The sequence below is a fragment of the Panthera tigris genome, chromosome B2, assembly GCF_018350195.1.
Source record: "Panthera tigris isolate Pti1 chromosome B2, P.tigris_Pti1_mat1.1, whole genome shotgun sequence".
NCBI lineage: Eukaryota > Metazoa > Chordata > Mammalia > Carnivora > Felidae > Panthera > Panthera tigris.
Window position 1 is genome coordinate 56,921,473 of NC_056664.1, and position 72,089 is coordinate 56,993,561.

Genomic DNA, 72,089 nt, shown 5'->3' on the forward strand with positions numbered 1-72,089 from the left:
CCTTCTCCTTTCAGGTAAGCTGGCTGTTTTAAAAATCAATGTGCTTTCTTATCTTTTATTCCTTAAGCAGCCAGAGAGAAGTATCAAATCTTTTATGCTCTCAGTGAATGCTGAACACTTGTCAAAGGATATTTCTGAAGAAGGAACAAAATAATTTCAGAGCACATTCCGAGGACTGTCAGTAACTTCAAAACAGCTGTTTTTATATTCAAAAAAATTATAACACTCTTTAAGGCTTGGGTTGCTATTCTTCTCTGAGAAAAGTTCTGAAATAAATGCTGTTCTGACATGAAACTCCTTTGTGATGAGATTTTCTGGCCTTGGACAGAGTTATCAGCTATTTGTTACCTGAACAATTCCATATCTGCTTGGCTGGGGTTTATTTGTATTCAAACATATTGGCTAAAACCCAGTGAAACGACATTAAATTGAACATGTCGACACATTAACAGAAAAGGAAGATATGTTTATTTAAGTATCTACTTGCATTTTGGTACCCAAAAGCCTTAAAATTGAAATATAACGTGCAGCTTAAGTTTCAGTGTTGTTCTCAGCTGGAACTGTGTAGGGAATGACATTTGCATATAGCACAGAGACCATGATGCCCCAAGGGTGGATACCTGGATTTGATTCTCAGTTCTGTCAGCACTTAAGTACTGAGTCTTACCTCTCTTACATTTAAAATAACGAGTATACCATGCTCATGCAATTGTAGAAACCATCAAACGAGGCAATGAATGAGAAAGCACGAGCATGATGTATGCTCCAAACAAGGAGTTTAATAAGCCTTTGTTTACTCTAATATAAACATTAAGTTGTTCCTATTCTTCTGATAAAGGGGCACTCTCTATCTTGTATCTTCTTTTCCCCTTATCAAAATTTCGTGCTCTTTGTGTATCCTTACGTACTGTTTTTCGATCTTTGCAAATTCGAGCTTGTTTAAGCAGAAGTGAATTTATTAAGAGCTATTAAGTAATTCACAGAATCAGGGATGGTCAGAAAACCAGGTTTGGAAGCTACACTGACTGTTCCACACACACCATAAGCCACTCCCACTGAGCAACAAGTACTACCAATGCCAACCCAGGATGCTACCCTTGGGACTCTTGTCACTGCTGCCTCCTCAGGTTTACCCAGAGTGAAGTCCACAAGGGTTGAATTATTGCATCTGATCGGCAGAGCCTGCACCAAGGCTGCAAGAAAAACTGGAAAGGTGAGATTCTAACTTCTACTTTGGACAACAGGAGACAAAAAGTGAGGAATTCTACAAACATAAGAAAGTTACTTAAGGGTTCAATGTGGCCAAAAAGCATGATCACTCCACCTTGCTCTCTGTTTTTTGTTTTTCGTTTGTTTGTTGTTTTCTTCTAAGATCCCCATCAAGCTGATCAAATTGTTTACCCAAGAGTTCCTAGAAACAGAGAAACTGAAGAAGTACATCTAACGGCAGAACGTTTAGGGCTAATAACAAAGCACAAATCATGGATTCTCTCAGCTGTCCCCATTTCTACTTTTCACTCTCTCTGGGTATATGAATATGTGTAAGAGTATGATACTGGACAAGCATAGAACTCCATTATGCTTACACTATATACATTGATTGACTGACTGATTGATGGATTGATTAAGCATTTATTGAATTCCTTGTAGAACATCTACAAGGAATAGGAAATATAAACAAAAATATGAATAAGATCTGTGTCCTTCATTCTTGAAACTCACATCCATAGGAAATCCGCCGTATGAACTGCTAACTAAAGGTAACATGTGGAGCATGTTAACAGAGAAGATGTAGGGCACTCTGCATATATGTAGTGTTTAGAGACACTGGTTCTAACTCTTGTAGTGGGAAACCCAAGATAAAAGGTATTGCCCCGTAATACTTATATCACAAACATATTGGTAAGTCTATATTGTTAAACAGAGACCGGATATATGTCAATAGACTGTTGCACATTGCTGATAAGTTCAGGTCTTACTGTGTGTGCACTTTCAATTTTTATTCATATTAAAGTTTTTGGGTCTTTTATTGCCTTCAAATCATCATTTCAAGCTTCGTTATGATTCAGACACTGTAAAATGAAATTTTAGATCATAAAATGTCCTTGAAAATAGAAACTTCTTACTATGATACTAATGTTTTAGTTTCTGGTCTTAAAACATTATAGTTTTTAATTTACATTTCTTATGTATACTCATTTAATAACCAACTTTAAATTCAGGAATCACATTTTCCCCTAAGCTTTGATTAGAACAATTATAGTTAATGAAAATAAGAAAGTAATTTCTGTAAAGAGATTCATAAAGCATCCTTTTCAAGCCATAAAGCAGCCTTCCAAATAGTTTCTTCAGCATTAGGTCTATCAAAAAAATTATTCTGTTCTGCTCAAGATACACAGATCCAAAACACTTTCACTGTCTTCTCATCTTTTTTTCTGGGTCTACTCTGGTACTGTGGCTCCCAGCAGAAGAGTTAGCACACAAAATGTGCCCAATAAATGCTACTGAGTGAGTATCTGGCCCTTTTGCCTAGACCTAAAAGCTAGAAGCATTAGCAGAAAGTCCCCTCAAAAATAGAAAGCATGTAAACAGGTAAAGAAATAGGAAAGAAACAGATCATTCCATTTTTACATCTATCACAATTTTTCTTTAACCCTCAACTTTACTCTTGGCCAATGTTACTTTGGTTTTACCTTTAAAAACAAGAATATACATCAGCCCACACCTAAAGGAAATCTCTGTGAAGATTACCACACCAAATTATGTTGTAAGATCAGCTGAACATTTTTTGTCAACTCACTATGGTACAATTAACATCAAAGGTATTATTCCTGGTTACATAATTTCCTCACATTGCCATCCTGAATTTTGTAGTTTTTTTAGGTTATGCTGATATAACATATATATATATACATATATATATGTATATATATATATGTATATATATATATATATATATATATATATATACACACAAACACACACACTGATATAACAACTTGATTAGCAGAATTTTTATAGCACCTTCTATCTGTTGTGGAAAAAACAAGCCAAAACACTAGCCATGTTTCATGAAGGCCCATGGATGACAGAAGTTTCTATACAGCTCTGTTAGGGTGGGAGATAGTACAGTTTTTTTTACACGCGTGGATCCTTCTGATTCAGATTCTCAAGAAGTGGAAAGATTGAGGAAGTAGTCTTTCACTGTTTCTTATATCTTTATTCTTTCATTCTCAAATTCCCCAAATGTCCCCCACACACGTATATATACACATACAACTCAGGCACATGCACTCGTGCACACACACACACACACACACACACACAAGTAGGAAGATAAGTTTTGTCACATAAACAAAGACCCAAAATCACTGCACCTTAGAGGAGAGTTTCCTTCTCTCCCAGGTAAAAATCTCAATGTAGGCCATTGAGCAGAGTTTCCACCTTGTAACTCCATCTCGTGTGGGTTCCATTCCCGAGGGCATTACTCTAGCTGCAAGACCTGCAGGTTAACCAACAGGAATGGCAAAGGCAGAAGGATAGAGAAAGGGTGGGAAACAGAGTCTGCCCTTTAAAGAAGTTTCCCAGAGTTTCCATGCAGCACTTGTACTTACATCTCTTTGGCCTGAATCTAATCACATGACCACACTCAGCCACAGTGGAACTCAGAAACGTCATTTTTATTTTCCATCATGCGTTCCAACTGACACATTTAGGTGTTACTATGGGGAACAGAGAGAGAATGAATATTGGCAAATAACTAGCGAGCTGCCATGGGGTTCCTCCCTGCCATCCTTCCCATGATGTAATGTGTGGGATTCCATTCTCAGAAGTTTCTGGGCTGATTCCTTTCCTTCTCCACTCACCCAGCACCACCTTGCCCTCTACCTCTTAATCCACCAAGAACGTTATTCTCCTGCTCAACAGAGAAAAGAGGGCAGCAATTAGTGATGGACAGGCGACTTTGACTGTTTAAGCTACTGGGTGCTATGAATTTGAATAGGAGGATCTGAGCCAAGTCTAATCCTCTGCTCTTGTGTTTGCTATCTAAACTGAGGCCACTGTCAGTTTTAATTGAACATAAAATCTCTTGTTTGATCCTAAGCAGTAGAATAGGGTTTTCACTTGCTAGTCAGTGGATTTTGGATTTCCTCCCAATGAAGCTAAACTTTAGGGATAGTTAGCAATATTATCTCATTCAAATGAAGATCTGGAACATTTAGTATTCTCTGGGACATACCAACCTCTGTGGGCAGTAGAATCAGTCATCTAAAGATAAACTTAAGCTGCAAGCATAGCCTTCTTATATAGGCAGTTGCTCTGACACTTCACAAAGCACTACAGACATCTTCAAAGAACAGAACGAAGCATGAAGAGCCCAACCATCCCGCCCCCCCACCCGCCCTGCCACACATACCCATTCCACCTGTGTTTTATGCATGGGATTCTATATGAGATATTGCTTAAAGAAAAATTTTCATGACTTTCAAATATTTGACCTCATTGTTCCCAGCCAAATTTTATTTCTTATGGATTTGTTCCTCATGGACATTATAGCCCTGAACTTCCCAGGCCTTTCAGAAACTAGTAAAAAAACAGTGAAAAGAAGGGATATAGGTGAAAACTTCTGCTAACTTGTCATCATGACATATTTTTGAAAACTCATTTAACTTATTTAGAAAGATCACAATGATGCTTGCAAAATTTGCTTCACAAAACAGCTTCCATGTTGTTACTCCATCTTGTGCAGGCTCCATTCCCAGGAGTGTCACCCTCGCCACATCACCTGCAGGTTGGCCAACAGGAAGGGTAATGGCAGAAGGGTGGGGAAAGGGCAGGAAACAGAGCACCTGTCCTCCAGAGGTCTTGATTAGTGAGATTGTATTAGTAAGCATTTTTGTCTTTCTGGCAGTCACAACCTATGTGTATAATTGAAATTAATTGAAATCCTTTGGGTTTTTTAGTCATTTAAATTCTGTTTTGTAATTCTTAAGACTTCTTTTATTGTGTGAATGTATCTGTTGCCCAAAATAACTGCATATTTCTATGTAGGTCAACATACACGGAGGAAATGATGACTGACTGACAAGACCTGGTAAATTTGCATAATACAGCCGCACCACAACTTTATTGTTTGTTTCTACTGTCAGAATCTCTCAGCAGTCCCACTTCATATCTGTCAAATACTCCATGGGGACAAAAAAGAGCGAAAGCATTTGTAGTCTTTTTGTTGTTAATTATAAAAATCCAATCTTTTCTTTCTGGGAGATCAACTACTTAAGTAAAAATCACATCTCTGAAAGAATAGTTAAGGGTGCTATTCTAAATAAAATATTCTAAGAATTTGTTTCTCTCTGCATCTGTTTCTTCATTTTCCAACTCATATTTTTTCATGGCAACAAAATAGCGAATAAAAGTTTCCCCGAGAGCCTGTCTCAGGCATTGATCTTCCTCCAGTGCCACAAGAGCATCTTCCAGTTTCAAAGGAATCTCGGAAGGTTTTGACTGATAGAGGTCCGTGCTGTCATCTGGACCAACAAGGACACCATCGCTGCTTTGAAGTCCATCCAAGCCTGCAGCAACAGTAGCAGCCAACACCAGGTAAGGATTCGCAGTGGCTGAGCCCAGTTTGTTCTCTATCCGGGTGCCTTTCTCACCATGACACTTGATATTAAAAGCACAGCTGTTATCATTGTATCCCCACGTTGTAGGCACACTGTCCTTGAGGTCTTTACTCTCCTTAGAATAACGCTTTCGGCAGCTAACAGCGGGAGCCATCAAGCAGCTGAGAGCAGCGGAATGCTTCAAGAGTCCTGCCAACCATTTTTTCCCAGTGATCGTGAGCTCCTCAATCCCAGAACTGCTGCAGAACATGTTTTCCTTCCCATCGACATCCCAGAGACTGTGAGACAAAATTCCTGAATTGCAGAATCCAGTCTCAATGAAAAAGCTGGCGATGTAGTTATATTTCCTTGCCACTTCTTTGACACCTGTTCTGAGGGTAAATGCATTATCAGCTGCACTGATGCCAAATTCGGGCAAAAAACAGATTTCCATCTGACCAGGCCTGGTAGAGGAGGAAAAGCTCTCAACATTGGCTCCTGTGTGATACAAACCATCAACGAGTTCCTGGATGAAAGGCTGGTCATGATTATTTAGCAACGTTGAAGCAGGAAAAGATATGGTCTTTGAATTGATAATTTCAGGCACAGCAAAAATGCAAAAATCATAGATGAAGGCAGAGAGCAAGGAAAAGCCAGAATCTTGTAGCTGGCTCAGTTGCCTCTTGGCAATGTACCTTGGGGAAGTCAGAAGAGGTTCACCAGTCACAGTGAATGTGTCACATATCACTCTTGCCGTTCTCTCAGCCCATGGCAACACACGAAAGGTTGAGAGCTCTGGCATCAGGACTATGTCACTATTAAAACATGTTGCTCTTATGTGATCCACTTCGTCGTCCTTAGGATTCGGTATCAATTCAAGATAACCTCGAGGCATGCAAACGCCATGGATCACTTTTTCCTAAAGAAAGTAGACACAGCAATCAGGCTTTGAAACTTGAAAACAAACAAAAGGATGGAGGTGGGGGTGAGACACTGCTGATGAGGAAAAAAAAAAAACTGTGTCTAATGTCTGCTGGGTAACATTAGCTTAGTATCAAGTAAATTTCAAATATTTTAAAAATAAACCCCCAACGTTACTTTTATAAGCAACTGTTAACCTTTTTAGCCTTCAAGGCTTTATATGTTCTTGGATCTGAAAGTAACAATCCTAAATAAAAGGTACAATGATAAAATGTCTTTATCACAAACAACAAAGGTAAAGCCATATGAAATTATTCGAAATGATTATAACCTAGCCCTTTTCAAAGCACTTTTTATTTTATGGCATAGTTGCTAATACTTCAGATAAGATTTTATTTTGGCTTATTCTATTGTAATCCACACAGTTAACTGAGAATCCTCAGTTCTTCCCAGAGAGACTAGTATGGGTCAATCCTGGGACACACATGACAATTATCCTATTCTAGGACACACATGACAGACATCCTAACACCAGAGGAACCGGGTCTACTGAAAGCTGCACTTCTGTCTTCAGTCATTTTTATAGCCCACTAAGAATGACTGCCTCGCAGCCTCACAGTCCCAGAAACTTTGCCCGTGAGCTAGAGTTCCAAAATGTTATAGCCTTCAAGTCAGCCATGAACTGGATGTTACCAAATCTGACTTCTAGCCCTAGGTGTTTCACCAATTACCTATGCGAAGTTAGGCAAATCACTGGACTATGTGCCATCGGCTTCCGTGTCTGTGAAACAAAAGTGTTAGACTAGATGATTGCTAAGACACTTTCTAGCTATATACCTCTTGGGGTCAATAGATTTGGTCATTTATTTAACTTTTGCTATGTGCCAGACAACAGGGACATGATGAGGTTATAAAGTTGAGCAGACACATAAAACAATTTCTAGAAATAGTGTCATAGCAGTATAACAAGGCTTCATGTGTTGAAGGTTACACTGATGGTAGAGAAAGCTAAATATAAAGTCTGGTTCCCATAATGTCAGTGTGCATCATGAGGTTAATAAAACATACTAACATTCTGTGAGCCAAATTGTTTCTTATATTACCTCCAATCCCAAAGAGCATGGGTACCAAAAAGGGGCCAAAGCTAGTAGAGGCAATCTACTGGTCCCTCTTCTGCCTTTGACCTTAAGTCACTGTCTCCTTCACTTTCCACCATCTATACACATGTTTTCAAATGCCATTTGGCTTAGCTGATCCAAATCTGCTTTTGCCAGTAATAAAGTAGAGAAAGTCAAGCACTGTTCAGTTATTCAGCGCCTGCTTAATTTTTCAACTCCCTCAGGGACCTGTATACACACATACATATTGTGGAATTTTAGAGTACTTTAATATAAAATCCTTTCATTTGAATTTTTACTGTAAGAAATAATATTATTTCCCTACTTTTCAATTTCTTCATTTGAAAATCTGTCATTTCGTATGTATCTAACATGAGGAGTAATATTATTTTACTCATGAGACTTCCAAGAGTTCCTGCAATTTAAATCTGTTTGTACTCACTTGATTGTGAACAATAAAGAATGGCTTGTTACCATTTCATTCCACTAGGCCTTCACAAATTTAAAGAATAGTAAAAAGTCACACTGTATTCTTCAAACGATTTAATCTGTATTTTTCCGAGCAGACTTTGTTAACACTATCATTTTCTTTTTTCGTTTCTGGACATTCTGATTCAAACTACTCTATTAGTAGGGGGAAATATATAAATATATACAAACATGTCATGTTCATGACCACAAATTAAGTTACCTTGTATATATATAAAGCACTAGAACAACTTCACACCCCAACATAGATCACCAGGAATTCAATACTAATTCTTGCAAAATAGCTTAAATCTCTATAATAACTGAAATTTGGATCACAACAAAGTCCACCAAAGTCCACCGTCTGTCACCATACAACGTTATCACAATATTATTGACTATATTCCCTTTGCTGCATTTTTCATCCACATGGCGTATTTATAACTGGAAGTTTTGTACTTTGTCATTGCCTTCACCTATTTCACCCATCCCCTACCCCATACTCCCTGGCAACTATCAGTTTGTTCTCAATGAATCCGTTTCAGCTTGTTTGTTTGTTTGCTCCTTTGTTTTCTTTTTTTGAGATTCCACATGTAGATGGAATCATATGGTATTTCTTTCTTTATCTGACTTATTTCACTTAGCATAATACCCTCTAGATCCATCTATGTTGTCACAAGTGGCAAGATCTCATCCTTTTTGTGGCTGAGAAATATTCCACTGTATATGTGTTCCACATCTTTATTCATTTATCAATGGACACTTAGATTGTTTCCGTATCTTAGCTATTGTAAATAATGCTACAATAAATGCAGGGGTAATATGTCTTTCCAAATTTGTATTTTCATTTTTGGAGGGTAAATAGCCAGTAGTGGAATTACTGAATGGTATGGCATTTCTACTTTTAATATTTTAAGGAATCTCTATACTGTGGTTTTCCACAGTGGTTGCACCAATTTACATTCCCGTCAACTGTGCACAAGGGCTCCCTTTTCTCCACACCTTTGCCAACACTTGTTATTTCTTTTTTTTTTTTTTTAACACTTGTTATTTCTTGTCTTTTGGGTACCAGCCATTCTGACAGGTGTGAGATTATATCTTATTGTGGTTTTGACTTGCATTTCCCTGATGATGAGTGATGTTGAAAATTTTTAAGAAACAAATTTGAACCTGTTGGAATTCTTGTAAAAAAAAAAAAGTGTTTTTGGGATGCTCAGTTTTTCCCAAAATAAAACAAATGATAAAATTACAATTTAATATTAAAGTGATAAAAGTAAGATATCTCTTAAAAATAAACTTCAAGGATACTTAACTTTTACACTTTCATATGTAATACTAACATCCCTTCCAAGAAATGTTTCAGTGATACAATAAATCAGTCATTAAAAAAATACACGACATAAACTGGAAAAAAAATCTCAAAAAGTCTCAAAACATATCCAAAACTACAATATTTCTTAATATCACTATTTTCAACAATTTAATCATATTCATTAAGTCATCCAACAACAATAAGGTATTTTCTTATCAGAATTAGAAGCTGAAAGGGATGTTCTTTTTATCTAGCAAATTCTTACCATTTAATCTTTTTTTTTCATTTGATATTTGCTCTTGGGTCTTCTGTTGCAATTTTCTCATGTCAAACAAAATATAATCTTCATAATTGCAACAAGAGAGAAAAGATAATTCTATAGAGGGAAACTATTCAAGGCAGAAAAACTAAAATTACCAGTCTTAATTAGTTTTGTATTTCTATCGGGTAAAGGAATTGCTGCTTGGGCCTTGAAAGTATATGTTCAGCTCCTTAGGGAGCAATAATGTGTTTGGGGAGGGACAAGCAAGAAAGAAAATAAATTATTGGTTTTCAGCTTTAATTACTGTATAGATTACAAGAAAATAAGAAAGATTAGTTAGGACCATTTGCTTGATCATGGTCGTGAAATTACATTTAATCTTAACTCCACCTGTAAAACTCACTTGGAAAAAGTGTGCAGGGATACTCTTAGATCTGGACACACCATGGAGGTCTGTTGCTTCAAATCGCACAAACTGTAGGTGATTTTTGACCATCTCTTGCTTAATGTGCTTCATTCTAGAGGAGATATGGGGTGTGGTCGGAAGCTGAGTGCCATCTCTGGTGTCATCTGTAAAATAGAGAATGGCCCTAAGTAGTTAGATCACGATGAACTGAAAAGCAAAAGGAAGCTACACAGTAGTGGCTTCGTCACCATGATTGTTAACAAAAGCATCATATACTCATGCTATTGGCTTAGAATTGGGGATCTTACCTTTCTTTCCCTGCCTTTACCATATTCCCAAGAACATGGTCTCTAAACAGCCTTAGAGACTGTTTAGCACTTGGGGGTAGGTGAAAGATAACCTTATGTGAATAAGGCACCACACAAGTCTGCATACAGACGACTATCATTGAAAAGACTGAGCTTCTTGAACTAACTAGTAATGCCTTCATTAGAAGTTCCTGTATGATTAAAGGCAAAAGTGTTTGGTTTTTGTGTATTTTCTGTGGGTTTCCATTTTGTGTTTTTTGTTTTGTTTGCCAAAAGGATTTTATAATGGCATCTAAATCTAAGACATCTACATGTCTCTGTCAGATTTAAACTTTAAAATCAGTGTGAGTGAGCAAACAAAAGGGTTCTTCAAGGATGAGAGTGTAAGAGAGGAAAAATCTAGAGTGAATATTCAATTTTAAAACCAGAAACCTAACCCCAAATGTGCGTGTGTGTGTGTGTCTGTGTGTGTGTGCATGTGTAGGTAGGTATGTATATATTTTCAAGGCATTTAAGGTAGACTGCAAATTCTAAAACTTCAGAGCTAGAAGAGAGTTTGGAGATAAATCACCTAATTCAACTAACTGTCTAGCTTGAGTCCCAGAGAGGTACAGTAAGGTAGTCCAAATCATGCTCTCAGTCCAGTGCTGAAATTAAAACTAGAAACCAGACCTCTTAACTCCCAGTTGGTGACTTGTTACCATAAAGTGAATGAATATATATAAAGCACATAGATCTAAAGGATCTGGCACATAATACACATCATACATGTTAGCTACTGTCCAAACTTTGAGGAGAGGTAGCGGACCGTGATGATTCAACACACACACTGAAGCCTGTCTGCCTCCCTCGGAATCCTGCCTGTGTCCTAGACACTTTTTTCATCCTCTCTGTGCCTGGGCTCTCTCACTGATACAATATTATCCTCTTCATAGGCTTGCTGTGATGATTAAACAAGTTATTTAACAATCCCTGGCAGACATTAAGCATCATATAAGTGCTTCTGAAACGCATAAAGTGAACACAATTACTCTAACCCTAGTAATGGTACCATGATCATGTCTGAATCTGAATACTCATCAATCTGTCACATCACTGATGTTGAGCAGCTATAATTTTAACGTGATACCTGAATATCCTTTTTTGATATATAATTGGCTTTAAAAATAGGCATAAAGATTGACAGTTTAAAAACACAGATTAAGCAGATTTTAAGTATGTGAAGCATGAGGAAAACAAATTACTGGTTCCACCTCTACAAATATATTAGAGATAATGTCCTGTCACTGATACATTTGGCTACTCTGAGACTCCTGAGGCTTTATAACTACCTTCCATTTAACACAAACAATTAAGCTGTAGCAATTACAATGTTTCATGCTAAATTAGCAGTTGCTGTCTTCCCAACCTATCCTGAAGTATTGGGTGTTCTGTCCAGGTTGAACAATTCTCTTTACAGAAATAAAAGTGATAAGCATTTTAAAATATGGAAAACTTCTGGGGCCAGTTAAGGGCTGACCTCAGCTTAGGTCATGATCTCACGGTTTGTGAGTTGGAGGCCTGCATTGGGCTCTGTACTGACACCTGGAGCCTGCTTCAAATTCTGTCTCCCTCTCCCTCTGCCCCTCCCCTGCTCTCTCTCTCTCTCTCTGAAAAATGAATAAACATTAAAAAATTATAAAATATGGAAAATTTCAGACAAGCAGTATTCTAAAAATAATAAGCAATTAATATATAAGCTATAAATATTTTAACAACATAAAAAAATCAGTATTCATCTCCTATCAAAGGAGGAAGGTCATTTTATTAGTTCATCCGTAATATAATCACAGACAATCTTATTAGTTCTTTGCCTTACATGTAGCTTCTAACATTTCTACAATAAATATGCATTCTTTTAAAATAAGAAAAGTATGTATCCACTCAAAATATGTTGTTTAGTTACCATGTATTATTTATTTATTATTATTATTTATTGGACATACACCTAGGAAGAAGCCAGAAAAAGCCCTGCCCTCATACAGCTTTATATTATTGAATGGGGGAGTGATAGACAATACATATGCCATTGAGTGCAAAGGCGGTATACTTTACCATGGTTAAAAGTGCTGAAAATAAATAAAATATAATCACCTGGAGTAATAATTCTATGAGATCTGATCACAGTACGGACAGGTCTAACCCCTGATTCATTCCAAGATTGCCAAGTTGCCCTGTGGCTGGACAATAAGTAGATGTATTCATTTGCTAGGGGTGCCAAGACAAATTCCACAGACCAGGTGACTTATGTACAAATTTATTTTCTTACACTTCCAGAGGGTAGAAGTCTAAGTTCGAAGTGTCAACCAGAGTTGGTCTGTTCTGAGAGCCCTCCCTCGTTGGCTCGTAAATGGCTGTCTTCACATGATCTTCCCTCTTTGGGTGTCCTAATCTTCTCTTCTCATAAGAAGAGTAACACTCATTACTCCTTTTAAAACCCTATCTCCAAATACAGTTACAATGTAGGTATGAGGGGATAGGATTCCAACCACCCACGAATTTGGGGCAGACATAATTCAACCCCTAACAATATATCATCTCGTTTCCATTTTCTTGAGCCCCTATCACTACCCACCATATTGTATAATCACATGTTTACTTTCTGTCTTTCCCCACTTGCATGTCAGTTCCAGGAGAACACTTTACTTGCTGCTGTATCCCGGGTACCTGCAGCAGTACGAGCATATCAGAGATGCTCAATGACCACTCCTTTAATCCTTTCATAAAGGGGTGTGTGAATAAATTAATTAATTAATAAACCCTGCATGATTTGACCTCATCTAATTAAGAAGTAGAAATTGGCATCACATGTTTTGGTAATTTGATATCTTTTTTTTTTAATTTAAAAGTTTAATTCTTCCATCAAATATGAGAATTCTATGCAATCTAAATTCATTTTCAAGGAATCAACTAATCTTACTGTATCATTGTCTGAATTTCTCTTCTTCAAATAAATCATACTTGTTAGTTACAATTAAACCTTTTGGTCAGGACTTCCCAGATGTACATGATGAATAGCAGGCAGATAATTGCTAGTTCGGGGACTCATTTGTTTTTCTTACAGTATGGTTCCTGGGAGATGTTCTCCTTTCCTATCCCCTCAGAGGACTAATAAATTAAATCAATCTGCTTTTACAGAGGAAGTTTTCCTGCTGTGAGTGTTTGGGGGGCGGGGGGAGGGGGGAGATAAGACAACACTACAAAAAAAATTAAAATTAAAATAAAACTTCAAAGCTCTATAGCAACTAAAATGCCTTGGAGAAATGTTGTCTGTGTTCAGTGACGATGAGGACATATTTCAGCTATAGAGAACAAGCTGTGGTCACTTATAAAAGGCAGATTGAATAGGTGTTTGAGCTTTCAGAAATGTCAATTTAAAAAGGGAAAAGTGCACCAAAGAGTACTGTGCAACACATTTAGCTTATGGAATATGCCTTGGATGATGTGTCACACTCCGTTCCCAGGGCCTGCCCTCCTTCCTCCACATGGCTTCTCTGACAGACACCCTCTTAGAGCAAATGTGACCCCACTCTCCAGAAGTATCATGTCAGCCCAGGTGGCAGAATAACCAAGTACAAAGCAGCAACAAAAACAAAAACAATAAAAAAAAGTCTGGAGGGGGGGCCTTCTTTGAAAAAAATATTTTTTTTAAGTCAGAGTGGTGGGGCACATGGGTGACTCAGTCGGTTAAGCAGTTAAGTGTTGGCCTCTTGATCTCGGCTCAGGTTATGATCTCATAGGCTCATGAGTTCGAGCCCCAGGCATCAGGCTATATGCACTGTCAGTACAGAGTCTGCTTGGGATTTCTCTCTCTCCCTCTCTCTCTCTCTCTCTCTCTGCCCCTCCCACTGCTTGTGTGTGCCCTCTCTCTCTCTCAGAATAAATAAATAAACTTAAAAAAAAAAAAACTTTTTTTAGAGTCAGGGTGGTATCACAGAGAAGAAAACACCATGTTAAAATTTCTAGCATTTATTGGGGGATGGATTTTTCATACATATCTTTAAATTCTGTAGTGGTGGTTTGTTGCAAGCTATAAACTTTTTGGTGCTCTGGGCCTATAAAAAAATTAATCTAGCCTGGGGCCAAAGAGGGAACTTCTGAATGAACCAAACTGAGTTAATAATGATACCCATAATCCCAGTCATAGTCGGTTGGTGCAAAGAGAGCTCATGGCACAAATTCCTTCCACAGATTTTTTTGATGTAAGACTAAGAAATGGTAAATTTCATCTCAATTTTATGGCTGAGACTATATAAAACAAGGGTCACAAACTGTTCATGGAAGAGCCAATGTGGCTAGCAGATGTTTTCTCACTGGTTGTCTCAGTGTTTGGAAACATTTAAAATAGTTGACACTTGAAAATCTGAAAATTGCATAGAAAAATCTTCAGTTCAAGCTTCTCTTGAAGAAATTAAATTTGGTACCACTGGATAATTATTTCTCCATAGCAACCACTGGCTGGAGCTCTGAGGTGGCCTGAAATGGGGCACACATCCTCTAATCCATGGGTTGGCAAATGCTTTCTGTAAAGGGCCAAAGAGTAAATATTTGCAGCTTGGCAGACCGTATGGTATCTGCTCTCGCAACCACTCAACTATGCCGCCGTAACACAAAAGCAGCCATAGACAATACATAAACCTTACTTACAAAACATGGCCAGCAGGCTGAATTTGTCCTGTGGGCCACAGTGTGTCAACCTCTGCTCTAGTTCCTCACAGCCAGCATCACTGTTTCTTTATACAAGCCCACCTTACTCATTTGTATTATTTACCTGGCCCCTGTGGCATTAGCATCAATAGTTCCTGAGGCTTGACTGTCAGCCCTCACCTGCATCTTATGGAGAAACTCACAAAGCCAACGCACAAAGAAATGCAGAGATGAGAAATGCCATGGTGGGCAGAGCTGCCTCACAAATATGTTCACATCCTAGTCCTGAAACCTGAAGAATATGTTAAACTGCAGGCAATTAAGGCTATAAACCTTAAAATTGGGATATTGTCTTGGATTATCCAAGTGAGTTCTTAAAAGCAGAGAACTTTCTCCAGCTGTAAGGAGAAAAGAGATGTAGAAGAAGGAGAATTTGGAGAGGTTCCAAACGTGAGAAGGATTTGACTGATTGTCTTGGTCCTGAGACACAGGACCACACAGAGGCTTCTAGAAGGCAAGGGCCACTCCAGGTGACAGCCAGCAAGGAAACATAAACCTCAATCCTACAACCCCAAGGAAATGGATTCTCCCAACCATCGGAGTGAACTCCCTAGAATCACTGGATAAGAATCCAGATGGACAACACCTTGACTTCAACCTTGCAAAATCTGAATCAGAGAAACCAGCTGAGACAACCCTGACTTCTGGCATACAGAACTATAAGGTAATGAATTGTATTCTTTTAAGTTACTAAATTTGTGGTAATCCGTTATGGTGGCAATGGAAAACTAATACATATGGAGTCCTGATAGCATTCACTTCTCAGGCTCTAGTTCCTCCTTAGGACCTGTGTGTAGTAAAGAATTTAACCTTGCCAAAGGAGACCTCCTTACCCTTGGCTCCTGGAAGATAATCTCTAAGACTTTGGAACATCCTGACTAACAAGAGTGTCTTTGTTTGTGATCTCTGGGCCACACTAGAAAATCTAATAATGTCATTTTTCATGGGAGCTTTGAGTCATGTTGTATCAGCTTGACCCCCCAGAGAAGCTGGAGACTGAGGTCTGCCACATGGAACCCCACTATGGAGCTCCAGTAAAGACTCTGGAGACCAAGACTCAGGTAAGCTTCCCTGGTTGGCAATACTCCATGCATATTGTCACACATCATTGTCAGAAGAGTGGTTCTGTCCATGACTCCACTGGGAGAAGACAAGTGGAGGCACCATGCTTCGAACTTTCCTGGACTCCCCCTGCTGGGGTTTCTTCCCTTGGCTGATTTTAATCTGTATTTTTTCACTGTATTCTTGAGTATAATAGTTTTCAATGAGTTCTGTGAGTCCTTATAGCAAATTATCGAAACTAGGATTAGTCTTGGGGAATTCTCAAACTTGCAATTGGTGTCAATAACGACGGTGGACACCTAACTTCACACCCTGTCATATTTCTGTCTTTTCAAACCTTATTTGTTCAACCCTCTTATCAGGGATTCCCTTATGGAATACATATTTCACTTTTTTAAATTTGTTTAAGGATTATTCATTTTTCAGAGACAGAGAGAGACAGAGCATGAGGTGGGGGAGGGACAGAGAGAGAAGGAGACACAGAATCTGAAGCAGGCTCCAGGCTCTAAGCTGTCAGCACAGAGTCCAACGTGGGCTCGAACTCACAGACTGTCAGATCATGACCTGAGCCAAAGTCAGACACTCAACCGACTGAGCCACCCAGGTGCCCCAATATTTCATTTTAACTGTTTTCTGTCACTTGGATCCCAGAGATTTTTAACCCATACACAGATAGACCAAAATACTTATATAGCTATTAATAAGCCAGAAACTTAAAAGAATTTCACTTTAAAAAAAAGACTAGAAAAATCATCCATTGCAACCCCGCCATTTTCTTGATGAGCAGCCTAGTGGTTAAAGAAAACTATGAGGTCTTTTATAAATGATAGGTATATAAATTCTTCAATGACTCCGAGACTAGCGTTCCTCAATCAAGGCCATATTATTTCTTTTTTTTTTTTTTCAGTATATGAAATTTATTGTAAAATTGGTTTCCATACAACACCCAGTGCTCATCCCAAAAGGTGCCCTCCTCAATACCCATCACCCACCCTCCCCTCCCTCCCACCCCCCATCAACCCTCAGTTTGTTCTCAGTTTTTAACAGTCTCTTATGCTTTGGCTCTCTCCCACTCTAACCTCTTTTTTTTTTTTTTCCTTCCCCTCCCCCATGGGTTTCTGTTAAGTTTCTCAGGATCCACATAAGAGTGAAACCATATGGTATCTGTCTTTCTCTGTATGGCTTATTTCACTTAGCATCACACTCTCCAGTTCCATCCACGTTGCTACAAAGGGCCATATTTAATTCTTTCTCATTGCCACATGGTACTCCATTATGTATATAAAACACAATTTCTTTATCCATTCAGCAGTTGATGGACATTTAGGCTCTTTCCATAATTCGGCTATTGTTGAGAGTGCTGCTATAAACATTGGGGTACAAGTGCCCCTATGCATCAGTACTCCTGTATCCCTTGGGTAAATTCCTAGCAGTGCTATTGCTGGGTCATAGGGTAGGTCTATTTTTAATTTTTTGAGGAACCTCCACACTGCTTTCCAGAGCGGCTGCACCAATTTGCATTCCCACCAACAGTGCAAGAGGGTTCCCGTTTCTCCACATCCTCTCCAGAATCTACAGTCTCCTGATTTGTTCATTTTGGCCACTGTGACTGGCGTGAGGTGATATCTGAGTGTGGTTTTGATTTGTATTTCCCTGATGAGGAGCGACGTTGAGCATCTTTTCATGTGCCTGTTGAAGGCCACATTATTTCTATTTCAAATACAAATTTGGGGGCAGTGGCTAGAATGACACGTGAGTTTGTTTCCCAGTCCTTACCAGAATGGCTGGAGTTTGTGTTAAATTCGCTACAAGGAGCACTGGCTGATGTTTTGAGGCGGGAGGGTTTCATCACTGTTGTCTGATTCTCAGAGTCCTTGTCATCTTGTGGCAAATGAGAGTCTGCAGAGCCAGGTCCCACAACTGGTTTGCTGATATCCCCCAACTTGTGGCACACCATTTGGTATCTGATCCTTTCTTTAATAATAAAGAAAAATGTTAAAACACACACTGCCTTGGTTTTCAACCGTCTTTTAACATGATACGGAGAGGAATCTTTGAGAAAATAATTTATTCCTGGGCAGTGACATACCGAATGAGGAGCAATGGAGAAGGTCTGCACCCGTTGCAGGCCATAAGGGGGTACATGGTCTGCAGAAAATTTTAAAGCAACAATAAAATCGATGAGCACCCTGCTTGCTTTTTATTGTTACCAGGTACCAGCCATCCCTGTGCCCCTGCCTTGGAACACCACTGTTCCTGGATTGCATCTCTTGTTCAGATTAACTCCTAGCTTCAGCACTGTTTCAGATCTATTGAGTTTGGTTGAAATTCCAGCATGTGGTATGAAAACTTGTTCCACATCTTTATTGTGGCCTCCCAAATCCTTGGCAATGATCTTTGCAATCAATCTCAGAGCAGAAATGTGCTTCCCTGCTTATGCATATGTTCTCTCTGTTGTCTTCTCTCTTTTTGCCCCACTATCAACCTAGTTCTGCTCCCTTTACATTCTAAATATTTTGATTGGTTATTTTTATATATTTACGTTATACCCTTATATTTGCTATCTTTTGTGTTGCCTATGTAGAACTAAATTTCATTTCTTTGTTTTTGTTTCTCCCTTCGATGAAAAGAAAAGGTTTTGTAAAAAGGAGAACTAAATAGAGATTGCAATTGACATCATATTCCTGAGGGATAAGAGTAACTAAGTTACCTTTTGAGTTGGATATATCCATTTCTCCTACTTCAGTTGAAAATAGATGTTGTTTAGTAACTTTCTTTCTTGTTCTTCTTAATTTACTCATCCTGTTGGCTTCAGTCTCATTACCTTCATCTCTCGTGTCCTGTAATAATTAATAAACAAAAACCAGATAACAGATCGTGCACACAACTAAGTCTGGATGTCAGGAAAGCATGGCGACTGGATACTTAAGTTTTAAAGTGAATGTAAGAGACTTTTATAATGAGGTAAATTTTGTCACTTCTGTCACTTGAATAGTTCAAAATTAACAAGCCCAATATTCTGTTTACAGGCTGGATATTCTGTACTCCTTTTATACCTGGTACAGAAATATAATTAAATAAATTGGGATTTTGTCCAACTAGGCAAGATTTTAAATCTTTATTTTTTACTCTGGGATATTTTATATTATCCATGCCTAAACCCATTTAAGCATAAAATCCTCTTTTTATGATTTCTATCTTTTTTTGGATCTCTAACCTTTTGACCAAAAGCACAAGTACCCGAGGAATTTGATTCTATTCTTTCTTTTCTCTTACCCTCAGCCTTACTGCATCAATATTTACTTTACTTCAAAAGTAAATTAAAATATAAAAAATAAAATAAAAAATGCAGTTGCATTTGTACATATTAGTTTCTATGGGTAAAACAAATGTTATACTCAAAACAGTTTTATAGCTTGGGAAAATGTAAAGAAAAATATTTTAAAACAAAATAACTTCACTTTTACAATCAAGTTCTAATCCTTGACAGAATTCTTCAATAAACCTGTCAAGGGCTATTCCTAGCAAGGAGCTGGGCAGTGAAGCAGGGGCTGAAGGGGGAAGAGCTCGGGCATCTCTGCGCCAACAGTGGGCAGAATCACCCCTGCAGTCCCAGGACATGAAAGCTAACATAAAAAAAAATAAGAAAAAAAAGCAGACATTAGTATTTTTTATGTTTTTTTTTTTTACAAACTCCTCATTGTAGTGTGAAGGGAGAAATAAGTGGCAGGGTCAGGGTCAAAAACTATAGTCTAAAATGTTTTGAGCTATTGTCTTTTTGAAGAGCAGATTCTGAAAGATTCTATATCTGGGAGCAAGTTATCTGGGAAACAGCTGTACACATTTGTCAATAAGACCAGTTCAGCCTCCAAAAGCTAAAAGAAGAAAACAGAATTCAACCTGTTGGTGTTTATATGTAATCAGGACACATTGTTATTATTGTTACTACGTTTTAAAAGGTATATTTCATAGGATGCAATCTTTTTTTTTGTCATTTTAAAATTTCACATCTTAGGGGCGCCTGGGTGGATCAGTTGGTTGAGCATCATCTGACTTCAGCTCATGTCCTGATCTCTAGGTTCATAAGTTCCCCCACATGGGGCTCCCTGCTGTCAGCGGGGAGCCTGCTTCGGATCCTCTGTCCCTCCTCCACTTGCGCTCTCTCAAAAATAAATAAACATTTTTAAAAAAATAAATAAAATAAATAAAATAAAATAAAATAAAATAAAAGTAAAATTTCACATCTTAGAAAATTGTGGTCCCCTCTACTCCAGACAATTTTATATTTGAATGATGTGATACTTATTGTGAGATATACGAGTTTAATTTTTCCTAGCAGTTTATCATTTTATTTACATATTTTCCAATACACTTGTGAAAGAATTCTGACAGTGATATCCTGATTTTATTGTACGCATTCAACATTTCTAAAATTGCATTGCCAGAAATATACATCATATAATTGTACTTTTGGTAAATGTTTCTATAAATACATGACTAGCTTTATTAAGAAGTCTTGTTTAGACAAGGAAATACTTGGTCAGGTATGTAAATATGAAAGAAAATTGAGCAGACTAACATTTGTGTTAGTTGACCCATTAGGTATCCCTCATATACAGATAGAAGGAATCAAATGAGATAGACTTTAAGATTTCCTTCAGCTTTAAACTGTAACCTGCAATTGAATAGCAGTGTGCTAAAATCGAGCCCTTTGTCAGGCACATTTCTCAGCATAAGCCTCATAGTAATAGAATCTCCATTTTACAAATGAGAAAAGTGAGACCCAGAATAATTTGCCAAGGCCTCAAGAGGGAGTGAGAGATGTAGTTTACAAACACGTCTTCCGATTGCCAAAATGCCATTCTGCTTCCCAAATGCCAGAGACGCCCGTTTAGAGAAAGTTCATTTTAATAAGAGTCACCTGTGAAATTTTATGCTTTTTAAATGTTGGCAATTAATTTAAAGTATAAGGTAGGAAGTAAAGAAGAAAAGAAAGTTTCTCAACTACACAGCCAGGTCTCAAAAAGACTGGAATGCTGCTCAGAATATGCAGTTCTGGAGGCCCCCAGCACAATGAGAGCAGCGGTGACGGCGTATCTCTTCCCTAACGTTGGTATTTAATGTGGTCCTGAGACATGATGGTCAAAACATCTAACTGTTATTACAGCTAATAAAAAATAAAAAATACTTTTATTGTACCTACTATATGTCACATCTCTTCTAAATGCTTTGCACGTATTAATTCATTTAGTCTCAAAACAACCCCTTGCAATAAATATATTATCAACTGAGTCAAAGGAATACTAATTAACTAGCTCAAAATCACATTTCTCATAATTGGTAAAGCTAAGGTTTGAACCCAGACATTGACTCCAGATTACAAATACTTAATGCATCCATCCTTAATGAACACCACCAGAATACCCCTGCATCATTGCTGGGATGCTGGGAAGCATCATTGCTGGTTCTAGAGGGCCCCTGCAGGGTGAGATGTTAACTCTTTAGCTGATGGATCATGAAAGTTCCAAAAGCCCAAGAGGAATAGTAGGTTAGCTACAGAAGTTTGGAGGGTTGGGGGAACCTTAAGGGACTCTTACCAGCATCTGTTTACCAACTAGTTTAGAAACTTTTCTTGATCTGTCAGACATTCAGCCATATAGTTCCAATTTACAGATCTCCTGGTTGTACCATCATGTTGGACAAGCAGTGCCTGATCTATGTAGTAAGCACTGAAACAGACATTAATCCTTATTATTATTCCCTAGGCACCCTGCATTACTGGGGTTGTCTGTGGGAAAGATACCCCATTCTAGGTTACTTCCTGGGCCCCTGGCTCTTGGGAGATGGTTCTCACTGAGTCAGGCCCTAATCCTTTATCTGAACAGCTCTAGATTCTGAACAATAAACTAGGGGAACTTCTCAGAGAGGTGAGGGTATGCCAAGCAGTCTGAGGATTCTCGGGAAGGGTTCCGAGAATATACTCATGCCTGGACTCTATAGTACTACTATTATTAAATAGGCAGAATATTTTATAAACAGTCTCCACACAGCCAGGGAAACTAGGCTAAGCTTAAAAAGAAGAAGGGATACATACGCTGAAGATAGAGAGAGGTGACGTAAGGCAGGTTGGAAGAACCAGGAACACAAGCACAGATACACAATTTAATTTTGATCACATGACATAAATATGCAAATCCAATTCATGCTTAGCTTAGACAGTCTCAAAATTCCACTACAGTAGGTTGATCCTGACTTGATTTGACATTCCCAACAGAGAGGCTTTTCCCACTTCAGAAATGTTTCTGCTGTCATTCCATTAGAGGACTCCTTTGTCTCATACATGGGACTGGCCTCAAAGAAGGTTTCATATTACAAGAATTTTCATAATTCATGTTTCTCTCATCACATTGTTGCTTTTGAAAGTTGTTTTATGGCTTAATAAAAGTTTGTCATTTTGCATTTCAACCCAGTGGCTTGATCAAATTAACTAAAAGAGACTTAACCTAAAGGGATTGTGCCAAGCATTAAATTTAGACCCTAATTTGACCTAATAAGTTTCCCTTCAATGTATTAACCAGTGTTATTTAGATTCTAAATATCACTGATTTTATTCATTTACTTTCAATTTTCTCTAACAGCTACTTTTTTAATATCAATACTTTAAAAATCATTGTTTTGTCTCCTGTATACTGGCTAGAGTCTGAGGTATAATCACGAATGCATTTACCAAACACTCTGACTTCATTAATGATGTGGTGCAAGAAAAAGAAAGCAAGCCAAAAAAAAATCTCAAGTTTTAACCTCTGTGAGAAATAATGGGAGAGGCACTGGAGTGGCTCAGTCGGTTAAGCGTCTGATTCTTGGTTTCCACTCAGGTTGTGATCTTACAGTTGGTGGGTTCAAGCCCCACGGCCAGCTCTGCACTGACAATGCAGAGCCTGTTTGGGATTCTGTCTCCCTCTTTCTCTCTGCCCCTCCCCTCCTTGCTCTCTCTCTCTCTCTCTCTCAAAAATAAATAAATAAACTTTTTTTTTTTTTTAAGAAATAATGAGGGGTGCCGGGTGGCTCAGTCAGTTAAGCATCTGACTTCAGCTCAGGTCATGATCTCACATTTTGTGAGTTCGAGCCCCACATAGGTCTCTGCACTGACAGCTTTGAAGCCTGGAGTCTGCTTCAGATTCTGTGTGTGTGTGTGTGTCTCTCTCTGCCCCTCCCCCACTCACACTCTTTCTCTCTCTCTCTCTTTCAAAAATAATTAAATGTTAAAATAATTTAGAAGAAAAGAAAAAAGGAGAAAAAAGTATCAATGATTATCAAATTTAAAAGAATATGTCAGGGAGAAAAGAGTATGCCTTCAGTTTCCTTAAAGTGTGCTCTTCAAAAAAAAAGGGAGGAAAATGTATTCAAAATATTTACAGAAGAGATACTTCGAAGGGCACATCACAAACTTACATCAATGAATCTAAAACCATCCATACCCATTAACTACTAGTTCTACTTCTAACAATTTGTTCTAAGAAAATAATACAAAATATAAAGTCATGCATGTCCAGGGTCACTTTTTTTATAATAGCAAACACTTGAAAGCAGAGCACAGTGAAGTAGGAAGAGTGGAACAGATTGTGGTCATTCTGTTCAGTGAGTTCACCATTTAAAATGAGTGCCTCCATTTCCTATCTTTGTCGCCTGGATTAGCACAACACTTACCAAAATGTCCTCCCTGCACTCTCTATTTCTACCCATCCTCCACACTATGGCCCATGGTCCTTCTTTACATCACAATGTTGGTATTACTATTTCTCTGCTTAGGTTGCATCCAGTTTTCCCCCACCTTTAAGAAAAATTCAGACTAGTATTCTCTGACGCCCTGCAGAGGCCAGTCTCACCAATGCCTCCAGACTCCATAGCTGGCCATTTTTACACACAAACCTTATCTCCACCCATTCAAAACTAATTTTATCATTCCTCTGTCCCACACTGATTTCTTTTTTCCTACGCTCATTGGTTTTCTAGACTGTCCTAAGGAAATGTAATCTACTTTTCTGGTCACAGCTCAAAATTAACTCCCTGGACAATTTGCTGTAGCCACTCCATTCAAAGATGGCTGATTTTTTTTTAAATCCCCGATGAAAGCATCTCCCTTACCAAATTTTGTAATCAATTATTGTCTTCTTCATCACAATTGTTAAAATGTTTAGCCTTCTCTTAAAAATCTCGCTTAGTGCTTTGTACAATAATTCTCAGTATCGTTAAAGTAGCTTCCTTCCATTTGTATACTTTTTTCTCCAAACCACAAGGCAAAAATTAGTTTTTGGGGTTCCTTAAGTGCCAAGGATATATTTAAGCATCCCTCCTAGAATTAAGAACTACTGCCACTATAAACGAAGGAAGTATTTATAGCCCCAATATCCACTTGGGCAAACTAGGGTAGAGATTATGTTGATCTGAGTATGGCAATGGCTGTAGGGATGGGGAAAATGAACATACTACAGATATATTTGGGAGGTAGACTTGGCAATTTGGTGATTGACTTGATATAGGAGGTGCAAGAGACAGAGGGTCAAAGGTGATAGGTTTCTGACTAGGGATCCCAGGATGAGGAGGAGACCTGAGACAGGAGTTGCTGGGTTGTTTTGTGAACATATGGACCCTATGATGACTGTGTCTTCTGAAGGCCTCCAGAAAGCAGGGGTCAGAATTCAAGAGATAAAATGGAAGTAAAGAGCATAGCCCTGAAAGTGGCTAAACCATTAAGAGAAAGAGCAGAGACTGAGAATATAAGAGGACTAAGCTAGAACTAAAAAAGGACAATACTTAATAAGTAAACAAAGAAAGGGAATCCCAAAAAGTAATCAGAGAAAAAAAAAAAAAGACAAGAAGGTGAAAGAAAAAGTTGGGACAGAGTGGTTTCATTGATAGCAAGAAATAAAAGCTGTATTAAAAGAAGGGAGTACCAGTAGGCCTACTACTGAAATGATAAATAAGGTTGATATTAAGACTAGTCCATTGTTGAGAAAGAATAAAATCATGCCATTAGCAACAATGTGGATGGAACTGGAAGGTATTATGCTGAGTGAAATAAGTCAGTCAGAGGACAGATATCATATATTTTTACTCATATGTGGATCTTGAGAAACTTAACAGAAGTCCACGGGGGAAGGGTAGGTGGGGAAAAAAAGTTTCAAACGGAGAGGGAGGCAAACCGCAAGAGACTCTTAAATACAGAGAACAAACTGAGGGTGGATGGGGGGGTGGGGGAGAGGGGAAAATGTGTGATGGGCATTGAGGAGGGCACTTGTTGGGATGAGCACTGGGTGTTGTACGTAAGCCGATTTAACAATAAATTATATTTTAAAAAACATACGTTGTATAAATATACATCTTCCATATTATCAAAAACAAGAAAAAAGGAAAAAAGGCTAGTCCATTGCATTTTACAACTAGAGTCACTAGAGGCATTGGTAAAGGCAGGTTCAGTGGAAGAAGGTAGACATCAAAGAGTTGAGGAGGGAATGAGAGATGCTTAGTCCAAGGTCCACACACTACAAACACAACAGAAATATTCTCTACTATCAAGTGGAGACAGTCAGAAAATACACCTCAAAAATAACAAGAGAAAGAGGCAGAGACTTTGACCACTGGAGAAGTGCCGAAGGGTCTAAGAAAAGCTTATGTTGTTTTTATGAAGAACGGCTTACACATATTTAAATGCTTAATGAAAGGAGTTAATAAAGAAGATGTTGAAGGGAGAAGAAGAAGGATAAAGCAAGGTCCCTGAAAGGGCAGAAAATATGGAAACTAGAGTTGAAATGAAAGGTTTAACTTTAATATACCTTCCTCTATAAGAGGAAGAAAGGAAGAGAGAATGTTAGAAGGAAGAGAGAAGAAAAAAAAAATTAAGGAGGAAAGGGAAATTAAGAGGAGGAGGGGAAGAAGGGAATTGTCAACATCTAATGAGGGCTATTCAGGTGACATAATTGTGCCTCATGACAATTAAGTTCACCCAGGAAGTGGCAGAATCTGGATGCAAAACTGATTTTAAACATTTGTTCTTTCTTGTCTATTCCAATTTTCTTCTCTGGGTGGGAGATGAACAGACAGTATTAGAATGCAAGACTAGAGGTTTAAGAAAAATGGAAATGGTTGACATTGCCATAGCAGAGAATTCAAAAAAGCCAACTCAGGAAACAAAAGTGCCGAGTGCCCCACAGAAATGGGAGATTTTTAAGTTATAGTGGCATCAATCTGTACAGGTAAATTATTTTTCCTCCAGCAAATTCTTCCAGGATTGAGGTTTTGTGAAGATACAAACTTAGGAAGACAATAACAAAAATAAGTTAAGGATACTGGCAAGAAAGACTAAAATAATGAGATATGGAATCCAAGAGAGATGAAATGGGAAATGAAACCAGGAAAGACCGACAAGGGGAACCTAGTCCAAGGACTGGAGAGTCTTAGAAAGTGGCATTTTATATGTATCCTTGTGCCGAATATATTGACTAGAATAAAATAGGAATTGAGTAAATATTTTCTAATCAGTGAATGGCAACCAAGGCCTACTTTGTTGGAATATAAGGCCAGAAGGGAACTTCAACTCAGATCTCTCCTTCATAAGTGATTTAAAATGAAATCTTTGGATATCCAATAGAATGAATGGGTTGATGTAATCAAAACACTTTTCCTAGATAAAATGTTACTGGATTCCCTCAGTTTTCTCAAGGTGAGCTAAGAGAAAAGAATCCCTGCTGGGGAGCTGCTCTGCAGTGACTCTGTCCCTTCACCCCATTAATTCCACCTTTCCTTTAGGGTTTTCCTCACTGTATTTATCCTCAAAGCCACACCTTATCTTCAAGGTTATGATTATGTACTTTAAGACATACACAAAATCTTATTTCCTATTTTTCCTCATAGCATAACTAAAACATGCTGAGATTTCAAAAGAATTTTCTAAACATTAAGGAACAATAAAAAAGAAAAGAAAAAAGAAAGAAAATTATAAAACACATGCTTTCTATTGTCTTGGTCATTAGATATATTTTCTTCAGTTCTGATCTGTTCCCTGTCTTACTCAAGACCTGTCCAAAGTATTTGCCTTTTTAGTTCTCTGACTCACCAACCAGATAAATAAGCATCTTTTGGAAACTTATTTGGAAACGTAGAACACTTCTTTATGGTCTACTAAGTGATTCACTCCTTCAACCAAGCTGTTTCTGCAAAGTCACTGTAGTCTTACCCTAAATTAGAGTCCCTGATATCATTAAGGACAAAGACCCAAATGACCACCATTTCCCAACTTAAAGAAAATGAGACATTCTTAAGGAGACATTACCCACAGATCTACTTATTTCCAACGCTAATTCTTCATCTATATATTTTTTAAATAATTTTAATCCTTAAGCTGTATTGCATTTTAGGAGGTTCCATCTGAATACATGGATCTCTGGAGACTTTTGTTACAATGTTCTTTATTACAAATGCAATAATCCTCATTGCAAAAACTCAAAGGTCAGAAGCTCATGAAATAAAATGGAAAATTTTAAAAACAGTAAGAGTCCTCTGTTCTCCTCTAAACTTTAGATTTTTTGACAAGCAAATATTTTCAGAAAGTCATTTCTTACCACTCCAAATAACTCTTATAATGGCTCATCTTCTAATATAAGTTCTTTAATAATTGTTTCTAGTAATGATTTAATGTGTCAGTACTGATTGGGACTATGCACATTTTGAAATATATCAAAAATAGAAACTGAAAAGAATAGATATAGTACATTTATACACCTTGTTGACAGGAGACTTACTGGAGCCACCCTCTTTGTATGAAATTCATTCATTTACTCAACAAGTACTTAGTGAATATCTAGAAGAAGCCAGTCACTGGTTTGGATGCCATAGGAAAATAAAGATGAGCTACTTGTTCCATGGAACATAAATATAATACGTGATAGAAAGTGGTGTACGTATATTATGTGAATGAGGAAGGTGCCCCTAGAACCATCTTGCTGATGCAACAGCTGAGTCTTTGAAAGTTATAGTAACTAACCCCCCTGACTTCACACCTAGAAAATAGCAGAATCCAAACGTGTGGTTTGAAATTCTTCTTTCATTTTTTCTTCTTATTTACAAACTTTACAGACAACAAAATAATGAGTTGTTGTTGTTGTTGTTGTTGTTGTTGTTGTTTTGAGAGAGCGAGATAGAGAGTAAGCAAGGGGCTGAGAAGTGGGGGTGGTGGGCAAAGATAGAGGGAGACAGAATCCCAAGCAGGCTCTGTGTTATCAACACAGAGCCAATTGTGGGGCTCAAAAACCCACGAACCAGGAGATCATGACCTGAGCTAAATCAAGAGTCAGGGGCTGGATGGGGCACCTGGGTGGCTCAGTTGGTTAAGCATCTGACTTCAGCTCAGGTCATGATCTTACCATTCCTGAGTCTGAGCCCTGCACTGGGCTCTGGGCTGACAGCTTGGAGCCTGGAGCATGCTTCAGATTCTGTATCTCCCGCTCTCTGCCCCTCCCCCCACTCGTTCACTCTCTCTCTCTCTCTCTCTCTCTCTCTCTCTCTCAAAAATAAATAAACATTAAAAAAAATTTTTTTAAAGAGATGCTCAACCAAATGAGCAACCCAGGTGCCCTCAAGCAACAAAATATTGAAAACTAAAAATGTTGCCTTTAAGAATGCTAAACACTGAGCAGTTTTATATAAAAGGCAGCAGGAAATTCAAGTTGATTTTTTTTAACTTCACATTTTAACACAGAGTTCAGTAGCATCCCTGTCTTTTGAGGTAAACCTAAGGTAAAGGTAACTACAGATACATTCCTTGGAAGTTACAGAGAATCAGAATTTTACTTAACTATAATGGACTAAAAATAGGATGAGCTATTTGGAAACATGTCAGGTTTGTCATCCTCCAGCACATTTGTGGTGGGGTTGGATAGTCAATTGTCAGGGATGACCCAGATAGTTTCCAGTCCTCACCACTTTTGCAGTAAAATAACCTAGATCCAATTTGGTAGGTTAGATGGAACCCTGTTCCACCTATATATCCATCTCTGCCCAAAAATTATAGAGAAACTATCATTGTAAAGAGCCTCTATGTGAAAGAAGGGCCACAACGTTAATTATTGGCTGCCCCTACGGCTGTAAATGATGTGAAGTGCTCGGCATCTCACTTCCATTCCCAACAAGATGGCAAAATATGCAACAGCAGAACCAAGCCTACAGCCAATCTCTCCTCTGCAGGTAAAATCTTGAACACAGCATTCAATATGAGAAAAGTGTGCAGAGTCAATAGTTTCAGAGAGGGGAAAAATGATTTTATAAACATCTAACACCATGTTATTTTCACAATATGAAGCTAAAAAACAAATGAAGCTAAAATAATAAAGGACAAAAAGTTTGGTCAATTTCCTGAGCTTGATGCTAGTACTGACCTTCTTTTTTTACTGAAAAATAAATTTCCATATTTACCTGAGAAATGAAGATTTTGTCTCTAAAAATATCCATGTAAATAGGATCAAAGTAATTTTTGCAGACTCTGTGATGGGCATAAAAACAAATATGTTTCAAAGGTGAGAGAAGATTTGTAGAAAAATTTAAATATACATGTAGTATATAATATATATTTATGGTAATGAGTTCTATAATATAGAGTGAAATAAGATCCAAGAACATTATAGAACTGTCAGCAAAGATATCAGCTAATAGGCCATTGCAGATAAAAATATTGGGCCTCATCAAAAAAGAATATTTTCAATGTGACAGGAGGAGTTCCATCTTTTAAAAACAATGTGATGTGTTTATGGCTAGAATACTAAATATAGTTCTAGTCACTGCCCCTGGAAAAACATTAATGGGCTAGAAGTGGATCAATATGTGTTTATTTATATAAATGTATGCCACATGTAATTGTCATCATTATCACATAGAAAGGCAAATAGGGGCACCTGGGTGGCTCACCAGGTTAAGTGTCCAACTCTTGATTTCAGTTCAGGTCATGGTCTCACGGTTCATGAGATGGAGCCCCAGGTTGGGCTCTGTGCTGATAGTGTGGAGCCTGCTTGGGATTCTCTTTCTCCCTCTTTCTGCCCCTCCCCCACTCTCTCTCATAAACAAACAAACAAACAAACAAACGTTTACCAAAAAAGGTAAATAAAGTTCTACCATGTAAAAGAAAAAGTGCAAAACTCCTCAAGGCTATAAACATGAAAACTTAGGGGAAACACTGCTGGTCATCTACAACATAGTAAAGTGCATATGAATAACTCCTGTTATTCAGTAGTTCTGAGCACTATTCTAAGCCCTGGACTTGTATTAACTCATTTAATCTCTCACAAAATCTCTTCCAGTCAGTACTATTAATGTCCAAATGAAGCACAGAAAAATCCAATACTTTGTCCCAGCTCACCCAGCTAGTAGGTAGTACAGCCAAGATGAAAACACAGGCATTCCGGTTTTGGGGAGTGTATTAGGTATGTGAAACACAAACCTAATTTTTAACATTAAGAGAGGTACTTAAAGGGAGGTAGATTCAAGGTAAATAAAAATAAACATAAAATGAACTAAAAACCTTGAAATCTAAAAACAAAACTGAATGTTTAAGAGACAAAACATATTTAAAATATAAAAATAGAATCAGAAAGTCTATACAGAGTTGCCCAGACAAGCATAAAGCAGGGAAAAGAGGGTAAGTTGGAGTAGGGAAATCTCTAGCCTTGAGTCCTACTTCTAGAAAGTCAGTCATAGCTTCCCACGGAGCTGCACTTAATGCCCCAACACACACACACACACACACACACACACACACACACACAATACAGGCTGCAGAGTAGGATGAACCTCTGGTCTCACCCAGATGGGGTCCATTCGTCCCGCAATCTGGAAGCATCACCCCTTTGTGTCTACCTGTGCAGGTGTTTTCCTCTGTGTCTACCTCACAGATGCATAATTTACAGGGCAGAGAACAGATCTTACCCAACTCGCTTGGCGTATCACCCAGCTCAGGACCACACGCAAGGTTTTGATAAATAGCTTTTAATTATTATGATGTCCTGCCATTTCCATCAATTTGCAACTTCACACACCCATAGGGTCTACTTTCAGGAATAAGAATGTGTTTTTGATCTATTGTCTGTTCACTGCTGCTGAGAATTTGGCTGAACACACAACTTTATGACATTGTTTTGAATAGAGAATCTCAGTAAAATATTCTTTAGGGAAATACCAAATCTAAGATTAATAACTGTTCATTTTCACTGAAGATTCTACCAAAGAATTTGTTCGGGCTGGGGAAGTAACCACCTGGGAGAGTTTCTTCACACGCACAATCTGCCCTTTTGATTCATCGAGTCTTTGTTCAGCTGCTGTGTTTTTTGCAGTTAACCTCATGCTGCTGCAGCTCACGTTACCAAAACATCTGGTATGGAACAAAATTATTGTCCTTTTCCAGACATTAGTTAAGTAGAAACGGAATGTCACACACCATCTCCCTCCCACCTTCCATATTCTTTCTCTTCCTGAGAATATGACCCTACACAGGGTAACACAGGGGTTATTCAGAGGAGAGTTGGGTAAATATAATGTTCTATCCCAGTTATCAAAGAACTTTTTCCCAAGACACAGGGTTTTTCTCTTGCCATGAAAATTGTGTACTTCAAAATCATATTGCTAGTTTTTCTATTCTCCTAAGAGTGAATGAATACTCAACATTTGGTCTAGACTGGTCTTGGGAGACTGTGACACTTAAAGATTTTCACAAAAGCTGGGCCACCTGGGAATACAGCTGGGGGTGGGAAATACAGTTTTGTCATAGGCTCAGGTGTAATAAAACCTAGAACAAGAAGAAGTTGAATAGTTAGACGCCAATAATTGAAAAGGTGAGTTACCTGTGTGGCTCAGTTGGTTAAGCATCTGACTCCTGATTTCTGCTCAGGTCATGATCTCACGGTTCTTGGGTTTGAGCCCTGAATTGGGCTCCACACTGACAGTGCAGAACCTGTTTGGGATTCTCTCCCTCCTTGTCTCTCTGCCCCTTCCCCTGCTCATGCTCTCTTTCTCTCTCAAAATAAACAAATAAAACTTAAAAGAAATTTTTTAAAAAGGTAATGATGTGCATTCTAATTACTTTCCCGAAGTCATCATTTATTCTCAGCTCCAAATTTACTTTCAGATAAAATCATTCTATTAAATGTGTCCATCATTTGACACCTCTGACAATGACAGGACACTGTGTGATGAGCCACAGCTACTCCTCAGTGAATCCCTTCTTCACATACTGTTACCCAGTTTCCTTGTGGAAAGTGCATTTGTTGTCTCCATCCCAAAGCACACAGCTCACACTCATTCTACGTAGCAGTGACCCCACTCTTCCTTAGCCTTCAAGCTGTCTTCTCCACTAGATGGAGGAGGGGGGATCAGGTCTATTTTCTCTATGCCTCTATTTCAAACACAGTGCATCGTCCTACCACTATGCTTTGCACTTAGTAGATGTGCTTCTTGTATTTTATTTTCTTAAATCCATCTAAAGAAAACCCACATTCTCCAATATTCGACCACAATGCACCTCCCAGTCTACCTTTCAGTCTTCCAGAATAGTCTGTCAGAAATACAAGAGCAAAAGTTGGGTACATACCCATTAAAAACTAGTGAGAAGTGCTACATGTTGACAACTGAGTATTTTAATATATTCTAGAGCAGATGAGAGGCTATCACTATTTAAATGCCATGCATTTCAATTATAATTTGAAAATGGGTTCTCACCTTTAGCCACTTAACCTCAAAGCATTTTTATTATGAGACAAAAGCTTTGAGAAAAACAAAGATTGTGCTCTTAAAAACAACCAAAATATGCATAAAAGAATTCTACACCATCCTTATGCTTCCTAAATGCAGTGCCTAGTGAAGTTATTTTCAATGATTATTCAAACTAAATGAGCTTTTCTAATGCAAATTCTGAATTTAGTTTTGATTATATTTATAAACTCAACGTGTAGTAGAGGAGAGAGTGTCTTCACCAACTTCTCTGAAGCAGACATAAAACAAGTATAATCATGCTGCCCTTATTCATACTGGCACTCAAATAGTTCACATAGAATAATAAAAAGCTTTGCTGTCAGTATTTTGGTAAATAACATTTTAACCATTAACTTCATACCTCCTGTAGAAGGTCCCCTTCATCATCCATCTCACACTTTTTTATTTAAGTCCACTTTGGAAACCACAATCCCCAACAAATGCGTTCAACACGTATTTATATGTATACCTGAAACAAACACGGCAGATGATGAATTCCATTGAGGCTCTTTTCCAGAGGGGTCTGGCAGGTAATAAAAGATAAACACCAGACTCTGATGTGTCATGCCCAAGGCACAGTATGCTGGAAATGCACTAGAAGAGTCGAATGACAAATGCTCATTTATGCCTGACTCCCTACAAACAAAGGACATTGCAGAGCTTAAAACTGTGTTGATTGACTTTTTCTCCAACATACTGAATTTTGTTATATAACAATTGTATTCTAGAATGAACTCTATTGTTAGCCTCAGATGATGAAACATTTATTAGACAACTATGCAATCACAGTCCACAGACAAAACACAAATGGAAAAATACAGTTGTAAGTGACCCAGATTTATACCAATGGCAAAGATCCACTCATTTGTAATTCCCATTTTTTTCTTCTCTTCTCTTCTCTTCTCTTCTCTTCTCTTCTCTTCTCTTCCCTTCCCTTCCCTTCCCTTTCCTTTCCTTTCCTCTCCTTTTGTTTTCTAGGGTCCTTTCTAGCTTCTAAATTAATTCTGGTCCTTTGCTATATAGCCACAACCATTTTTCTTTATTTAGCCTTTCTAATTTTACAAATGTCACTCTCTGACAAACCCCCGCCCTTCCCAGCTGGCCACAAGGAACATAGAATGATCTACAGGTTGCCCCCACATGGTCCAGAAACAATCCTAACTCAGTCAGAGGAATAGGGAATGCTTTTTCAAAGACAGTTTGAAATTATGCTTCTGTTGCCTTCAATTGTGACTTCATGTTGGTGGGGGAGAGGAGGGAAGTGTTCTGAACCAAATCAAATCCTCTCTAAGCATTTTCCATGTATGAGTGTACAGTCTCCATAGCTGATCACTTCTGTTCTGGACTCTGGCCTGAGGAAGCCCAAGCCAACACTCCAGCCCATCAGCCAGGCCTGACTCTTTTGTTCTATTTCCATAACTGCATATTGTTTTATGTTTGTTGTAATCAACTCTATTTTTTCCTTTGCTTCTTTGCTCATCTTTCCACCTGTCTCCCTTGTGTTCCTTGTCTACCATATAAACTTCAAGGTCTTCTCAGTTTACCCTCTGTGTCTACTTCTAACCAAACCATAATATAAAATTCAAACACATTGTTTATAATAGTTTCTATATTGCTGACAAATTTTATTCGCTGTTCTTAATTACAAAACTTAATATCTAAGAAGTTTTTCACTTCTCTCTTAAAACTTAAAAAAATCAAACTAGACCTATTTGCCTAATTACTTTTGGTTGATTTTTCATAATTTAATCCAAAGCCAAATGCTGATTTTCTTTGGAAATTTTAATAAATCATGGGGTGCCTGGGTGGCTCAGTCAGTTGAGCATCTAACTCTTGTTTAAGCTCAGGTCATGATCTCACAGTTCTCGAGATCAAGCCCCATGTCAGTCTCCACATTCACAGCACAGAGCCTGCTTGCGATTCTCCCTCTCCTTTCTCTGCCCCATCCCTGCTTGCTCTTTCTCAAAATTAATCAATAAACTTTAAAAAAATTTTTAAAATAAAGGAAGAGTAAAAAAATTATAGCTGAAGTTTTCATCTTCTTTCTTTAACCCTCTTTAACCCTTCATTTAATGGAAATGAGGACAACAGAAAAAAGATTTGGATGGTAGAAAGCATGTTGAAAAATTGTAGCAAACTTTTAACAAACCACAGTAAGCTAATCCTAAGTAATCAGTGAGAAAAGTCAAGAAACAATACAGCGTGCACTGTAGAACTTTCCAGAAATAAGAGAAAAAAGCAAAAAGTAAAAAAAAATAAGATCAAAGAGACTAAAAAAGAAAAAGATGACCAATCTAGGAGGTTTGATATATGAATAATAAGAGCCTCAGAAAAATATAATAGAGAAAAATAAAGGGGAAGGTATCTTCAAAAATAGTCATTTCCCAGAATTGAAGGCCATGAGTTTTCAGAATGAAAGGTTACACTGAATAAGTAGCTAAATGGAATAAAATTTATACATATCTAGTCTCACTATTATAAAATTTCAGAACACTAACATATACAATGTATGAAGAATCCAAAAGAACCCAGACTTCTTAATAGAAAACAATGGAGAAAAGGTTTCAAAGTTCTGTGGAAAAATACCTAACCCATTATTCTATACTGAGTCAAAACTAACAATCAAATGAACAAACTAATGACATGTTTCACATACCACTCATGTACCCTTTCTCAGAAAACTAATGAAGGATATGGTTTTCCAATGTAGGAAACCAAAATAGAAGAAAACCACAGGCCCAAGTAACAGGAGATCCACATGGGGGAGAGTAAAGAGAAGCACCAGGAAACTGACAAGGTGAAATCTCAGAATGACGGCTGAATAGCAAAAGTAAAGTATTGTCAGATATTTTCAGAGCAAAGTCTCAAGAAATAACTTTCAAAAAGAATAAATTAATAAAACATCTCTTGTGTCTAAATTTTGGGGGAATAATTGAGACTGAATTTCTTTTTTTTTTTTTTTTTTAACGTTTATTTATTTTTGAGACAGAGAGAGACAGAGCATGAACGGGGGAGGGGCAGAGAGAGAGAGGGAGACACAGAATCGGAAGCAGGCTCCAGGCTCTGAGCCATCAGCCCAGAGCCCGACGCGGGGCTCGAACTCAGGGACCGCGAGATCGTGACCTGAGCTGAAGTCGCCGCTTAACCGACTGAGCCACCCAGGCGCCCCGAGACTGAATTTCTAATTTTACATAGGATACTTATACATAAGCAACTGGAAAAAAAAGACAATTGCTAACATCATTGAAAAGAAAAAAATGATGTGGGTCAGGAAAAAGAATCATGTAATAATACTACACGGCTCAACTGTGAGTAGCTTTACATAATAATGTAAATACTAAGTTTTGATCCTAATAACATTATAATGCTTTATTAGAATAACTGTGGGAATTGAAAGTGTACATGTATATTCAGCAAGGAAAGACAGCTAAATCCTCATTTATCCAATGTGAGAAGTCAATAGTTAATGCCAAAAACTTAAAGATAAATAAATAGTAATGTAAGTACAATTTTTAGAGATAACTGAGTCAAAACAAAAAGATCCAGCTAAAGAAATTGAGACTAGATGTCTTGGGAGAGGAAACAGAAGTGGAGTGAGGAACTGTTTGCCTCTTTAAACCATGGGCATATATATCTTTAATAAACACAAAAGTTAGTGGGGGTGGGGATGGTTGAAATGTTGATTTCTCTCTTCAAAAAACAGTTCATTCAATTGTGTTTACTTGATCTCTGTTTCTTTCTTTTTTTGGTAAGTGGTCTTATGTAATTTCTTTATGTACAGTTAGCCACTTAATCCTTTTACATAACTTAACATGGTGTTTGCCATAACATAGAGTATTTTATCTGTCTCTATATCTCCCACCAAAGTTGTGAATTCCTAGAGAGTTTGGACTCTATTTTGTAACCCAAGTACCTGGAATACTGCCTATCTCATAAGAGATCAATATACTTTTGTTAAATGAATGAATGATGTATGAGAAAAACTGAATTTATTATCTAGGAAAAATATGGCACACTTCTATTATGAGAATTAAGTATATATTGCCAAAAAAAATAGTCTCTTATGCCATTCTAAATCAAATTTTTATGATGACTTAGTTTCAAGTGATGTAGTGTCTATGCTGCAGTCACTCCCCATAGCCACTGAAGTTATCATGAGTGCTTTCTTTCTATTAGACAAAGGACTGAAAACATCTACTGTCAGACATCTTCACCCAGAAGTGACAATTTGTATTCATGATTACTTTTTAGGTAAAGTCAGAGCCCTTCATATAATTTATATACCAAACATTTGAGTGTTCTCTGACCAGGTTGCTGCTTTAGAAAATACTGTATATTATTTACTACTATTTCAGGTTTCTTGAAAATCTTTCTAAGATTGTTCAATTAAGAATGATTCTTGGGGCACTTGGTTCACTCAGTCAGTTAAGCCTCCAACTCCGGCTCAGGTCATGATCTCACAGTTCGTGAGTTCGAGCCCTGCATCCGTGTGGAGCCTACTTGGGATTCTTTGTCTCTCCCTCTCTCTCTGCCCCTCCCACATCTCTCTCTCTCAAACTAAATAAATAAACTTTAAGGAATAAATCTGGGTATTTAACCATGAATGGGGATCAACAAACTTTTTTTCCATAATCCAAATAATAAATATTTTAAGCTTTGTAGGTCATTGTTGTGCCTCTGTAGGATGACAACAGCCATAGACAATATATGGCCAGTTTGCCAACCCCTGACAGAGAATTTGATCGACAAATGTACACATTTATACTTTGTGATCTCTCAAGATACTTTCTGTTTTCATTCTTTTAAATAAAAATATGTAATAATATATTCTGTATATCACATATCATTTTGAAAGTAAACTTAGAACATTTAATAAGACACAGGAACAAACATTTTTGCTTTTAAAAACTCCTTTCATCAATGTCTGATTTTCTGGAAGAATTCTTATTCAGCACATTGCCTCATATTCTGTTTAGGGTCAGCAAAAGTAAATATAAGCACTATTTGCTTACTATAATTTCCTTTCTTCTTATATGCTTTGTGTCTTTTTATGAGGTATATACATTTTTTTCCTCAGTGTGATTTTTTTTTTAGTGCTTATTTTTTATTTTTGAGAGAGAGAGAGTGAGCAGGGAAAGGGCAGAGAAAGAGGGGGACAGAGGATCCAAAGAGGTCTCTACACTGACAGCAGTGAGCCCAATGCAGGGCTCAAACTTATGAACCACAAGATCATGACCTGAGCCAAAGTTGGATGCTCAACTGACTAAGCCACCTAGGCACCCCTCCTTAGTATGATTTATGATTTGTTCCTTAAAATGTTGATTGAAAAATATGTTATTTAAAGTCCAAGACATCAAGTCAATTTTCAAGACCAGTTGTAATTTTACCCAGGGAATTTTATTATATGAAGAATTTATAGGGGTGCCTGGGTGGCTCAGTCAGTTAAGTGACCAATTTTTAATTCAGCTCAGGTCACGATCACAGGGTTTATGAGACTGAGCCCTGCATTGGGCTCAATCAGCACAGTGCCTGCTTGGGATTCTCTCTCTCCCCTGCTCTCTCTCTGCCCCTCCTCTCTTGTGCATTCACACTCTTTCTCAAAATAAATAAACATTAAAAAAAAAAAACAGAAAGAATTTATAGGGGCATCTGGGTGGCTTAGTTGGTTAAGCATCTGACTCTTGATTTTGACTCAGGTCACAATCCCAGAGTCCTGAGATCAAGCCCCACCTCAGACTCCTTGCTGAGCGTGGAGCCTGCTTAAGATTCTCTCTCCCTCTGCTCCTCTCCCCTGCTTATGCTCACTCTCTCTCTCTCTAAAATAAAAATAAAATAAAATAAAATAAAATAAAATAAAATAAAATAAAATAAAATCTATGAAGAAAAGAATTTATAAAATGTTAAACTTCACTCTTGAACTAAAAACTATTAAAGGAAAAACAAATTGGATGAATGATAAAGTCAATTATTTCACTTATACATATTTATGTGTATATATTTAACGTCCTTTTGGAAAATTCTTGGTTATTTGCTATTCCACTTATTCATCTTTTCGTTGATACTGCTGCAGTCCAGCAATGGATGGCAAATAGGCTAACCATGCATGCAGCTACCATAATCATTTGTGTGCGTGGATACATGGAAATAACCAAATCTGTGATAGTAGCACAAGATACATTAAAAGTCTTACTGTTATAAAATCAGTTTTCAGGAAACCAAATGTTAGTAAAATGTTTAAGGGATAGATGAGAAAAAACAGTGAATGGTCATAAGTCCATAGTCAATATTGCTCATTCACAAGCATTTGTTCAATACCTACTATATTCAGGGACTACATCAGCCAAATGATTAGAGTCATTGAGCCATGAACGTAAGATTCAAGTCTTTCCCCTACCACTCTTCTGAGACAACATATGGGAAGACTGTTCAACTCGAGTACTTCTCTTGCCAAAAAGATGTACTCTAATTGAGTGGATCCAGAGAGGAGTGACTAAAATGATTAACGGAATGATGGGATTCATTCTCTGAGAACAGATTGCAGGAGCTAAAGTTTACTAAGTACCAACCAGGGGAAACAGTGTGTTGTTTACCACTAAGTTACTGCCTTCTGTTGAATTATTTAACAGGACTAGAGGAGCAAAGGATGCAAATTAAGTACAAGATTAAACCTATTCTTTCATTGTACAAGAAACAGTGGAAGAAAATGAAACCACAATAATTCTGGTTTTACTTCACACTTATGTATGCATGTTACAAAACAATGTATAAGACACAAAGTTCTTGCCTTCCCAACACTAACTGCTGAAGAAATAGGATAGAACATGCCCGATGGAGCTAAGGGCCTAACTGATTTGTGAGAATAATAGATAAGTGCAAAGGAGAGAATAGTCTTTCTTACCACTTCCATCAATCACAAAACCATAGTTTAGGATCAGTGCGAGGCCATGACCACAGTGACAGAAGGATACTTGCACTTTCTCTTTCTCCAGATTTGTGTTCTAGAAGCTGCATGGGTTTGCTCCTCTTTCATATGTGTCTAGTTGTGACAGACTACCAGAAAACTGCCATCGACACCCTTAACTGAAGAGAATATGGCCAAGCCTTGTGAAGAGTACTATTTGGGCTCTCTCAGGAGTTCTGGAACTCCTGATTACAACAGCTTCCAGTAGTCCCCTCCACCTACCCAGCCCCCGCCTCTCCCCAGTTCTGCCTAGAAACATTTCATTTCCTAAGGAAACAGTAGATCTGTTTACAGGATTGAGATTTTAAACGCATCACTAAAAAAAGTAGTTTGGGTGGGGCTGTGTAGAGGCTTAGTGATTTCATGAATGAGAAGAAACACACATTGGCAGGGAATGTGAGGATTTTGCTGTTGTTGTTGCCCTCTTCACTTGCTCTGGAAAGGGAATTTCTCCTGTCATCTTCCCCTTCTGTAAATTCAATGAGGCGAGAAGTACAAAATAATGCAACTCCCTGAAAAAAGTAGGTGACAATTATGCAGATTTGATAAAATGAAAAACTAGTTCAAAACCATTTTAATACAATATTTTCAATCATTATTCATATATTTAGCCAAACTCCATAAAGTTAAATAAAGTCAATAATGAATGTTGGAGCATGAAATCTTAGTTCCAAGGAGCTTGCTATCACATATAATGAGTAAAAAAATTACTCCCAAACAGCCAGAGCCCTATTTAGAGAAAGAAGGAGGGGAGTGTCACAGAAAACATTTTTATAGCACCATTAATTTAACAAATTTGATAGTGAATGTTGTCCAGTCCATGTTTTCTTCTCTTACTAAGGACATCCTTCCAAACACTGGGACAGTGCTTAAAAATTATTGAGAATTCCAAAACCTTTCATTTATGTAGATTATGTCAATCAATATTTACCATATTTCAAAACAAAATAGTAATGAACAGAGTACATGTTAACACAAATAATATATTTCAAAGAAAAATAACCATATTCTCCAAAATGCAAAAAAGTAATAGAGGCTTGACACCATTTCATATTTTTGCAACTCTTGTTAGTATCTAGAAATTGAAAATCGCTAGAATCTCACATCTGCTTCTGCATTCTATTGCATCACCACATGCCAGGCAGCCCCTGGACAATTCCACTGTACGCTCGTGAGAGAATAAGAGTGAAAAAGGCAAATAACATCTTACTATGGAAATAATTTTGATGTCATAATCACCTCACAAGGTGTGGGGATCCCTAGGGGTCCCTGGACCACACCGAGAACTGCTACTGCAGTGGGGAAGAGCCAGCAGATTAAAGACCCGAGTTCCAGATGAAGCCTTGAAGGCACATCACTTAATTTTCTAGATCTTGGTTCCTTTGCAAAATGAGGATTGGGGTAAGATGATCTCTCAGGTTCTTCCCAACTCTAATATTCTGTAATTCTGTAAAATATTAAAGAACCAGAGACCCACTCATGGTCCCCTACACTTATTTATGCTCCTTGTGGCGTATTCCAAGTTTAATGTAACCTCTTCACGTCCATGCTATAATTGTCATAATAGGAAACAGATCTTAGAAATTAACTCCAACTGGGAGTTGAAGCCTGCGTGGCTCAGTCAGTTAAGCATCCCAGTTTGGCTCAGGTCACGATCTCGCGGATCATAGGTTCGAGCCCAGTGTCAGCCTCTGTACTGACGGCTCAGGGACTGAAGCCTGCTTCAGATTCTGTGTCCCCCTGTCTCTGTCCCTTCCCCACTCACACTCTGTCTCTCTCAAAAGTAAATAAACGTTAAAAAAATTAAAATAAAACAAGGAAATTAATTCCAACTAAGCACCTAGCATGACTAGGCCAGGGAAGAACTGTAAAATTTCTATGTGTAGAGTTATCTGACATAATAAATTAAATAAAATAAAAATAAAGCTATGGCATTTCTAAGGGCAAAAGGGGATTTGAAATAAATAAAGGACATTTTTGGAAAAACTGGTGAAATACAAATACATTCTCTAATTAGTAGTACTGTGCCAAGATTAATTTCTTAGTTTTCTTGGTTTTGGTAAATGTTCTGTGGTTATGTAAGATGCAAACATAAGAGGAAGCTTGAAAAAGAGCATACTAGAACTCTGTACTATTTTTGGAACTCTTCTGTAAGTTTAAATCATCTCAAAACATAAGGTGGCATTGAGGGCACTGTTATATCACTGTGACAGAGCTGATGGGGAGAGGGGCAGAGCCGCCCTTCAGATCCCTCCATAGCAACTCTGCTCCTCAGGCCCTCGCTGTCTCGTAATCATTTTTTAAGAACCCAAAAGATTTTGAAGGGAAGTAGCCCAGATATCTCAGAACATGATTCAAGATCCCATATAGGAATTTAATTTTTAGAAAACTGATTAAAACTGGGAAATTTATTTTTATAATGTTTATTTATTTTGAGAGGGGGGAGGGGTAGAGGGAGAGGGAGAAAGAGAATCCACACTCTGGAGCCTGCCGAGGGGCTGATTTCGGGACCCTGAGGTCATGACCTGAGCTGAAATCAAGAGTCAGACACTTAACACACTGAGCCACAGAGGCCCCTGAAAACTGGGACATTTAAATGTTATTATCAGTGAATGTTAAAAGTGCAGCTATTCAATTTGCTACTTGCTTTATCAATTCAATTAGATTAATAGTGAACATCGTTTACTCATAGCCCTTATGGATACTGGTGCTATTTTGTGTTGTTTACTGCCTAAAATCTAAAACCCTTCCTGCGTTTGGGGGAAAAAAGTAACTATGTTGAGAGTCTTGGTGGAAGCAATAGTCAGCTCTCACTACAGAGGGTGAAAATATCAGATTCTCACATTTCTACCCCTACAATTAACATGTATGCACCTCATCTAGGAAAAGATATTTGTCCTCTGCCCAGCCAGTCAGGCAGAGCTACCAGGATTCTCAATCCAAAGCTCAGAGTCCAAGGCTCTAAGGGAAACTCTTCCGGATGGAAGCACATCTGAAGAGCCATAAGAATACCTGGTGGGTCTGAATGTATTAAGAAGAGGTTTAGACTATTGATTGAGAGTTTAGGGTCAAACTGATAGTTCATAGAGACATAAGCAAATGAAGAAAATAAACTGTAATTAATCCCTAGGAAAACAAAGAGTTGAAGTAAAGGAAAAATGATCATAGTATAATATTTGGCTGAGCCATCCACAACATTTCTATTCATGATAATATAAACACACAAAATACTGTAAACTTAACAATGTGATTACATTAGAAAGACAGAAGACCGGAAATACGTACTACTATCAATATTGATTCAAGTCCCTGTGTCTTTATCAGAACCCGCTATTGTCCTCTGTGGCACTGGTTCATAGGGAACCCAACCATCATCCATAACCTTACTTCTATGAGAAAATATATTCCAAATCCTAATCAAGAAACTTACAAATGAACTTTTGGAACAGACACCATTATCCCACAAAAATAAAGACACCCCTTTAAAGAATCATTACATTAGCAGTAGAGAGATAAAACCTAGGCTCAGAAATATATGCCTTGGGCTTGAGGATTCTTTCTTTTCTCTTTAACATGTTTTAGTAAGGCGGTTTCTTTTTTATTTCTTCTTTTTTTCCACTTTTTTGTAAACTTTAAATTTATTTCTTAAATGTGTAATCAATAGTCTTATATCTGTGACAGATAGAATAGGGTTCATCTAGAGATAACAGGAAACCCAAAATAAGAGAGGCACAAACAAAATAGAATTGTATATTCCTCCAAAAATAAGATTTAAAGATAGGCGAGCCAGCACTTGTAGTGTCATGGATCCCTGTTCCCTCTATCTTATTTCTCTGCCAACTACAGGCATGGCTTTTTCCACATGGGCCAAGACTGTTTTAAGATAGCAGATAGGTGAGCCTGGGTGGCTCAGTCCATTAAGGGTCTGACTTCAGCTCAGGTCATGATCTCAGGGTTGGCTAGTTCGAGCCCGGTGCCGGGCTCTGTACTGACCGCTCAGAGCCTGGAGCCTACTTCGGATTCTGTCTCCCTCTCTCTCTGCCCCTCCCCTGCTCGCTCTCTCTCTCTCTCTCTCTCTCAAAAATAAATAACCATAAAAAAAAGATATCAGATATTGTGCTTGTTTCAACCAGCAGGAAGGGTGAAAGGCAAAGGTGCCTATGCCTTTTACTTTGAGATCACAGTACAACCTTCATGCTTCCAGCCCATTGCCCATCAATCTGGAATTAATCACATAGCCACCCTACAGGAAGGGAGGCCAGAAAGTATGGTCTTTACTGTGGGCAGCCATATTCTGAGCTGGAAATCATGGGTTCTATAATGAAAGTAGCAGAGAAGAATGGACCAACTAGCAATCTCTGGCCCCACTTCAATTTCCAGAACTAAATGGTATGTTTCTGAATTCCATATTACAGTATGTGACCTATTTGTTGATTCTTACACTAATTCTGCACTGTTTTACTTACAACAAATTTAAAGTATACTTTAGATATGCAGTGGGGCTAGAGAGAGGGAGGGAGGCAAACCATAAGAGACTCTTAAATACAGAGAACAAACTAAGGGTGGATGGGGGCATGGGAGAAAGGGAAAATGGGTGATGGGCTTTGAGGAGGGCACTTATTGGGATGAGAACTGGGTGTTGCATGGAAGCCAATGTGACGATAAATTATATTAAATAAAACATATGCAGCAGGGCAAATCTTCCTTCATTGTTCCCTTTTCAAAATTTTAATAGTTGTGTGCATTTTCCATTACAGATGAATTACAAGACCAAAACAAACAAGAAAAAAAATCCATTTGATACTTTGGATTCACATCAATTGTAGAATATTTGGGGAAAATTGACATATTTATTAACAGTGTTGTTATTACAATGACATGATTATTTATTTAGGTCTTTTTTGTGTTCTTTAGTTAAGTTGTAAGGTTTTGATTATTTTCTCAAATGTGCAACTTAAAGTCCATTTTTCTCTGCTTCCATTTATTTTGTAATCTGTCATTTTTCCATAAGTTCATCCACTTTATCCATTCATAAGTTAATTCATTTTTTTTTCCAAAATCACTTATTTCAGTATGTTCTAAAAGGGATCTCTAAGGCAAGGTACTATTTTTCACAGCTGATGATTACATACATGCTTTATGAAATAAAATTAAATAATTAATGCCAAAGTCCTTTGAAAATTCAGAAAAGTTACCAAGTAAATATCTGTTCTGTTCTTATTTTTAATTAATCATAACTGGAACTGTGCAAGCTGAATCACAGAATGACTAATCATGTTTGTGAAGCCTGCTTAAATAAATGGTAACTCATTTAAAATCCAAAATAATCGCTGAGTCATGCATGACTCATATAACAGAGTCCACTAGTCAAGGAATGACTTGTAAAGAAATATTACTAATATTAAAAAACAATAAATTCTGTGAATGAGATAATAAGGAAGGTAGAAGACTAAGTCTCTCTCTAGCTCTTGAAAGTTTTCTTAAATTTCAACAGAAAAACATTTTTATCCAGTATATCAAAAACATTTATTTATAATAATTGAAAACACAAATGAGTTGACCATTCAATATTAGGTAGGCATTTGAAGAATATAGTCTAACTGAGAAACCACAGCTCTGGAGTCAATGACGTTGAAAAATAGTTGCCACAAAAGAACAGACTATCAGCCTGAACTGCCAAAGATGTGGAAATGTAATTAAGCATTCACAATGAAGATCTATGAATTCTCTTTTTTTTTTAAGTTTATTTTTATTTATTTTGAGAGAGAGCACAATCAGGGGAGGGGTAAAGAGAGAAGGAGACAGAATCCCAAGCAGGCTCCATGCTGTTAGTGCAGAGCCTGATGTGGAGCTAGAACTCAAGAACTATGAGATCATGATCTATGCCAGAAGTCAAGAATCCGACACTTAACCAACTGAGCCACCCAGGCGTCCCAGAAGATCTATGAATTCTTGACCCACTCTGGTTTCTATTTTTATTTTGAGTTAATGGCTCAACAACCATTAGGCAACATAAAATCTCTACAAGGTACTACCAGGTGTTTTAGAGAGAGAGACAAAGATGAGCCAAATCCAGATCTGGCCTGGAAGAATTCTCCATTCAGTAGGAGCAATTATTCCTTACAGTTTGTTACTTACCCTAACCCAAGGTGGAGCCCTCGCTACACTAGAGATATAAACTTCAAAAAAATAAAACAAAAGCATTCAAAGGAGAAAAGGTTAATGCAAAGCTCTTTGAAGGAGTTAGCATTGGAATGCTGCCTTGAAACAACATTTAAGATTTGTAAAGATGAGGGCAAGGAAAAGAGGGAGAAGTCAAAGCACTGAGCTTGCCATATACTGGACACACAGGGTGAATTCTCGATTTAATGATGCGTGAAGGAAAGTAGAGAGAAACAGGTGACACAGATCTTGATTTTCAGTGCCCTTACTTACAATGAGGGACCTTCAAAGTGAGGGTTGTTTTATTATCAATTTAAGCAAGATTCATTGAGGGTCCTATTTTGTAATGTGAATTTATGGGAGTATTAAGTCAGGGGCTGAAGATTAAAAGCCAAATTAGAAAATGTTTGTAGCTGCACAGATGACAAGCATGGTCAGTAAAATTCTAAAAAGACCCTCAAAATTCGCAGCCCTTGGTAATATGCACACCTTCTCCCAGTTATTCAGCAAAATATTAATCGAGGTGTTGCTGTGAATGGATTTGGGGATGTAATTAAGGTCCCAAATCAGCTGACCTTAACAAAGAAATCAGGGGTGCCTGGGTGGCTCAGTCAGTTGAGGGACCGACTTTGGCTCAGGTCATGATCTCACGGTTTATGGTTTCAGGCCCCGTGTCAGGCTCTGTGCTGAGAGCTCGGAGCCCGGAGCCTGCTTCCGATTCTGTGTCTCCCTCTCTCTATGCTCCTCCCCTGCTCACACTCTGTCTCCCTCTCAAGAATAAATAAAGATTAAAAAAATTAAAAATTTTAAAAATTTAAAAAGACAAATCATCCAGGAATGCCTGACCTAATCACAAGTCCCTTCATTATATGTGTGTCTCGAGGCCAGAGACAGGGAAGTTAGAAAGAGCCAAAGCATGAGAGGAGCTCAACAAGGGAAAATGTTTCCATTACTGGCTTTGAAGACGGAGGAGGCTCTTTATGGCAAGGAAGGTCAGTGACCTTTGGGAGCGAAAATTGGCTCCTGGTCAACAGCCAGCAAGAAAATGGGGACTTCAGTCTCACAACAAAAGGAACTGAATTCTGTCCACAATTTGAATAAGTTTGGAAGTGGCTCATTCCCTAGAGTCTCCACACAAAAACTCAGCCTGGCCAATACCTTGCGTTCAGCCTTGTGATACCTTCAGCCTAAAATTCACTCACCTCATGCCAAGATGTCTGACCTACAGAAGTGGTGATATCACATATTTGTGTTATTTTAAGCCTCTAAGTTTGTGGTAATTTGCTAGCAGCAATAGAAATAGCGCAACTAATGAAATATAGTACTTTCTACCATTTTAAAAGATCTGCGTCTTTACTAAACCAAGAATTCAGCACATACTTGGGGAAGGCAGTGTTTACGGACCTGCTTGTCCAGGTCAGCTTCATAGGACAAGAATACATTTCAGTAAATTTCAGTTGTTAGTTAGAGACTTGCCCAAAGATTTGGAGGTGAATTATGTGATTTTTGCAAATACTTTAAAATTAATTACTCAACAAGCAAAAGTTGAAAAGGTGTTGAGTACCTATCATGTAAATTAATTAAACCTACTTATAACAAATAATAAGTGAATAAGCTCAGGAGTTAAAGAGAATTGGATTTGTAGTTATTTGGGCCATGCAGTATTCAACGGGTACCTTGATTTCTTCCAGTCGTACTTCCTTTATCTGTAATATGGAAACAATTACTGTACTAATTACTCTACAGTATTGTTACTAGGACCAAATTTGCTAAAATATACAAAAAATTACATACTGTAAAACAGTTCACAGATTTTAATTAAGATTATTACTAGGTCTAGAATAGTTATTTGTCTGTAAGCCACAGATTATCTCAGTGCATTTAAATTAGCCTGAAATAAGGTTGAGAAGATTTAAAAATTTTCACTTTATTTCCAGTTTGAATCAACATCCTACTTAAAACAGTGCTACACGCACCTACTACAAGGTAGTAGGAACTACAAAGTAGACATTGGTTAGAAGAATTGGTATTTTATCCTAATAAAAAGAATGGACAATCACTGACATCTAAATATATTTACGGGAGGGGGAAAGCAGATATTTGCCTTATAAATATCTTCGATTTGAATCTTAAAACTAACAGCAATCCAGTAATCTTAACTCCTTTGAATTAGATTGGAGACTAATGTATTTTTTAAATGGTGTTTCAAAGGAAACTGGTTGGCTCAGTTAAGTGTCTGACATTGGCTCAGGTCATGATCTCACAGTTCATGGGTTCCAGCCCACATTGGACTCTGTGCTGACAGCTCGGAGCCTAGAGCCTGCTTCAGATTCTGTGTCTCCCAATCTCTCTCTCTCTCTGCCCCTGCCCTACTCATGCTCCCTGTCTCTCTCTCTCTCTCTCAAAAATAAATAAACATTTAAAAGATCAAAAAATAATAATAAATAAATAAATAAAATGGGGTTTCAATTACACATACTATATATCTTTTCGAACCTAAAAATTATTTCAATATATTGCAGAAGATTTAAGGAAAATTAGGCCACTTCCTCCGGATTTCCTAGTATATCAGTGGAAGAATTTCTTGTGATAACTTTGTAGAGTACTTAACAGTAAGTGATTAAATAAACAATTTCAAAAGAAGAAGGAATTGAGATAAAAATGGTCTTTGCAGAAAGAGAAATGCAGTTAGAGGAAAGAGTATGGTTATATAAAGTGAATTATACTAGTATATTTCCAGGCAAACAGTAGGTGGCAACATCACCACAGTCTTGTTTTGGAAATGATTGTATAACACGGAGATAAAACAGGCTAATGATTCATGAAATATGGGACTTTCCAAAACTCATGTATTAAGAGGGATGTTTATGCATGAACGTATTCTTTGTTTTTATTCTTTCTATTTTAGAATATCATGCTGCTGCCTTATCAGAAGGACTTCACTGAGATCATTAATCTTAATGTTTTCTTTGTGAGGCATATTAGATTGTTCATCTAAATAAAGGGATAGAATATTTTTTTCCTCCCATGAGTTGGCCAGATGAGGTGGTAGAATTAGATAAGAGTGAGGATTAATGGAAGCATGGACTCTTTATTTTATGTTTTTAAAAAAAAGCCATAGCGTCACCTCAGTAACTAGAGTTTGCAGCAAGTTGCTGCAGGAGGCACATCTAGTAGTCAAGGGAAGGCGGAAGCTGCATCAAGTTTCCTTTTCTCTTTACTCTCTCGTAACACTGAAGGTTGAAGACCTGTGACCCTGTGTGCAGTTCTCACAGACAAGTTTCCAAACCTCAGAAGCCATTTTAGGAGATAAATGGTGGAAGTCACTGTGGCCTTTGACGCCTGGGGTTATTTTTATTTTCCAGAATGATGAGATTTGTTACTGAATGTTTTCCTGGTGGACAATAAAAACGCAGCTCTTGAAGGTGAGCAGAAGGCGCTGCTTTGCATCAGCAGAAGTCAGTGACAGCAAAGGGGAAGGGAAATGGAGCAATCCTGCCAGAACTTGCTGTCACTTTCTTTGAGTTGCACAACAGGCAAGAGGCTGACAACACACAGGATATCCTAATCCTAAGTACCCAACAGAGTCTCCTGGGCAGACGGTGTCTCCATCTTGGTCATAGCCCCTTCCTGGACATCCTCAGAGATATTTAAGACTCTCCCTACCAGAGAATCAATTCCTACAACAGAGTATTTTTTAGGGAACCATAACAGAATATGAAGTAAAGTTTTTTCCTCTATAATCCTCTACAGTTATTGACATTTTTTCCTACCTCTCCAATCCTGGACCTGGATTTATAAAATAAGAAAGACTAAATAGTAGCAAAGAAAAGAATAGGAAAAAATAAAATTTCTTATCCCTACACTTGGCAAATATTCATTGAGTGCCAGGGACTGTTCTAAGTACGTGGGGTACGTAATAAACAAAATACACCATGCCTCTTTCCTCATGGAACTTGGAATCTGCCAGGAGCAGACAGAAGGTAAATAAATGGTGAATGTTGAGTGGTATATTCATTTCCTAGAGCTGCTACAACAACATGCTACAAGTAATATGAGTTAAAACAACAGAAATCTATTGTCTCACAGTTCTGGAGAATAGAAATCCAAAATCAAGTTATCTGTAGGCCCATGTCTCTCTGCAATCTTCTTTGCCGTTTCCCTAGCTTTTGGTGGTTGTCCATTGATCTTTGTCGTTCCTTGGCTTGTAGATACATCACTTCCATTCTCTGTGTTCACATGGTACTCTCCTCGTGTCTCTTCATATACCCTTCTTCCCATACATGTCTATGTCTATGCCCAAATGTCCCCTTTTTATAAGGACACCAGTCATATTTGACTAAGACCCACCTAAACAACCTCATTTTAACTTGGCTACATCTACAAAGACCCTATATATAAATAAGGTCACAATCTGAGGTGTTGGGAGTTAGTGCCTCAGCACACCTATTGGTGGGGACACAATTCAACTCATAACCTATACAATGAAAAAAAAAAAAAGAAACAGAACAAAATAAATTGAAGGTGGCAAAGGTGGGGGGAAGGCATGTTTAGATAAGGTGGTCACAGCAAATGACATTTGAATAAAATGAGATTTGAACAAAGAATTGAGAAATCGGAGCATGCAGGTAAATGAAAGAAGAGATATCTGCTCCTGAAAATAAGAACTTTAAGTGACCCTCGTCTTCGTTCTTTAAAAGATTTTCATGATTGTAAAAGAAAGGTCTATGAATATTACAACCACAAATCATTCTTTTTAACTCTGAACAAGTTGATGTTTTTCAGTTAACTTATCTTTAGCAAGAATAGTGGGGATACCGATTGATTGTAAACTTAAATTATTATTCTTTAAACAGATATTTATTTTACCCTAAATATTCATTTTACACATTTCTTGTGCCTGGGGACAAAGCAGTAAATAAAATTGTACAACTCTTTGCCTTCAATGAGTTTACATTTCAATAAAAGCAAAACTGAATTTGACTTTTCACCCTCCCTCCACCACTGGTTTGGAATTTGAAGAAACCTGCCCTATAAGAATAAAGTGCATCTTTGTGGAAATCAACAGTTGTAAGAGCTCATTGGAACCCATAAAAGTTATCTGGTCCAAGTATTCATCTGATAGTGAATCTTTTATAAGACTGTCCTTAATTTAGGCACTAACTTTTGTGTCAACGCCTTTAACAACATTCACAAAACCTCCAACTTCACCATCTACTAGAATTTCTCTGGCCCTCACTCCCTCTACTCCAACGATGCAGTATTGCTGCTTTTCCTGGAAAACACCAGGCACTACACTTGCTGTTCTCCAGATACATTCTTGGCTGGCTGCTTTAGTTCCTTCAAATATTTATGAAAATGTCACCTTCTCATGGGCACCATGTTCCCACCTCAGTGTCCTTATTCCCTTTATTTGCATTATTTTTCTCCAAATCTCATAGCATCACCTCTTTTTTTTTTAACTCATTTATTTTGTTTATTGTCTGTTTCCTACTGTTGGAATGTAAAATTCATAAAAGCAGAAATTTGTATCTTTTTTATTTACTGCAGTGTCCTCTAGAGTGAGAAGCATGCCTTGCACAGAATAACTGCAAAATGAATGTTTGAAGAATGATCATTTAAACTCACAATTAGCAGCCCCTCTATTTGTGCTAAGGGAGTGTTGACAGCTTGTCCCAGGTGGGCCACATCTGAATTAACACGGAGCACTATCTTTAATTATAGTTGTGGGAAATTCAAAGACATTCCCTCAATTTGGTGTTGCTCATATTTGTCTTCATAAAAGGCAAGGATGTGTCTTTAAATCTCAATAAGGAACGGAAGCTCAGCTCAAGTACACTATTTTATACTGAACGAATTCATACACGGATAAAACTTGGAGAGGTTGGCTCAGGGAGTTCCACCAGTAATTTCACCAAACATCCAGCATGATCTGTAGATGGAATAAGTCGTGTCACTTGCACACATACGTGCTGCTTCTTAAAATATAAATAGAGGTCCATTACGATTAGTAAGTACCTATGGGAGAAACAATTTGGCATTAGCTTGGCCATATTCATATGTAGATAGATGTTACATAAGAAGTGGAAATGATGCTAGGTGACTTGAAATTTATTCTGATAATGAAAAGACTCCCAGAGTAAAAGAACGTAGTTCATATCAGGCTGCTTAGGGTTATAAGCAGAGCAGTGGATTCTTGACCCTCTTTGCAAACTAGAATCACCTGGGAAGATTTGCAAGCACGGATGCCTAATCCTCACCCCTAGACATTCTGTTTTAAATAGTGAAGGGTAGGGGTACCTGGGTGGCTCAGTCGGTTAAGCGTCGGACTTTGGCTCAGGTCATGATCTCACGGTCTGTGAGTTCGAGCCCCGCGTCAGGCTCTGGGCTGATGGCTCAGAGCCCGGAGCCTGTTTCCGATTCTGTGTCTCCCTCTGTCTCTGCCCCTCCCCCGTTCATGCTCTGTCTCTCTCTGTCTCAAAAATAAGTAAACGTTAAAAAAAATTTTTAAAAAATAAATAGTGAAGGGTAGGACCAAGTGTTTTCTTACGCTTCCAAGGTGATTCTAATGTGCAGGTAGAGTCAATGCAGTAAAGAACTATTCTCTGGAAAATGACCAAGGAAATTGTTAGACTTGTATATTGAGTTTACAGAATTGTCCCCAGAAGCACACTGTACTAATAGGAATAGGGTCTTCAAAAAGGGTCAAGAAAAAGAGGCAAAGGCCACATTTCTCTTCGAGGTATTTACAACAGGGAGATTTATAGGCATTATCATTTATGATAGTGGAATACAATAATTTCAGTTTATGATAAAGATATTTGAACGGTTTGTGACATTCCCTCAAGTAAGAAATCGCATTGCAAAGTTGGATCAAACTGCTGTGAGTGCCCTAAGGTAGATCCCAGAAGAGAGTAACAACAAGATTTACTTGCATGGTGTCCCAGGCACAGGCATAGAAGTCAAACCAACCTGGGTTTAATGCCCAATTCTGTCGTTTAGCAGGTGTGAACATTCAGAGTTTAACTTCTTTATCTACCAAATAAAGATAACAAAACCTGCCTCAGAAAGACTTGTGAATAGGCCATGTGACCAGTAGTCTCCAAGGGTCCCACACTCAGATGGGCCTTTTGTTTGCAATTTTATTGCTTTGTGGTCACTGTCTTGAAACTTTTGATAATTTTGTCTTTGATTTTGACTTTGGTAAGTGAAGTCTTATGGGACAACAGAGTAGCCACTAGAGGCTTGGCAGTGGGATCACATAGGGCCCTACCTACCCATCTCTCCAGGAAGAGTTCTCAAGGATGCTCTCCTCACCCACGAGCAACCACTGTGGCCTTCCACCCGCACCTGAGCCTGGGAATGGCTTGGATTCAGATGTAAATGCCTTGCCTGCCAAGTCACAGAGCAGGGCCCTGAGCTCCTCTGAGGGTCTACACTTGCCCTGCAAGTAACTCCATGCCAGGGGGAGCAAGTTTCCAAATAGCTTTGACAGGTAGAGAAAGAAACCTTGGAAAAGAAGGAAAAGTGTTTTCCTTGCTTTTTTTTTTTTAACTTTTTTTAATGTTCATTTATTTTTTAAGAGAGAAAAAATGCAACAGGGGAGGGCAGAGAGGAAGACACAGAATCCAAAGGAGGTTCCAGGTTCCAAGCTGTCAGCACAGAGCCCGACGTGGGGCTTGGACTCACAAACCATGAGATCATGGCCTGAGCTGAAGTCGAATGCTTAACCGACTGAGCCACCCAGGTGCCCCTGTTTTTCTTGCTTTTTGAACAAGAAGCCCACATTTCCATTTCACATTGGGCCCTGCAAATAATATAGCTGCCCCTACTTGTGAGACATAGATTTTTATCATACATAGCTCTTGTGCATACATCAGAAAGAAAACATGAGGCAAATAGACTGGCTCTGTCAGAGTGGAAAGCCTAGCAAACTTCTCCTTGTTGGTTGTCTTCATCCTTGTCAATGTGTCGTTCCCTTTCTACGATGCACGTTGTTAACTATTGGTGGGCATGTCTCTATCTAAGATTTTTCTAAGAACTTAGAGAATAATCTAGAACATATTTTGGATGCTTTTCTCCTAATAATTTCTATTTTCTAGGTGCTTTGCAACAGGACTAAGTTGGGTCCCTGCCACAGCAATTAAACTCATAGGACTTCATCATGTAAGAACTAAACATCTCTAAACCACTGGACCACAAGATTTGCTTTGTAAATCAATGAAAATGACATTTTCCTCTAGGGAGACGTACATCAGAATAATAAGAAGTTTCTGCTCTGCAAATGATTTGAGACTTTGAGCTACCTTAACTTCTTTTTTAGAAATAGGACATAGACGAAAAATCAATACAATCTTCTTTAGAGCCATCTGGTGTTGATTTTTCTGCTGTACCTCCTGAGAACTCAAAAGAGCCAAGAAGAGAAGGAAGTAATTGTTCTCTGTTCACTGCAGCTGCCAAAGTAGTCACCAACATTTTTTTTCCTACATGCACCTATAAATGAGAACCAGCACCCAAAACAATACATGTTTTATGAGTCTAAAGACATATTAGCCAAATATGGAATTATTTGGATTGCTGAGACAATGCTAATGACACTTGGTCTTATTAAGCCTTATAATTGGGCAAGGTAATTTCTCGTGTCCAGGGTGGTAGTGGCAGGAGAAAAGTAGAGACCCTGAGAGTAGTGTGGTTAAAGTACTGCTTATTCCTAGTTCATATTTTTACAGCACCATACACATCTTCCCCTTAGTCTTTCCTTTGCCGAATAAACACAGTATTCCCAAATGTCTTCATTTTCAGGATGAAGCCCTTTAATCTATGCTTACGGTCATTGACGTCTGCAGGATCCTCTCCAACCTGCATCTTCCTTGAGTTGTTGACTTTAGGAATTATGTGTACATAACTCATACAGATGATGAGGCAATTTTGTGACTGAAAGTCTCTGATGATGTTACTACTCCTGTTACATTTATCATGCAGAAGAGATACTGTGAATAAGAGTCCTCTGTTATGTCTCACTTCATCTTGAGAACCAAATGAGGTGAACATTGTATCCTTATTTTGCCCAGAGGTTAAGTGACTTCCCTAAAGTCACACATTAAATATAAATAGCACTGAAGGGATTTGAACCCAAGCAGTCCAGATCCCATGTTCTCTCCCCACAATGTATGATTCCTTATTCCACAGACTCTACTTTGTACCAGTTTATCTGGCTCATATTCCCTTGCTGCTTTCTAATTACACTTGAATTTTCTGTGTATTGTCTCTCTGACCATTGATACACTTCTCAAAGGCAGGGAAGAAGCTTTCTCTTTCTGTTTTACTTACCCAAAGGGCTTACTACTAAAGGCAGACCACAGAGCATTTCTGAGAGACACCCTTGGGGCTCTCAGCAGACAGCAATGCAAATAACAAACACCCAAGAGTACTATTTGAAACCGAAGAAACATCAAAAATATTCCGCACCCTCACTTCTCTTAATCAATACTTTCTATTTATTCAGGCCCAAGTTTATGAAGGGTGAAGATTGTCTTGATGAAGAGCAAGCCCTCTGGCTACTAATGCCGACATCTAGAAAAATCACAATGCTTGGATTCAATATTCTGCACTGTAACTCCCTAATAGACCCAAGCAAATGGCAAAGGATACACTCAGCCTTTTCTGAGCTTCTAAAAAACATTCATCCATCGCATTTCTCTTTAATTTCTTTTCTAATTCTCTGACTGCCTTTTACTTGAGCCCAGTAGAATTGTAAATATGAGAAAGGAAAATTAGCAAATAGGCTTAAAATGAAGAGGAAAGTGGGAGATTGGTATTTTATTTGCCTCAGGTCATCCACTCTCCACGTTTGAATCAGTTTGCTAGCTGGAATAAGATTTCTCAGTGAATAACTTTCATTAAAACATACAGGGTGCATATTAACAATGGTATACACTCACAAATGGCCATTATTTTTACCCTAACATCACGCAGCAGGAAGAAGTGGTGTTCCTGTTGCCAAACCCAGAAGAAAACAGAAACAAAAGAAAAACATACTATGTAGGGTGCCTGCCTTCAGCTTTTCTAATCTGGGATAGACTGCTTCCATTTTAACAAAATTACTGGGATTGCAAGGGCTACTTCAAAACGAAGCAGACACATATGCACTGATCCTCTTTGACATTACAGCAATCAAATTTTAGACTAATTTTCCACTCACATAGAAGCTAAATACTGCTAAGGGAACAGCCTGTCTTCATCTGGCTTATAGTAAACATTTGCCACTTGGTATTCAGGAGCCAGTTGGATTTTTTTAATCTTTGGCAATAGACACTAGCAGATCTTTGATAAACTATGGCAAGCCAACAGGGAGAGAGCAGCGTCAGGACGGATGCAATAGTCCCAGCAATCGAGCAGGCAGTAGGGCAGAGATGGATAGCTGTCATCTGTGTGCCCCGAAGGCAAGTGTTCAGCAGTCTTACGATTGCTGCTAAGCTGCCTCCCTCACTCTGCTTTTTGCCCTAGCTCTCTGAACTCAGCCTGGGTGCGTTTGTTCATGCAATCATTCATTCAACAAATATTTATTGAGAACTCACCATGTGGCCAGAACTATTCTTCCTGTTGGGAATATAATAATGGTCAAGAAATATACGGTTAGATATGGAACATAAGAATAACTAAGCAATGGCTGCCTCTGTGGCCCAGTCATTAAGCACCTGACTTTGGCCCAGGTCAGGATCTCATGGTTCGTGAATTTGAGCCCCACACCAGGCGAGCTCCAGGCCCACTTGGTGTGAGCTTGAGCCCCACTTTAGGTAAAACACAAGCCCTGCTTTGGGTGAGCCCCACTTCTCTCTCTCCCTCTCTGTTTCACTCTCTCTGCCCGTCATGGGATTCTCTCTTTCTCTCTGCACATTGCTCACTTGAGACCTCTCTCTCAAAGGAAAAAAAAAAAAAAAAAAGAATAAGCAAGGAATTACTTCATGGTGTGATAAGCAGAAAGGAAATTTAAGTTGCTATAGAAAGGGCATCTAATGCAGACTTGAAAGATCAAAAAAAGTTTCCTGCAGGAGGTGATGTCCTGATTGAGAAAAAGAGGATGAAATTTAGACAAATGAGGAAGAACTGGAAAAGCAACCTAGAAATGGAACATCATGTACAAAAAAGGATCAGAGGTAGGCAGGTTCAGGGAACTTGAAATTCAGTCTGGCTGCAGCTATGAGTATAAGAAAGATAGCAAAAAAATGAAATGAGAAGGGTAGGCAAGATATGTGTATTAGCCTGGATTATCCAGGTTACACTCAAGTAACAAATAAATACCAAAATATCAGTGATTTGATACAATGATAGTCCGGCCTCATGAGAGATATGTATGCAGTGTAAGTTGGAGGCAGGCTGGGAGTGGTGTGGTCCAGTGCACACAGTCACTTAGGGATGCATCTAGGATGATGGACACGTCATCATGTGGCTGCAGTACTAGGAATACCTGTCTTTCTTCGTCACCCCAACAGGGAAGGAGACATATGAGTGTCTTTTATATATTTCAGCCTAGAAGAGACACACATCACATATACCCACGGCTCATTGGCTAGCACTGGTTACATGTCTCCTGCCCCAGTGACTGCAAGGAAATAGAGATGCAGGGGAGCAGGTGGAATATTTAATGTGTATTGCTGTCTCTCCGTGTAGGCATGATATGGATGGCCTTTGTAAGCCATGTTAAAGTAGTCTGTGCTTCATTCTGAGGGAAAGGAGGAGCCAGTGGACAATTTTAAGATAATTAAAGGATCAGATTCTTATCTCTTTTTGTAACACTGCTGGGGGTTTGCCCCATTGGCCTGCTCACCTCCAATGGGATAGGTGTTGTTCAGAGGAGAAGCCATGGAAGTAATGAGAATGAGAAATGGTGAAGGTAAACAGGAGAATGATTGCCCCCTCCATCCCTCAATTAAAACCATGTGCTTCGGGGCACCTGGGTGGCTCAGTTGGCTGAGCATCCAACTTTGGCTCAGGTCATGATCTCATGGTTCATGGGTCTGAGCCCTGCACTGGGCTTTGTGCTGACAGCTCGAAGCCTGGAGCCTGCTTCTGATTCTGTGTTTCCCTCTCTCACTACCCCTCCCCCACTCTCTCTCTCTCTTTCAAAAATAAATAAACATTTAACATTTTTTTTTAAATTAAAAAAACAAAACAAGACATATGCTTCTTCGAGTGCTGCATACAATGAATGCCTCAATAAAAACTGAGCCCCTACTTACGATGCAGCAGTCCTGGGGAAGATGGACCGATCACACACGGATATGCTTTGGTAAATAGAAGTAAATAAAGGAGGCACCATGAGTCCTGGGCTCTGAACATGAGGAGCAACTACCGTGATTGAAAAGTCCATTCCTTCCCTCTAGACACAAGCCTCAGTAGACATCCAGTGCCATCAGATCACAATGAAAGAAGGGCTTTTGCATAGCATTCAGAGTTGGTCACAGCCCCTTTGGGGGTGAATATTTGCATATGGGAGGAAAAATAGGAGAGAAAACCCATGGGCAGTTGATGTCATTTCTTTCTTTATCTATATTACCAATAAAATTGCCTCTGTAGTTTTTCTCAATGACTGATATTAAGAGATTTGTGTGATGCAGGTGTGTCAAAGCAGAGGACATCAGGTCTCATTTGCGTCCTGTTGTCCAGTGGTCAATATCTAGATGATTAGCAAAAGCTCCACAAAAGCTTTTTAAAAATACAAACTCCTTAGTCACATACTCATTTTACTGAATCAGATTCTCAGAGTAAGACTCATGGAGCCGTATTTTTTTTTTAATTTGCCAGGCTTGGAAGATGAAATGAAAATGAAGGAGCAATCCACCATGAAATTATTTTCCATCTAAAGACCAACTATAAATTTTAGTATTTTGCAGTTTTTCACATTATTTAAATGTGGGTATCTCCACTCATTGTCCTAAAAAAAAAGTTTTCCGAGAACCAGAGACCCGAATCCTACTGTTGAACTTCTGTGTCACATTGCACATTGGTTGGCACCCAGCAGACATCTCAAAAATACAGAATAGAAGGCAATAAAATAAAAAAGAATTGGTATTCTGGATATAGATGAGTCTGCAGATGCAGATCACAAGGAAAGAAATAACATTCCTCCCTAGAGCACAAAACTATTTATATGTTCAAGCTGGTCTCTCTTGGTACAGACGCCACAAGCATTTCCAACCTAAATCTGCTGTGTTTGACAGGCAGAATCTTACATGATTGACTCGAAAGGATTCACTTTCTAGATACATTTTTTTTTTTAGTCTTCATAGGAAAGTTATGAGGAAGCATTTTTATTTGTCATGTTGTAAGTTGGCCAACAAGGTAGAATTGTGTCACTGTTGCATCAAGATGAAAAACAGTTGTTTGCTTTTTTCCCCTAAATACATGTGTGCCCTTTATGCTCATTCTACATGTCACAAGGTTTTGTCTTCCATGAGTCTGTTTTTTGCTTTGCATTTCATACAGGTTTGAATACTTTCTGTAACTTTATGTCAACACAGAAACTATTTAGAACTGGACCTCACTCTGCAGAAGGAAAGCATGGGAATTTCTTTTTTCAGTTGAGAACCAAGCAAGTAGCTATTAAAAGTGATTGTTATTGGGGGACACCTGGGTGGCTCAGTCAGTTAAGCATCCGACTTCGGCTCAGGTCATGATCTCATAGTTCGTGAGTTTGTGAGCTGTGCTAACAGCTCAGAGCCTGGAGTCTGCTTCGAATTCTGTGTCTCCCCCTCTCTCTGCCCCTCTCCTGCTCACACTCTGTCTCTCTGTCTCTCAAAAATAAGTAAACATTGAAAAAAATTTTTTGAAGTGATAGTTATTGGGGTGTGTTGGGTGGCTCAGTTGGTTAAGTGTCTGATGTGATCTCAGCTCAGGTCTTTATCTCAGGTCTGTGAGTTCAGGCCCTGGATTGGGCTTGGCACTGGGGGTGAAACCTACCTAAAACAAACAAACAAACAAAAAAATGTGATGGGTATTAAAACTGTGCACTCACAGTGAAACTTCCTAACATAAAATTGTATTATTTATTTCCAGTCACAAATATATGCCCAATGCTGAAAACCTTAGAAAACATCAAATCAGAAATGATGAAGTTGAAATCAGTTTTTAGGTCTACCATGGTATATTGGTTCACAATTTGACTCCAATCCCCTGTGGCATTTTGTATGATGAAGAGCTGAAGACTAAGATATTCATGGAGCTTGGTGTCCCTGTATGCCCTACCTTCCACCAAGCAGATATACCCACACAGCTTGGGAAGACGGAAAAAGGTTGTGTCTACACTTCCACATCTTGCTGTCAAGCACAGTCCTGCTGGCAATATTTTTCTGCCACAGTGGTAGGAGAGATAGCGGTGTCTGTTCCCTGGCTTAGTGGCTACACCATTTTGCTGGTGCAGCTCTCAGCTGAGTTTATCTAGTCCTGGAGCCAATGATCATGGCAGCAGCTTCCAGATCACAACAGAGAAAGTGGCCAACTTGGCAAGTCTAGGACTCATTTCTGGAAGCTCAGTCAAGAACCTGCTTCTCTAGCTCTTCCAATGATTTTGTAAGCACATAATTTTCTGATTAATTTCCTTTCTAGAAAATCTTTTGTCACCTGCAACTGAACCCAAATTGTTTTAATGATAATCTCATCAACCAGAGGCAATCACTATTAACTTTTCATTGTCTCTCTTTATAGTTATATCTGTGTGTGTGTATATATATTTATGTGTGTGTATGTGTGTACACATATATATGCATATTTATATTTTTTAATGGAATGGTATAGAATATACTGGGTTTTTAGCTTGAATCTTCCCTTAGCTATAGAACATAAACATTTTCCCTAATCAATATACTCACTTCAACAGCATAATTTTAATAGGTAAAAGTCATCTCGCAATTTATTTAACAAATCTTGTATTTTTGGACCACTATGTTAATGCTCAAATGTCAGTATTATAAGACACTGGCAAATATTCTTGTATGAAGATGATAACATCTTTGGCCTCCTTCAAAATGTTTCTAGGCATGGTAGTACTAAATCAAAAAGTATGAACATATTAAGTCTTCTGTTACATGTTATCAATATTCTCTTTAGAAAATAACATGTTTCACTCACACCAGCAGAGCAGGTACACATTTCCTTAGGTGGAAAAGAGAAGAGTTAACAAATATGTGAACAATATGCTTTCAATCACTCCATGTAAACTGTATATCGGGAAAATTCCTGGAAGGAAACACCCAAAAGGGTGACAGGGATTTTAGCAGTGTTGCACGTTGATAGATGATTAAGTCTTTTTTCTATTTCCTAAAGTTTCTGTAAGATCACTTCTATCATTTAAAATGCGTGTACTAATTATAATAAAGCAAGTAAGTTGGCCTTCTTTAAATGTGTGCCCTTTAGTAACTGCAGCAGATGGAAATATGCCATACAATTGTATGAGAGGGTAAAATAGATGGAGATTATTTGCAACTTAAGAAAAAAAGTTTATAATGGAAAATAAACAGGTAGATGTGCATTAGTTTAAACTCACTGGTAATCTGTGTGCCAGTGTCCTAGGGAAATAGTTTGGATCAGAGTTTATGGTAGTAAGTAGGTGGTCACAACACACTATACTGTTCTGGCTAGGAAAATACTCTCCTCTGTTCAAAATGTAACCACTACCCTTAAATTACACCGTTAGGTATTTGACCTTGGCACTGAAAGAAGACGTTTATACAAAGACAAACTTTTCTTTCTTCTCCAGACCCCACTCATCTGGGAAATAACTTCTCCAGATAAGTAATATCAAACAAACCAGCTTTTTCTCAGGAAATTCACCCAAAGGGAAGGTTTTTCAATACAACTTTTGATGATATTTGGAATTGTTGTGCCTAAAAGACAAAGGTTACGACAGCTTATCCCATCACCATGGATTTGCAAAGCAACCCATTCACCTGGAAAAATTTTACGTTATGTCAATATATAGCCATGATAACTTTAATTACAGTAAGAAATCATATTAAAATGTAGGTGACTGCATTTTAGTCCATCTTGTCCAAACCTAGACAAGCAAGCAGTGGACCTCAGACATTGCCCCCAGAATATGTCATTATACCTGAAAGCATAAGTGTCATCTAGGGAAACAGAAATATATCTCTCTGCCATTAATCGAATGTTAACAAAGAGTCACTAAGGGATAATATTGCCTCTTCAATTCCAAAAAAGATGTTTTTCTCTCACTACATGACAGCTTTTAAATATTACATCATATTTTTGCTCTCATGGTGGACCTACCAGCACATACGTTAAATTGTCTGATAACTTAAAAATAAGGGCAATTCCCCAAATGCCACTCTTTTTTCAATTATTACTATTTCTCTTAATTTTCAAGAAGAAATGGAAAGCATAAAATGAGACCCATGAGTATTTTATTTCCTCTTCAAAATATATTAAATTAGATAGATAAGCACTTTAAAATACATAGAAGGCCATCCACATTGTGGAGAGCTTCATATTTCTAAATACATGCATGTAAGATATCTCTTCACTCTAAATACTTACCAGAAATAATAAAACTTTAGTTATCCAAGGGAAATCTGGCTGGCTCAGTCAAAAGAGCATGTAATTTTTGATATTAAAAAAAAAACTTTAGTTATCCAAAATTATTTGCACGTATGCACACACAAACACACACACATACACAGTGTATTGGATATGTCTTATACATCCTTTCAGATTCTTCTCAAGTCACTTCTCTTTTATTCCGTCCATGGGTGAAGCAATCAGTGCACATGCCTTCAAACGCTTCAGGGTATGTGCCCCTTGAGAGTGCCTTGCCTCAGTCCAGTCCCAGAAACTTCTTGCCTTCTGCCCAGGTGTTCTCCACTGATGCCACTGTGTGGGATGCAACAGAAGCATGCTTTGCATCTATGCATGTGCTATCCAGAAAGGCAAGGCCAATTATTTGACTGACAGCAGGTCAAATAGGACATATTTCACATGACTGAAATAATTGAGCAGCTAGTTGTCTGTGGAGACATCTACTTGACAATAGATTCTCATTTTGCAACCCTCTCATTTCCTGCTTTGCTCCATCTATCATTCATCTTTGGTCCTTGGGTTCATATTCCTCAATGAAGTATTTGAAAACAAGTCTTTGTCTCAAGTTCTGCTTCCTGGGACCCAAACTAAGATATAACGCTAGAGCATACAATTATATATAGGAATTATAATAGTCATATACTGTTAGGTTTGTACAGTGCCAGGGTGGGCAAAAATCAACATCATTACCATCATTAGCCTTGAACAAACAGGAGAGATTGTTTGAGTCAATGATCTTCATGCGTTAGTGTAAGACCCACATTCTAATCAATGAAAGTTACAAGCATATGTATTTCAAGTTTGAACGACTGCTTAACTTTTCCCACTTTTGTTTGCTTTAGAATTAAAATTTTAAGTATCTTTAAAAAGATGGATTTCTTTGCAGAATCAGACTTACAAATACAGAGAATAAACTGATGGTTGCCAGAAAGGTGGAGGTAAGGAATGGGCAACATGGGTAAAAGGGAGCAGGAGATAAATGCTTCCAGTTATGGAATGAATAAGTCATGGACATAAAAGCCACATCATTGGAAACATAGTCAATGATAGTGCAATAGTGCTGTATGGGGACAGGTGGTACCTACACTTGTAGTGAGCATAAGACCATATAGAAAACTTGAATCATTGGTGTATACCTGAAACTAATGTAACACTGTGTCAGCTATACTCAAATTTAAAAAAAAAATTTTAATTAAAAAAAGGAGAGATTTTTTTTAAACTCCTTCTCCAGAACGCAGGAGAGGAATCAACCAACTCCTAGGTTCATACCCAGAAAAAAAGGAACATATACCTTGCTTAACACACACATACACACACATGCATGTACCCAGAGTGACAAGTACATATTCACCAGGGATAAGTACCCACCAGAAGAGATTAGACTAAAACTTAGAGATAAACATTTGAACAAGGCTTTTTTTTTTAATCCAGATATCCCACACTATCTGATGAATGCAGTGCAAATTATGTCCTCATGAATAAAAATGAGGCATATCACAGATTATATTAATTCTGCTAAATCTCCACTAAACTAAGCTCTTCTCTCAAACTGTGCTGGGCCCAGACAAGTCAAAAGAACTGAATAAGCATTGTGATTATGTATTAACATAACTTCTAATACCTGTATGGTACTTCATGGTTTATAATTCCTCTCACCTAAGTTGCCTTATTTAATCCTCCAAATCTCTGAAATAGTTGACTTTACCGTCTCCACTTTACAAATAAATAAAGTTCTAAGAGGGTAAATAACTCACTTGGGCACAATATCCTACCTGTCCTAAAAGTCAAGATTTGCATAAACTATTTCTTGAGTCACTCTTTCAAACTCTCTTTACCTCATTTCTATCACTGGTTTTCCATGAAGATCTTATTCCATACACCAGCTTCTCTCAACTACTAAATACTTTATTATCTCCATTATTCTATGAATGAATGAATGAATGAATGAATGAATAAGATGTTCATATGTTGGGACCAGATAGCATTCACTCAACACTTGTGAAAGAATGAAAAGGTGAAATTATAGAGATACATAAAATTTCTAATCAATTTTACAAATAGCCAGAAGTTTAAGGAGTTATTAAAAGACATGTTGGAATTATAGACTCCTACTTCCTTAGTTGGCAGTTTGACAGAATCTTAAAAAGCCTCTATGACAGATTCCTTGTAAATATAGGAATATTGGACACATGCAGCTTAATCTATAAGCCAAAATTAAGTGGGCAAAGATACATCATAGGTAAACTTTTTCCTTTATGTAGCTTAGGTGGCAAACAAATTTACTCTAAGCTAGCCATTGGGAATGAAAACCAGTGACTTCCAGAAGGTTTTGTATTTTGCTTTTATTTGTATGTTTTGACTAACTCTCCTCATCTTCTTTCTTGACTCTACTTTGGGAACATCTTTACATATTTCCAAACCCATTTTCTGATTTTTGCATCCACTTTCCACAAGATATTGATTCCTCTGTTTCCAATCATAACCAGTTAGCCTAAATGTCATTCTTAAAAATTCTGTATACCTGGGGTGCCTGGGTGTCTCAGTAGATTGAACGTCCGACTCTTGATCTCGTCTCAGGTCATGATCTCACAGTTGGTAAGTTCGAGCCCCATGTCAGGCTCTGCACTGACAGTATGGAGCCTGCTTGGGATTCTGCTCTTCCTCTCTCTGTCCCGCCCCCATGCTCTTTCTCTTTCTCAAAATAAATAAATAAAGTTAAAAAAAAAAATAAGGAGCTTCTATTAAAAAAAAATTCTGTACACCTAATAATTCAATTTTAAGGGTTTTGATGCTGTATAATACCTTGACTATAAACACAGCCCTGAAGTTCAGAAAAAGAATCCCAATTCCTTTCCATGACTCAAAAAGTATTTAAAGAGAGTACAGTTGAAAAAAAAAAAAGAGAGAGAGAGAGAGTACAGTTGACCCTTGAATAACGTGAGGTTTAGGAGTGCCAACCTCCAATGCAATAAAAAATGCATGTATAGCTTTCGACTCCCCCAAAACTTAACTACTAATGGCCTATTGTTGACAGAAAACTTTATCGATAATATAGTCAATTGACACATATTTTGCAAGGAATATGCATTATATACTGTATTACATAAAGTAAGCTAGAAAAAATATTATTAAGAAAATCACAAGGAAAAAAAAGAAAATCACAAAGAAGAGAAAATACATTCACAGTATTATACTGCATTTATCGAAAAACATTCATGTATAAGTGGACCCATCTTGTTCAAACCTATCTTGTTCAAGGGTCAGTTATAATCTATTGAAAGAAAGGTAATGTGATTTCTGTAAGGGCTCTCATATTTCTCTACTAGGATTCTTTAAAAGGGTAAATTAAGGAGCACCTGGGTGGATCAGTCAGTTGGGTGTCTGACTCTGGATTTTGGCTCAGATCATGATGTCACTGCATGGGATTCTCTCTCTCTCTCTCTCTCTCTCTCTCTCTGCCCCTTCCCTGCTTGCATGGGTGTGCTCTCTCTCTCTCTTTCTATGAAAATAAATAAATAAACCTTAATAAATAAATAAATAAATAAATAACATGGTAAATTAATAGACGAATAGGGACGCCGAGTCCTTTCAGAGGTGATCTTAAAGGTCATCTACACTACTGGAATATATTCACAGAAAATATTTCATCACAGATAAAGAAAAAAATTAGATAGTATCAAAAATTAGAGCATAAAAATAGAGAAATACAACTAATGGGGGATATGCCACAAACATCAGCATTGTTATTAATTTTAATCAACCATTTTAGAAATAGAAGTGCAAAGTATAATTTTTGAAAATGACTCTTCTGGGGCTTGAGTTATAAAGGTAAGGGGAAAGTTTAAGATATTTCACAAGCTGGAAAGTTGGTCAGAAAATAAAGATATGAGCTTCTTAGTAAGTAAGGTAAGGTTCTGTTACGAGCTAAATTACATCCTCCCAAAATTCATATGGTGAAACCCTAGCCCCAGTACCTCAAAATGTGACTGTATCTGGAGATGGGGTCTTTAAAGTGGTAAGTAACTTAAAATGAGGCCATACAGGGTGCCTAGTGTCCTCCTTATAAGAAGAGGAAATTAGGACACAGACATGTAAAGAGGAAGACCACGTGAACACACAGGGAGCAGACACCCACCTACAAGCTGAGGACAGGGATATCAGAAGAAACCAAGCCTGCTGACTGGACCCTCCCAAATGTGAGAAATCGCATTTCGGATGCAAGCTATCCAGTCTGTGGCATTTGTTATGGCAGCCCCTGCAAACTAATACAGGTTTAGAGTTACACATACATAGTATAAATAATGGTCCAGGAATAACAGGTTCAGGAAAACGAGAGAGAACATATGGTCAGTCTAATGTGGTCCTAACAGACAAAAAAAGCTATCAAATCATTGACTAGAATATGGCAATAAGTTGAAAGCAGAATAGAAGATGTTCTTATCTTGTATATTCACTCAGAAGTCATCTTGGGAAGCACATATTTAAGCACAATGCTCAGGAAGTAGTAACTCTTGCTTAGTCTGCAAGGATGAAATACAAATAGAACGAAAAAGAAAGAGGAAGAGGCAGCAGGGATGGCAAAGGGTTAAACCTTATCTGTGTTAACTCAATTTCTAGAACCACCTTTAGGAGTAACTACATTTAACATTATTGTCCCCACTTTGCAAAGGGGGAAACTGAATCACAGAGATTAAGTAAATTGCCTGGAGTCACACAGTAATTAGAAGAGCTGGAATAAATAATAGATCCATAAGAAAAAAAATCACAAAAAAAAAAAAATAAAATTTAAAAAACCCCTCTATTTTCTACTACTACTCTTACAATTTGTTACTAAAAGAATACAAAGGAACTTTATCTTATTTTACATTTTCAGGTAGAAAGGGAAGGATATTGGTTGATTCATTGCTTATCTTTTTGTATTTCTCTGTGTTCATTTTTAAATAAGCAAACGTAACACAGGTTCAGTTTAGAAAATACCAGGCTTATTCCAGCAAAACAACCCATTGTCTTCTTTTGCTTCTACCCTTGACCCCATTGCAAAATAAATACAATTTGATATAATAGAGGAAGAGAAAGGAATAGGAAAATTTGAATGAACTGTGTGGTTTAACTTCCATGAAAGCATGGCTTATGTTTTGAACAATGATTCTTTGTGATTCCCTCCAATCTTATTTGTGTACAGAACTCTTGCTTGCTACTATGTTCTGTGAAACCGCTACATGGTTGCAGTTCAATAGTAAGTATGTAAACCAGTTAATAAACAACACTATTTTGTGAATCTACCTTTATTATTGGAAAAGACTGTGTCAGTACTATCATTTCAATACAGGACTACTCAAAGGTGGTGCATACAGAAATAAATTGTCATGATCACAAAGTGCAATTATTTTAAAATTATTTTTGACGATAAAAAAAAATTTGGTCAGGGCTCTCAGGAAATAAAGTGCATTAGTGATACATACATGCTTCAAAGTTTAACTCCTTTTTCCATCTCCCCACCCGGCCAAAAAAAAAAAAAAAGAGAGAGAGAGAGAGAGAGAAATTTTTTTATATTGAAATTAATCTTGCCTGAAGGATAGGTACCTTCAATGAATGCTAAGTAGGGAGACTGTGGGAAAAGGAAGGGAAAAGACCCTAAGGGTCTCAGAAACTGAATAAAGATAAAGAATAATTCTAAAGCTGAGGGATTTGGGCCCCTTCTTTGTGAATAAGCATCTTTAGAATTTGCTACATATTATTTATTGAGCTCCAGAGTGTGTTTGCTGCAGGTGGTTCTTTTAAAAGAGAAGCAGAAAAATCTAAAATTAAAAACAAAACAAAACACCTTTATTTAGAATCGTTGAAAAAAGGAAGAAAAAAAATTCCATAAATTTGATTTAACTGTTACCTCCTTAAGATACATGATTTACTGCCAAATTTGCCACATCAATGTCACATACTTTTTTGTTACATAAGGAACATATTACAGACAAATTGAAAATCAGAATTGAATGAGTTCAGATAATATCCCTTAACTTTCTTAATTCGCTTTCAGTTATTTGAATTATAACAATGTGAGTTGGAGAATATGCACTACTTTTCCTTTTTTTTTTTTTTTTTTTGATTGGAGATCATTTGAAATAATTTGATAGCCTCAGTTAAACAAATAGCATTACTAAATATTGTCAGACTTAATTGCTTTACATGATATATTTGCAACATATAGATGCTCTGAGTGGTCAATCCTATTTGGGTTTCAAAAACCATGGCATTTTCAAGTTATCTTAGTTGGTGTAGGTTGAAAGATTCACAAGGGAAGAAGGACCAAGGAGTTGTATCCCAGCAACTACTCAGCCAGGCAGCTGGGACTGTAGTTCACTCAGGACATACAACATCCTTGGAGGACTGAGAGCAGCTCTTGTAAGAGCAACAGGAATACCTGCAGAAGTCTGTTCAGCAGTAAGCTTCTGTTGCTTCCTCTGACGAGGACCCTCTCCCAACTTGAGAGTGGGCTGATCTTAATCTCTGATTCTACTATTTCTGTCTGCCCATAGTCTCTCCACTTGTCCTCTCTCACCTCAGGGTACCTGTCATAAGGCTTTTACCACCCTCTGACTTCTTGAAGACTCGGTGGGTCTCTTGGCTTCTGCTCTATGAGTTTTTTCTCCAAGGAGAACTAGTCACCACCCAATATTGACCACCCTTATTGAGTACAGCTTAGTAACAGGCTACTCCATGGGCTAATGGCCAGGGCTTTAGTTCTCCATATTGTTTCAAAGGTTAATCCTTTCAACTAAGTCAACTGACCCATAATAGCAGGAGTTAAGTGACAAAAAAGCATGATGGTCTGATGAGTTGGCTGGTTTTTTTTTTGGGTTTTTTTGTTTTTTTTTGTTTTTTTTTTTTTTCACAAAATGAGGCTTATGAACATGGAGACCTTGCAGAAGTGGACCTTGGGTTGTTGACACACAGGACAGCATGGTCTTCTCTCCAGTTTTCTACAATATTAAAGATAATATTAAAGTTGATAATATTAAATAATATTATTTAAAGTTTAATAATAGTAAAGATAATATTTTGATAATATTAAAGTTTAAAAATTTTTAAAAACAACAATGCTGGTTTTATTCCCTAACACAAAAGTTGTGATTACTTAATTATTTTCAGGATTTCCTGCTGTCAACATATACCTAATTCTCTGTTAATATATTCCTACATAATTTTGATATAGATCTCATATTCATTCCAAAAATTACCCTTGTTTTGTTTACTTCCTAATACACAGCATCTTGCAGAGTGCCTGGCATATGAAAAATGTTAAATAAAAGTCATTCAGATTAAATCTCTGAAACAAATCAATAATGACAAAAATGCTTGGGTTGATTTTCTAAGGAGGGCTTAGCTTCAAGCCTGAAAAGTGAGAAAACCTGCTCGGCAGAGGCAGGAGTCCCGGGCATCAAGTCCATCGGCAGGGGCACTGTTAACAGAGAGACAAGAACATTTCCTTATAAGCTGTTAACTTCTTCAGGATTCTAAGAATGGGGGAGGGGCAGAAAGAGCGGGAGTATATCAGAGGCTACACCAAAAGGTGAATAAAATGGACATCCAGGACCTTTAATAACCAAGATACCTGGTTAAACAAGAAAAGACATCCTTCTATCTTAATGTAAGATGAAATACAGTCAGCTGTCCTACATGAACATATTCATATTCTTACAAATGTAGTTTCTGTAAATGTTATAATGCAAATGCATATTTTTCCAGTAACCTTTTAGAGAATGACATTGTATCCTGGGGAATTTCATATGGAGATCCCATTACACTGGCATTATTGGTCTTCCAATCCTGAAAAATTATCAGTATGTGAAATAAAACACAAATTCAATATTAATAAATATTTGCCAATGCCATAATTAAAATGCACACAGTTATGTGACTATGCAAATTGAATGTTTTTTTTTAACGTTTATTTATTTTTGAGACAGAGACACAGCATGAACGGGGGAGGGGCAGAGAGAGATGGAGACACAGAATCTGAAGCAGGCTCCAGGCTCTGAGCCATCAGCCCAGAGCCCGATGCAGGGCTCGAACTCACAGACCAGGAGATGGTGACCTGAGCTGAAGTCGGACGCTTAACCGACTGAGCCACCCAGGTGCCCCGATGCAAGTTGAATGTTTATACCAACCTGGTCACAGGTAAGTTCAATAAACTGGCCTATAACAATGTCCTGATCATACACTCAGAGTTGTTTGCATTCTCTAGCTATAAGATTTTTAGGATTTATAGGATCTTACACATTTTTTACACAGAAACGTCCTATTAGTTCTATTAGGATTTATTATTAGTTCTACTATTAGGATTTATACATATATTCATTCTATTAATTCTATGTGTATGTGTGTATATGTCTCTACAAGTCCTGTTTGTTTTGTTTCTTTAGAGAATGCTGACTAATACAGGTAATCAAAATGGAGTTAACCAGGGGTGGCTGGGTGGTTCAGTCAGTTAAGAGTTCAACTTTGGCTCAGGTCATGATCTCACGGTTTGTGAGTTCAAGCCCCACATTGGGCTCTGTGCTCACAGCCCAGAGCCTAGAGCCTGCTTTGGATTCTGTCTCTCTCTCTCTCTCTCTCTGTTCCTCCCCCATTTGCACTCTGTCTCTCTCTCTCCTAAAATCAAATAAACACTAAAAAAAAAATCTTTTTAAATGGATGTTAACCTTAAAAAACTGTTTGCCTTTGTGGGCTGGCAGTCATGAAGTACCTGGGAATGTAGGGCTGAGGTCAGGTGGATGCAATATTAAGGATGCAATACAGACTACTTCTGAAACAGAAAAAGTTACGAGGATATATACTATATCTCAAATCTGCGAGATGACATAGAATTTAGGGGGAAACTTAGAGCACTAAATGCCTAAATTAAAAAATAATAAAGGTCTCAAAATAATGATGTCAGCTTTCACCAGAAAAATATGGGGCGCCTGGGTGGCTTAGTTAAAGTGTTGGACTCTTGATTTTGATTCAGGTCATGATCTCACAGTTGTGAGACTGAGCCCTGCATCAGGCTCTGTGCTGACAGCATGGAGCTTGCTTGGGATTTTCTCTTTCTCTCTTTCTGCCCCTCCTCCACTTGCATTTTCTCTCTCTCAAAATAAATAAATAAATAAATAAATAAACATGAAAAAAAAATTTAAGAAATTAGAAAAATAAAAGATCTAATGAAATCCAAAGTAAGAATAAAAAGAAAATAATAAAATCAAAGCATCAATTGATTACATAGAAAACGAAAACAATAAGGAAGGTTTATAACACCACACCAAAGCTGATTGGGAAGATCAATAAAATTAATAAAACTGTAGCCAGACTGATTGGAGGAAAAGAAAGAAAGCCATATCTGGAATGA

General features: G+C 37.8%; 1 protein-coding gene across 1 annotated transcript; it reads right to left on the minus strand.

Moving 5' to 3' along the window:
- Positions 1–5,322: 5,322 nt before the first annotated feature.
- LGSN (lengsin, lens protein with glutamine synthetase domain) lies at positions 5,323–31,590 on the minus strand. Its single transcript, XM_007074415.1, has 5 exons — positions 31,471–31,590; positions 18,917–19,046; positions 17,983–18,180; positions 10,088–10,254; positions 5,323–6,522 (listed from the first exon to the last, which is right to left on the minus strand). The coding sequence occupies exons 1-5, from the start codon at positions 31,588–31,590 to the stop codon at positions 5,323–5,325; spliced, it is 1,815 nt and encodes a 604-aa protein (XP_007074477.1).
- Between the last annotated feature and the right edge of the window lie 40,499 nt (positions 31,591–72,089).

Coding starts and splice junctions, on each gene's coding strand:
- LGSN (XM_007074415.1), bottom strand. CDS start 31,590: ATGAGGTTAACTGCAAAAAACACAGCAGCTGAACAAAGACTCGATGAA. Junction 18,181..18,916: donor GGATATATCCAACTCAAAAG/GTAACTTAGTTA, acceptor TTATTATTAAAG/AAAGGATCAGATACCAAATG. Junction 6,523..10,087: donor TCCCTGCACACTTTTTCCAA/GTGAGTTTTACA, acceptor TACTTTCTTTAG/GAAAAAGTGATCCATGGCGT.